Raw genomic sequence first — 66,382 nt, 5'->3', positions numbered from 1 at the left:
CACATTAGGGTTATACAGCGCATAAGAGTTATGCAGCACATAAGAGTTATACAGCACATAAGAGTTATACAGCGCATTAGAGTTATACAGCCCATTGAAGTTATACAGCACATTAGGGTTATACAGCGCATAAGAGTTATACAGCGCATAAGAGTTATACAGCACATTAGAGTTATACAGCACATAAGAGTTATACAGCACATTAGAGTTATACAGCACATTAGAGTTATACAGCCCATTGGAGTTATACAGCACATTAGGGTTATACAGCACATTAGAGTTATACAGCCCATTGGAGTTATACAGCGCATAAGAGTTATACAGCACATTAGAGTTATACAGCACATTAGAGTTATACAGCCCATTAGAGTTATACAGCCCATTGGATTTATACAGCACATAAGAGTTATACAGCACATTAGAGTTATACAGCACATTAGGGTTATACAGCACATTAGAGTTATACAGCACATTAGGGTTATACAGCACATTAGTGTTATACAGCACATTAGAGTTATACAGCACATTAGAGTTATACAGCCCATTGGAGTTATACAGCACATTAGGGTTATACAGCACATTAGAGTTATACAGCCCATTGGAGTTATACAGCGCATAAGAGTTATACAGCACATTAGAGTTATACAGCACATTAGAGTTATACAGCCCATTAGAGTTATACAGCCCATTGGATTTATACAGCACATAAGAGTTATACAGCACATTAGAGTTATACAGCACATTAGGGTTATACAGCACATTAGAGTTATACAGCACATTAGGGTTATACAGCACATTAGAGTTATACAGCCCATTGGAGTTATACAGCGCATAAGAGTTATACAGCACATTAGAGTTATACAGCACATTAGAGTTATACAGCCCATTAGAGTTATACAGCCCATTGGAGTTATACAGCACATAAGAGTTATACAGCACATTAGAGTTTTACAGCACATTAGAGTTATACAGCCCATTGGAGTTATACAGCGCATAAGAGTTATACAGCACATTAGAGTTATACAGCACATTAGAGTTATACAGCCCATTAGAGTTATACAGCCCATTGGAGTTATACAGCACATAAGAGTTATACAGCACATTAGAGTTATACAGCACATTAGAGTTATACAGCACATTAGAGTTATACAGCACATTAGGGTTATACAGCACATTAGAGTTATACAGCCCATTGGAGTTATACAGCGCATAAGAGTTATACAGCACATTAGAGTTATACAGCACATTAGAGTTATACAGCCCATTAGAGTTATACAGCCCATTGGAGTTATACAGCACATAAGAGTTATACAGCACATTAGAGTTATACAGCACATTAGAGTTATACAGCACATTAGAGTTATACAGCACATTAGGGTTATACAGCACATTAGAGTTATACAGCCCATTGGAGTTATACAGCACATAAGAGTTATACAGCACATTAGAGTTATACAGCACATTAGAGTTATACAGCCCATTGGAGTTATACAGCACATTAGAGTTATACAGCACATTAGAGTTATACAGCCCATTGGAGTTATACAGCGCATAAGAGTTATACAGCGCATAAGAGTTATACAGCACATTAGAGTTATACAGCACATTAGAGTTATACAGCACATAAGAGTTATACAGCACATTAGAGTTATACAGCACATTAGAGTTATACAGCACATTAGAGTTATACAGCGCATAAGAGTTATACAGCACATTAGGGTTATACAGCGCATAAGAGTTATGCAGTGCATAAGAGTTATACAGCACATAAGAGTTATACAGCACATTAGAGTTATACAGCGCATTAGAGTTATACAGCACATTAGAGTTATACAGCACATTAGAGTTATACAGCGCATAAGAGTTATACAGCACATAAGAGTTATACAGCACATTAGGGTTATACAGCGCATAAGAGTTATACAGCACATTAGAATTATACAGCACATAAGAGTTATACAGCACATAAGAGTTATACAGCAGATAAGAAAATCATTTCTATGTAAAATGATAAATTAATGTCTTTGGACACAAAGGCTTTATGTTTGACCTTCCTTAAAACAGTGTTGTTAATCATCATGGACTCATTGAAAGAAACCCCACCAATTCTGCACTTTTCCTCTAACTTCCCTGAAAATGTTCCTAGCTTCTTCCAATGTCACATTTTTGTTAATGCTCAAGGATTCCATCTAACAAAAAAATCTTGATGTAATTAAACATAAACCTTAATCTGACATGATTGGCAAACTGTGAACTTATGGCATGAATTGTAAACATGTAATCAGTTAAATTTGCCACAAAATTTAGTCAATAAATTACCATCTTACAGACTGATATTCTACTCATGGATCAAAGTTCCTGGGACTCCACTTATTGTAACTTACTGGATCTTCCAACTTTGACAATTCTTCCGCGAATGCGTTTAATCCAATAGAAGTAATTCCACAGTTAAACAAAGAGAGTTCCTTTATTTTAGCCAAACTTTCCAACAGTTTTTTGCAGCCATCATCACCAATGGGGTTTTCAGATAAATTGACTTTCTGAATCTGAAAACATTTCAAGCTAAGTAATTCAAGGTCAACTTCAAAAACCTTAAGTTAAATTCTGCTTCAAATACAAAATGATAAGCAATCAAAAGTCATTTTTTAAATTATTTAGTTTTTTTAATGTGAAAAGAGCAATGTCATAATAAACACAAACCAAGCAGTGAACAGATATGTGTGTGCCACCATCAACACATTGTTGTTACCAAACTAAAGGTTTCAAGATAAAAATAAGTGACCAGTTTTGTCATATCAGTGTTAGCATCCTGTTAAACTTCAAGCAAAACTAACACATCTGTGTCCTTCTCTTGTAACCAATAACATGTTGACTCTGATGCAAACTTAGTATTTTGAGTCAAAGTGCATGAAACTCATTCATATCATCCTTAAAAGTTGGGTATTTTAACAATTAATTTGTTTGGAAAGTGATACTAATGTAATGTTCTCAGAATTTACAAGTCCGGCTGGTAAACCTGTATTTACAGAACATAGCAGTGAACTAAAACCTTACTGGTTCTTGTAGTTCGAGCAAAGCTGAAGACAGATGTGGAACTTCTTCTGATGTTATTCCACATTCACTCAAGCCCAGTTTCTGTACTTTGTTCAAACATTTTGCTATTTCTTTTGCACCAAAGTTCCCAATGTTATTTCCAGATAAATCAAGGGATTCCATCTAAAAAATATTTAGTACGAATGCAGCATAAAATAACTAAGCATGCTTGAAATAACTATTGATATTTTCAAGCTAAATTTGCATGAGTGAACTTTTGTTTAATAATTATCAGCACAACATGCTGTAAACATCATTATTAATGAGAAAAGTTACTGTTATCAAACTAAGGCTTCAAGTTTTGTTCGTATCAGTGTTAGCATTCTGTCGAACTTTAAACAAAACTACATAAACATATCAGTGTCCTTCTATATTATAATCAATAACATCTGGATTCTGATACAAAATGTTTAAACTTTAAAGTGTTTTGAGTCAAAGTCAAAATGCCTGAAATCCATTCATATCATTCTTTTAAAGGTTGGTAGTTTAATAAATGATTTATTGGGGAAGTGATACTAAAGTAATGTTCTCGGAATTTACGAGTCCGACTGGTAAACCTGTATTTACAGAATATAGCAGTGAACTAAAACAGAACTGAAACCTTACTGGTTCTGGTAATTCGAGCAAAGCTGAAGACAGATGTGGAATTCCTTCTGATGTTATTCCACAATCACCCAAGTCCAGTTTCTGTACTTTGTTCAAACATTTTGCCATTTCTTTTGCACCAGAGTTCCCAATGTTATTTTTGAACAAATAAAGGTATTTCATCTAAAAAATATTTAGTATGAATGCAGCATAAAATAACTATGCATGCTTGAAATAACTACTGATGTTTTTAAGCTAAATTTGCATGAGTAAAATTTTGTTTAATAATTATCAGCACAACATGCTGTAAACATCATTATTAATAAGAAAAGTTACTGTTATCAAACTAAGGCTTCAAGTTTTGTTCGTATCAGTGTTAGCATTCTGTCAAACTTTAAACAAAACTACATAAACATATCAATGTCCTTCTATATTATAATCAATAACATCTGGATTCTGATACAAAATGTTTAAACTTGAAAGTGTTTTGAGTCAGAGTCAAAATGCCTGAAATCCATTCATATCATTCTTTTAAAGGTTGGTAGTTTAATAAATGATTTATTGGGAAAGTGATACTAAAGTAATGTTCTCAGAATTTACAAGTCCGACTGGTAAACCTGTATTTACAGAATATAGCAGTGAACTAAACCAGAACTGAAACCTTACTGGTTCTGGTAGTTCGAGCAAAGCTGAAGACAGATGTGGAATTCCTTCAGATGTTATTCCACAATCCTGCAAGTCCAGTTTCTGTACTTTGTTCAAACATTTTGCTATTTCTTTTGCACCAGAGTTCCCAATGTTATTTCCAGACAAATCAAGGGATTCCATCTAAAAAATATTTAGTATGAATGCAACATAAAAACACTATGCATGCTTTAAATAACTACTGATGTTTTCAAGCTAAACTGGCAAGATTGAACTTTTGTTTGATAATTATCAACACAATATGCTGTAATAATCCTAATTAATAAAAAAAGTTGCTGTGATCAAACTAAAGCTTCAAGAATACATAAAAGGTTGTGGTTGGGTTTGTTTATATCTGGATTCACAAAACTTTAAATAAAACTAAATAAACATGTCAGTGTCCTTTCCATCTCGCAACATATTGTAGAGGTAGCCTAATTTAAGTAGTTCAGTTGAATACAAGTTACATTATTGCAAAACCTTACTGGAGCTGGTAGTTTGAGCAAAGCTGAAGACAAATACGGAATTCCTTTTGAAGTGATTCCACATGTACCCAGGTGCAGACTTTGTACGTTCTTCAAAAATTTTCCAACTTTTTCTGCTCCAGAGTTTCCGATGTTGTTGTTTTCCAGAGAAAATGCTTTCATCTAAAAGTGAACAAAATTGGGTCTATAGGCGATAAAGATATTTTAGGTGAGTTCAATTTAAGGCAGTTGTAGCCATAGCCTACTGTGAAAATGGAGCATGGCAGTGTGGTTTGCATTGTCTTTACTATATAAAGTAAGTTGATATCTGAAATTAATAAGCACCAAGGCTTTAATAAGTTTTGCAATTGCAAATACTACATAACATGTGTATACATTTGGAAAACATCACAGAAACATAATGAGACTTACTGGTTTCTCTAGCTTGGCCAAAGCAGTGGCAAAATTGTCCACATTGGTCACATTACAACTATCAATTCGAAGTTCTTCCAAATTATGAAGAATTTCACACAAAAGAAGATCATCATTGCTTATATCAAATCCATTCAGAAGCAGTCTTTTAAGCTGAAATAAAACAAATGACCACAGAATATACAAATACTCATTAATAAAAAAAAGTTTAAACCTCATGTGGACATCCATTTTTTAGCGAGTCCTTAATGCAAATCAATGTTTTTAAACATGGTGTGTTGTGATGGTTTGAATACAATGAAAGTGATTCTGTTAATGGAATGCACTTGGCCAGGTATGGTGCTTGTTCGTCATTCCACTCCCCTAACAATAGTTCATCAATCTACGATGGGAAAAGTTTAATTCTGGAACAAAAGCTGATGACAACAATGCATATGGAACAAAAAATCACACTGGCTAAACCATAGATTGACAACCCATGACTCTGGGAGCCCCATGTGGTTGTTTTACTCCCCACTTTGACCCCATTTAAACCACAAGCTTCTTTAGGGAAAATACACAAATAAAGATAAATTTCAAACTTTTTAAGCAATGTTAATCACAAATATGTAACATATACAAAAGTGAGATTTGTGCAGTCAACAAGTGAAGTATCTTTGCATCAAAAGTTTGACTGAAAACCTCAACTAACCTCAATCTCATGTTTTTCCACAAATTCTGCAAAACTTTGGAAGACATTTCCAACAACAGAAAAGTCAACATAGTTGAAACATGGAAATTTCTTACAATGTTCAAAAACTGTGCGGAAATTTCTCACATCCGAGGAGAAAGTTAATCCTATTATGTCATATTTACAACATAAATACGGTTTGACCTGTTCCGTGATGACCTTATTGTTTAGTTCATTTAAACATCCAAAAAGATGGAACCAATCCGCCAAGTTTGGCACATTCTGGAGATGTTTTGCTATGCTTACAACAACTTCAGACAAAATATCTTGCTTTCCAAAAATCGTTTCCTGTTTTTGTTTAGATTGGGTCAATTTGTTGGCCTCTTTAAAAATTTTATCATTGCAGAGACCAAAACAGAATGTGAGAACATTTTCCCATTCCCCAAATTTATGAGCATCTTTTAAATGCATTTTCATCTCATCCAAATTCATAAAGAGAACAAGCCTGAGTGCAATTAACAGTTCTTGCCATGAGCGATGCACAAAGAAACTTGTTTTGTATCCTGTAAAAATCCCCATTATTGGATCTATTTCAACATTAGTATCAACAAATGGCTGTTGATCCTTCAACGGAATTTTAAACTCCTTTAAATCGCTTTCAGAGAACATTGTTTTGTTGTTACAAAATCCATACCAAGCCAAACCAGCAAGCTGTTCTAAAGCATCTACATTGAAAGGGCGAGTACAATGTTTTGACCGGATGTATGTGTTTAGCATGTCAACATATATGCTGGTAATCGTAATTGATTTTGCACATTTTTCTCCTGACTTATTTCTTAGCAACAAGTATTGAAGGATTATCAGCATTTTCACAGGCACCTCACAGTTTTCTAACAGTGTACAGTTGGTATTTAGCAAGGCTTGAACTTCTTCATGTTGTTTACCACAAACACGCTTAGTTAGTTGTTTCTGAGCATTTGAGCTAAGACCTAAGATTTCAACAACAAACTCTGGTTGGTATTCCAAGGGGACATCCATAAACTCTGATTTTCGGGATGTCACAAGCTTGTAAGCATGAGGAAGGAAAGTTCCATTTAAAATATTCAGCAACCAAGCAATAGGTTTGGCTGTTGAGTCGATAGATTTTATCTTGTCAGCATCCTGAAAACTTGTAGTGCCAGCTTCATCCAAACTATCTATAATGATCCTCACTTCAGGGTCATGCAAGATATTTTGGATCAGGTTGTGTTTCTCATCTTCGCTTAATGAAAGTCCTTGTTTTATTAGCGGGGCAAACAGAAGTGTGTATAAATCACACTCTTTAGTTGGGTCAATTTCACACATCTTAATGTAAAAAACCCAAGAAGAATTTGGTACATTTGTTTTGTTTAATATATGTTTGATGTAGACTTTGGTCAAAGTACTTTTGCCAACACCAACTACACCAACAACTGCAATTGATTTGCTGTATTTATCAACATTCGCTTCACTCAATGTTTTGTGTTTAACTCTATCTTGTGCTTCAAGTTTTGCCTTATCAAACATGTTTTCCACTGTAATGTCACCTTTGAGTCCACTTCCTTGATCTATTAACTTAGCCAACCGTTCTCGACGTTTTTTTGGATCTGTTTCATCAGGATTTGACCCCCCAGAGTATTTAGCAAGGACAAGTTCAACTGGATCCACAATCCTCCCATACTCTACACCACATTCTAATAAAGATTCCTTCTCAGCATGGTTTCGTAATTCTTTCTTGATATCCTCAACTACAAACATGTGATATTAGCAATAAAACCTATAAATGTTTTGTTGAGCTGCAGACAGACCGACTGCTCCAACAGGTTAAAACAGGGACCTTGTCTGCAGTTCATTTAAATACAACATCTTGCTACATGTAACTGGATATTGTTATGAATGAATCTGTGAAGTGTGATGTTTACTTAGTGAGAACAATATTGAAGGGTTAACTTCCACATGCGATAACAGATAAGGTTAACTTCACATAATTTTGTAATTCAACATTACGTTTTAAATTTTTTCATGGAAAGTACAATCAGAACCCATTAAACCATTTAATTAAGCCTATGATATACTTTGCAAATATTTAGTTGGACATAGCACTAAAAATCAATGCTAACATGTATGCCATACATTAAGTAATGACAATTTTTGGTTGACTGTGATCTTGGTGTGACAATACATGAAAACCATTCAACGTTTGAGCTACAGACAGTTAAGACATTGGTACTTTTGAGTTAATGCTGATCTGTTGGGTCTCAAACAACAGGGGCAAACCACCAGCTGTAATAATAAGACCTTATAGGGTGATAAAATATGCACAACTGTCTGTGGGTCAGTGATTATTCTGACTCTTTTTTACTATAATAGTATATTTGTTTTATTTCATTCATTTTAATGTTAATTCCTGCATTAAAGGGACCAAAAGACAAATTAATATGATGTTAATGGAAAAATTATTTTGATGACAATGTATCAAATTCATGGGCTAAACTTTGAATTATTATTTTTGAAAATGCTAAAACGCACATACAAAAAAATTATTAAAAATTTTTGGTGCACAGTTCAAAAAAGATACCCCAAGAAGAATAGCTTTTAGTTCTTTTAAAAGTTTTTCAGGTAAAATTGAGTATATTCATTTAAAATGTAGTTATTACATCAAAACATTATTATATAACTATTTGCTTACCATTTAGATTTGAGGTCTTTGATGAACTTTCATCTGAAAAAAGTTGTAGTAAGAAACAACATATATACAAAAATATAAATTACATGCGAAACAACAAGAAATATATATTTATTGCTCGTAAAATTTATTGCTTAGTTTCACACAAGTCGCATGCGGGTCGTTGCCTATGTTGCGCACGCTCCAATGCGATGCATTTGTGGTTTACTTTAGTTTTTAATAACCTTTTTAATTTTTCATGCAGCACGCAATTTCCATAAACGCTTGATATTTTAAATTGTTCGAGCATTTTACTGCTGATTTTCTTTTGTACACAGAAAAAAAAAAAGAATCACCGTGACAGCAAAACCAAGACGATAATGCGGCCGGTAACCACCACAAATCACCGAATTCAATGCAACCAATTCGCAACAGCCAAAGGTCAAGACGATATTGGATTTCGGATAGAAACTATCAATCTTCACAAGGAAGGGACATGTGTAGCAACACGCATGTTTCCCTACTCAATTCTTTACACATTTGGAACACATACGGACCGAAGGCTGCAGACGGTGTTAAGCTTTCCTGCAGGATCTCCCACAAGCTTTCTGGCATCCTGCTGGACAACACATTTTTTCTGACACTTCGTTTTAAAACGCTCATTTCGTAATCCTTACGCCAGTCTAGCCTAGTCTAGTCTACTCTTAGTCGCTAGTCTAGTCTCGTCTACGCTCTCAGTCGCTCGTACTCTCTCGGCCCTGTCGTTATTCTTGCCATCGCGCTGTAAACGTTCGCACGTTCTTTTCATAGTTAATTCGCTGCAATTCAGTCACGTGTTAAACGCGCTTGAAACAAGTTAAACTTAAGCCACCTGGTAATTGCAATCGTGTGTTTCCATTAATAAAGAAGTCTGTTCACGGAGCTTTTAATTCAGTAGTCTATATCAGCAAGAACACGCAAACAGACTTTAGCTTCAGCAAAGCAGCGACTGGGGAATCCCATTGGTACGCTGCAGTTTTAACTGTTGCTGTGTAAGGGTCTAGGCTGTTGGTTCTGCTTTAGTACACTGTATAGGAGCCCCAATTGTACTGTACTGTACTTGGATTTATTCGTTGGATTATATCAATAAATGGATTTATGAACAACTTTGGACTGGCTTGAAGCTTGGTGGATGTATGTGTTTAGTCGGGAGTTAGACTTTTTAGAAGACGCACAGACTTGTGTAAAGGAGTTCTTTAACTCCAACAGTAAACCTTGAGATAGAGAAGACAAGTTGCCTACGAGGCCGAGTTGCCATCGAGACTCAGTCGGATCCGTAAGGTGCGAGGCCCGAGACGCAGTCGCACCCCTCGGTCATCCAGCGGGGAGATACCCCGACAACTGGTAAACCGACACAACGCAAATACCTTCTGATCTGCAATCGTACTTATCGCCTTTTTGTACGTTTAAAAGTTATTGTATCTCTTAATTTAGCGCCTGAACTTTCGTAATTTTTGTGTAGTATTGTCAAAGTCCTTGTTGCAAGAACTGTGCACAAATTGCATGTTTTAATAACCATTGTACGTTGCATGCACGGTGAAATTGCTATTAACGTATCTTTGTTGATTAATGGCCAGTAAGAAAATCTCATTTTTTCCTAGCATCATCAAATTTAGTAGTAAAGGTAAGACTTTTACGTGCTGTGATAGTGAACCGCTTATTACATTAGCGGACAGTGCATTGTCTACGCCAATTGTTGTTTATAAACCCATGTCGCAACGCGAGTCGGTGTGTGATTCGCCTGTAGAGGGACAGGGTATGGAGGCCCCTTTCTCGGTAAATATAGTGACAACCCCCAAATTCCAGCAGAAATTCAATCAACCCCCCGCTGAAACGAATACACTTTTAACCCCGGTCCTTCCGGTTACAATAACTACCCCAATTTCAACCCCTCTCAGAATGGCCGAACCCTTTTTACGGAAACTACTTTCGTTTCACCCGGTTGCCTACGGTTTTCAACCCTAATACTAGCAACGTGATAGGCTACCCGGGGTCGCTGTCCAAGGTTAAGTTTCCCGAATTTTGGAGTGGCTTCGAAAAACTGTGGAGGGCATCCATTGACAAGATTTTTTAAAACTACAATATAACCTCAGAGACGGACAAATTCAACTTGTCAGTTGCCTCACTCAAACAGGAACAAGCAGAACTCGTTCCGGAAGTGATTTTAAGCGTTGGAAGGCTCCACCCCTATTCTGAATTAAAGGCGGCACTTTTAAAAAGCTACGACTCCAACCCTATTTCTGAAATCCACGAACTGTTTCACCAAACCCCTCTTGACAGCAAACGCCCCGCACCTTGCTCAGTAAAATGAAACGCCTCAGTAGTTCATCGTATAAACTGAGCCCCGATGCACAACGTTGTTGAAGCAAATGTTCTATGATAAGTTGCCTGACTATGTCCGGTTGATTCTTGCCCCTGACTATGAATTGCCCATAGAAGCACTGACAGAAAAAGCTGATTATGTCATGATGATGGAAAAACCAGGAAGATACACACGAAATTCACAAGAAGTCAAAAGCACCGGCCCCAAAACCGTTGATAGAATCAACACCACACAGGCCATTATAAATAATAATGTCGAAAGACGCCAAAGAGCGCTTTCACAACAACTTAAATCTCTTGATATTTCGGCGCAGGAAACTGCTGCCCCTTCAACAGGTTTTAACACACATACCGCCAACGGCCCGAGATTCAACCGCCCCCCGCAACCGCGATATTCTGACGTCAGCAACGGAAAGGAATCGTTTTTACAGCGGTTTTAGGTCAGGGTCCAGCGTAGAACAACCGAGTGGTTTGAATTGGTGTTACACCCACAGAAAGTATGGATCACGAGCGTATAGCTGTGAAAAACCGTGTGACTTCTACAATAAGCCAAAACACGCATAGTAGCCTCTCTCGTCAGTGAGAGGGGCAGAAATTGTACTTTATTACCGTTTACTGTATATGACAAAACTAACGATTGAAACTTCCTTGTAGATACAGGAAGAATCTCAATGAGTTTAATTCCCAGGACTATGACGTCACGGTATTATCGCGACAAACCTGTGAAACTAAAATGTGCTATAGGAACCGGAATTTTGTTCTTACGGATCTATAACACTGAATCCGTGCTTGAATATTGGTTGTTTTAAATGGAAATTTCTTGTTTGGGATGTTAACCAATGTATTTCAGGAGTAGACTTTTTAGAGTTTCACGATATCCTCGTGGATGTCAAAAGGCACAGATTATGCCAAATACAACCAACTGCTATTGCTATGCAAAAGGAATAAACGGTGGGATCTCTCGTGGTTCGTATCGATCACGACAAACCTTTCGAATTTAATCCCAACCGACATAAACAGAACATGATGATACCGATGAAGCAGGTAAGAAATTCTTCTAACGATATTGTTTGTGCAAAAGAGACGGTTTCGGAACCGTTGGTTTGGCGGGCAATTTTTTAACCGTCTCAATGGTTTGGCAAGGACGGCCGGGGGGCCTCGGTGTTGTCGCTGCGGGAAATCTAACGGACAATTCCGGCAGAACAAAAACTGTGTTGAACCAGAATCCAACAGGCAAGAATAAGAACAGGCAAAATCTGCCGTGAGGGGCAGGTGGTTTCCACTTTCAAGAACTTTGCAGCCACACCTATGGAATGCTGTTGGACTTTTTCACTGTCAACAGTCATGGATTATTAAACGCAATGAACTGAAATTTTATCTGCCATTGTAAGCATCAAGGATCCATTTTGAAATCTTGTCCACAAACGTTGGAACATTATCGAAAATTTCCTGGTAATGCGAATGTTGATTTTCTTTTTCCTCTTTCAAGCAAACACCTAGCCCTTAGTGGTTACATAATACTAACCATTTGTGGTTTTTATGACGTTTGTTGCTGTAGGATAACGAAACATTGTTTTTGCTCTCAGTGCCACTAAATTAAATCCCCGTCTGCTCTTCAAGACGTTTTTTTGCAGCGTATGCATGTTTTTTTACGAGGGGATAAGCCTCGTGCGTAAACCACCTGCCGTTGCTTACTGTTTATGAGAGGCGAAAGTTTTTTTTCTGATGACTGCTTATGCGAGAATTATGAACCAATTACTTTTTGAAGGCCATACAGTTCAGCCCTCACTTTTTTTTTTCAATTTCAACGCTTTTGTTTTGTACTGGTACCGCTTTGTAAGTTTTTGCACAGATATGACGTCACATTCACCCCGTTTGGCCGCATCGAGAGATAAAAAGCTGAAGATATAGTTCCTTATTCGATGTACAACATTCAAACTTTGTGAAACGCGTACACACGAGCCATCGACAACGTTGATCGCGCAATTACGTTAATGCGAAGTGATCTCAACGTCAAAACGAGACACTCTCACATCCTTACGTTTCCACGCATCTTCTTCAACAAACCAACGTCTACGTCAACGTTGTCGATAGCTCGTGTGTACGCGTTTCTACACACCGTCCCAGGCAACAACGCCACACCTCGGTTCGCGCCACGGCAAGCTACAACACAGCACCAAGCGCGCATGACGTCAAGCACAGCACCACAAACAACAAACCATATCAACAAAGTCAAGAAATGACGACACAAAACACTACAAGACAACAACGTAACGACGTCATGACGCTGATCTCAAGACACCAACCCAAGCTATTACGTCATCCAGAGTGCACTGAACACAACACTATTCAATCATCATACCTTGCTATTCGCTGGAGACGCCATCTAAAGACAGACCTTCAATCAATCAACACCATACCAACGCCCGTTGACCACCTTTCATCGTCCAGGAGACTAACGAATCAACAGAGAAATGAAAATTAATACGCGCGACGCCAAACACAAATTCACGTCGGCTTAAAGAATTGGCAAACCATGCCATGTAGGCAATCACACACAATCGACCAATCACGCGAAGTCACAGTGGTGACTTGGTCGAATACACACAAACGATTGTTTGTTTACATCCGAATCAGTTTGAACCAACAGACAATGTTTTCCTCATCATCGAAGACCTTCATGAAGATAAATGGTGATGAACAACACGGATTCCTAACGGTCACAAACTTTTTTGCAAGAAAGCTCTTGCAAACGGGGGAGATAATATGTAGTTAAAATTGTATTTTATCGCTTTTAATTGTTTAACCAAGATTCATTCATTAACGCACGTCACTCTGTAATTCGTCTCATCACAATACTTGTGCGTTATTAATCTGATAAGCCCGCTCTTGCACGTGAGAGAAATTAATCTTGGTCAGCTTCGTAACACCGGAATTTTCCGCAAACCTAAGCTTTACGATTCTTTGTTATCCACGTTTGTTTTATGACATTTTTACCCGGTCAACACGCCTAAAATTCAGTCTTCAAAATTGACCGCTTGAGCTGTAGTCAGACAGTTTGTGAACCGTAACATCGAACATTTGTACTGTCTCATTACACATCATTGGATTTACTCGATCTTCGTCATTGAAATTACATCTTTTATTGTGAGTACTCGAATGCTTTACTAATTTTAATACAACCCAGTAATTACTAATTGCACAGTGTTGGAGTCTTTTTGGAGTTATAGTTAGGTTTTGTGTTATCACAGATAAACTTAACATAAACTCTACAAAGCATAGTTTAAGAACCAAACATGAAGCAAAAATATAAAGTGAAAATATAACTTTGCAAATTATGTAATTATCTTAACTTCAAAAAGCTAACATATTCTTTTTTCTGTACAGTTAATAAAATAGCCTAAATTTAAACCAATGTGTCAAAATTACAAAATTACGTACCTGAACGAACTTTTTGTAAGGGAGGTTCAGAATTATTCGCAAAGCCTGCATTTTTTCGTTTGCAAGACATGTCCAAGAATCTGTAGAAAGTGCCAATCGAAAATCTCTCGTTCAACGAAAATACTGAGGCCACCTTCGGCTCTTCTTAAGTAAAACTGCTCCTTGAAACTTAATTTATTGCAACAAAGATCCCCAATGACAAAAAAACAATCAACAAAATGTTTACTAGATAAAAACTGTACATTGCCGAAGAAAATAATTTTGTTCATTAATTTGCATCCAAACAAAACATAATTATATATTAAAATCCCACAAAGCGATCTGTGGAAAGCTCAGACGGATTTTTAAATGAGAAAAATATATTTCGCCTAAAAACGGCATCATCAGTTTCTCCAATTGGTGGCTGTTTTTAGGCGAAATATATTTTTCTCATTTAAAAATCCATCTGAGCTGTCCACAGATTGCTTTGTGGAATTTAAAATATAATTATATCGATACGGTGAGCGACCGACAGCCTGCCAGGGGCCTTTGGTTTTAAATTGGCCCAGTTTTAATTCATTAATCACAAACAAAACATATATCATAATTTTACCTCCTAAACAAATAAAATTCATAAATTCAAACAAAGTTGTAACATTGGGATTTCCCAAATTCGATACATCATCAATCCATTTAGGTTTATCTCAAATTCCCCTTACAGGAAGATAATCGCCCATCAAGTCTGCTAAATTGAATCTACGTTGACGACTGTGAGCTGGTTGAGTTTCGCTTCGCCAAAAGAAACTCACTGAAAGCAAATTTACAAGCTGCAATGACGCCCAACATAAGTGCTTTTTATAGCAAAAGCAGTTCCATGGGTAAACTTTCCTTTGTGACAAAAGTAAACACTCCAAAGTACGTCACTGTAAGTCACGAGTAATGTAGGGTCATTGAACCAGTGTTTCTCAACCGGTGGTACGTGACGGCTTTACAGGTGGTACGTGACAGCATTACAGGTGGTACGTGAGCACCTTTCAGTGGTTTGCGGATGGTTTAAATTAAAAAAATCGGAAGTAATCTTGAAATGTTTGTTACTTCATCCCCTAGGACCTAGGTTCATTTGTAACACTCAACTAGGTGGTACACGAGTCGAAATTGTTTTACCTACAAGTGGTACGCAACCACAAAAAGGTCGGGAATCACTGCATTAAAACAGTAATGTGGGAATCTTTGATCCACGCACACATCGTGTTCTCTGTACATTTAATCACAGTATTTTATATTTCGTTCTTTCTCCATCCTGTTAATAAGCTGTTGGTGCAAACGTACGAGCCGAGTGCCGACTGGCAGTTGTTAATTAACCGACTCTCGTTCGTTAAACAAACGAGCTCATTAAAACTGATTTTAATGAGGCGTTTACGAGCAAGGAACTCGGTATAAAAAATGATTTGCCGAGCACATCTCGTTAGGACCTCGCACAAGGGCGCAAAGGCGACTAGAGAATGCGTCACTTTACAGGAGAAAGGGATTTTTGCGTCGCCTTAAGTCCATGTTTCTGAATACGAGTTGCGTAATTTGAAATAACTTGCGCATATGCGGTATAGAATCCTGAACTTACCCCACAATATTTTGTTCGTTTACATTATTTAGGTAAGTTTGCGATAAAATTTCGACATAAAATTGAAATTCGTTACCCAGCCCGCATTTCATTTTTACAGTTAAACTAGGATTAAATTCACGCGCTAAGTTGTGGGGAATAAGACTTAAAGCACTGCCAGTATCTACAAGAAAATTAAATTTATGATTCTTATCAAAAATGGTGAATGTGCTAGAATGCTTTTCGACGCCCCTGACATTGTTCACCCTTAATGAGAGGGACGCTGCCCGTTTTTTTGATGATTAAAAGAAAATGGCGGAATACAATTATATGCATGCGAACCATGCCTGCTGTGATAATAACACAAGTCGGAAGGTGGCGGCTGTGAAAAGCGCGGTCGTTGGAAGTCCCGTCCGCCATTAAAGTTTGTTTGTCTCGGGCGAGGTCGAGCAGTAAATTCTCGTCGCTGTGGTGGTCGATAATCGTTGTTGCGTGATGCAAAGTTTCCGGACCTATAATATCCGCCATTTTGCCTTTTTGGTGCCTGAAATCGGGGAGTTGCAGAAGTTACAGTTTGAGCCGATTTTAACGCCTGTAACTCTTCGGTCATTTCCCTTAGACGCCTCTCCATATTATCATTTATTACCATTTGAGTGCTGGCAAAAATGTGTTTGGGAATCCGAGACGTTATGTGGAACATGCTGTTTATTAACCACTTGGTGTGACTGAAACTTACCTGGTTCGCTAATCAACATTATGTGATCAGCTTTTTCAGCCAATAAATCAACTGACAAACCATAGTCAGGCCCCAATATTATTTTGATCTGTCATAAAACAACTGTTTTAATACTTTTTCCGCATATTAACTTAAATCTTGGTAATTGCCCTAGAGAACTTTCATGTGATTTAAAAGTACACTTGGACGCTTATTTTCCAGCGCAAGATCGTTTCGCTGCCATGCCATAGGTGTGAAAGGTGCAGTTCGGCTGGGGGGGAAATTCGATGCGGACAATCCAGGATAACAAGGCGTCGAAAACGGTGCCTGACCTCGAGGCAAAAACATGGATGCGGCCTGGTCATTAATTCCAGGGAATGCAAAATAACTTAAACGAGGCTGAGCTGTAGAATATGATGATTGGGGATTTGCAGTAATCGGTCGAATCATCGCGTTTAACAATGCGGCAGAATAATGCGGCGCGGCGCTGCCTGTATCGTTTAAACCGCAACCAAACAAATCTGTAAAATCCGTTGAACGCGCCCCGGTTCTTGGCGCAGAACGTCACACGAGGCGGAATTCCCGCAGTTAAAACGCGTATCCTTAATGGGCCTCAAACTCGCTCACTCAGTTGATGTTATTCTCGTTGTTGAGTGTGCAGTACGCAATCGTACGCAAGATAGAATGAATTCGAAGTATAGACGGTACAGACGTCGGGAGGAGACGAAAGACACGTATAGGACACGTGGACCCTTAGAACACGGTTTCTACACAGAAGGCAATGTGTCAAACAAATACACTGCACACGTAGTTAATTACAGCATAAGGCTCACCAACTATTTGGGAACCGGGAAACTCTGGACCACAAAGACGGTCCAAGCAGTTACTGTCGCACACCTAAACGAAACAAGCAATTAAACTACAATGCGCCACTATGACGTAACAAACACAATGCTTACCGATAATTTTGGGCGACAGAAGATTGAATGCAGCTTCACGTGTGTACAAATGCAAGAGAGACACTGCAAGTACAAAGGCAGCTTCAACACCGTGCGTAAACTTAATCACATCAACAAGGGCAGCTATTCTGTTCAGCAAACTGACTTCTAAGTCATCGCAGATAAATTTGCCAAAGTTACAATTTACACATTTCGGTTATTTGGTACTTCAGTCGTTACACACATATGTACAAATAGACTCACCAGAAAATGCTCGCTCGCAACACAAAAAAAACATTTTGCAGAATGAAAATGACGTAGCACTGTGCTGCCCAGTGGTCGGACACAACAAGGACAAAACCACGTTACGTTATCACTTAAAACTTGGTCTATTATTATTACGCCATAGACCGTATGAGATTGCAACACACATTAGTGTAGAGAAAAATGCGCATTCATAGAAATCGGCAATTACTGGCAAACAAGATGTAACATACCCCCCCACAATGTACGAATCCATTTCAACACAACACACAAACACCGGACAGTAATTGCGAACACAGCTCACTCGCAACTAATCACGCATCGCGACGTCGCGGCACAATAAGCACAATTTTGCGATTGGGCGTCTCAACGCACCAGTGTGAGTCTTGACGATTACCTGACGCACAACTCCTTTCCGATCAGGAAGTTCCTCAACCACTCGACCCAGAAGCCACTTGCTCCGGGGCTGTTTGTTATCCGCCACAAGAACCGCGTCATTTACCATAAAATTGGAATGTCCACTTGCCCACTTCGATCTGGGCATGAGCGTAGGCAGGTACTCACGAGACCATCGCCTCCAAAACTGATCGGCCAGGTATTGTACCTGACGCCACCGGTTTCGATGGTAACAGTCCTTCCCCGTGAACAGACCTGGGGGCATATTCGGCGCTGCACGTTGCAGCAGTAAATGATTGGGAGTAAGGGGCTCCTCATCCTTCGGATCGAACGTCACTGGGACCAAGGGACGGGAGTTTAGGATTGCCTCGACCTCTACCATCAGAGTGCACAACCGCTCATCAGACAACGTCTGCTCCGAGAGCAGGGCGTTGAGAATTTTGCGCACAGGGCGTATCATGCGCTCCCATACCCCACCCATGTGGCTGGCAGTGGGGGGATTAAAGCTCCATGCAATTTCGCGTTGTTGCAGATATTGGTGAATCTGCTGTTGGTTCCACTTCTTCAGTTCTTCGCGCAGGATTCGCTCGGCTCCGACGAAATTCGTGCCGTTGTCGCTGAAAATCTGGTTTGGACGTACACGACGACCGATGAACCGTCGAAGGGCTCCAATAAAGGAGTCGGTCGACAATGAATGGGCTATCTCGATATGTGCGGCCCTGGTGGAGAAACAAGTAAAGATGCAACCGTATTTCTTAACCTCACTTCGCCCTTGCTTCACAAGGAAGGGTCCGAAATAGTCGACACCCACCACTGAAAATGGTGGCTTGTTGGCCTGCAGCCTCGCAGCAGGAAGGTCTGCCATCATCTGCTTCCCCAAGGAACCGTTTCGTCGTCGGCAAGAGAGACACTTGCCCAGTACGCGTCGAACCGCCACACCTCCTTTGACAAACCAGTAGCGTTGTCTAAGGGACGACCAGGTGTATCTCATTCCAGCATGACCAACTTCATCATGCTGCTACATAATCACCAGGTCTGTAACTCGATGGTCGTACGGAAGGATGATCGGATGTTTCACGTCGAAGTCGATCAATGCACGCTCCAGCCTTCCGCCAACCCTTAGAATTCCATCAACAAGAATTGGGTTCAGCTTTCCTAAAGCTCTCTTCTTCTTTGGCAAACAAACAGTTCCGTCCTTTGCCTTTGACACTGTAGCAATGACGTCTGGGAAACTGCGCCCCTGCACGTACTTCGACGACAGTCAATTGACCAATCGGCACTCTGTACTTCGAAGGAAACCTGTTGGCTAGCAACATCGACTTGTATCGGAGCATCTATACGACAGCCTCTTTTAGCCGATTCCAGGTCGAGTACTTGGCGATAAGTCGATCAGTTGGAGACTCGTTGGCGACGAGACAAACAGTTAGAGCTTCCTTCTTTATTTGAAGAAACTCGATCGGCACGTTGGACAGGTCGGGGGAAGAGGGCCATGTATCTTCTCTTTCCCAAATAAACTGGGGTCCACTAAGCCATCTTAGAAATTTGTTCACACCAAGTCAACGTGATGCTTCGTCAGCAGGGTTTACCTTTGTGCTTACATGCCTCCACTGATTTGGATGAGATGCCTCTTCAATTTTGGCCAAGCGGTTTGCTACGAACACCGGAAAGCGCTTGTTGCAGTTGCGAATGCTTTGAAGAACGGCAGTCGAGTCTGTCCAGAACACAGATTGGCATCCGACCAGATCCAATTCCTTCCTTGCAAGTTGATCCAACTTGACTGAAACAACGGCGGCCGTCAACTCCAGGCGGGGAATCGAACACGTCTTCAGTGGGGCAACACGTGGTTTACCCATCAAAAACGAACAGTGAATGCGTCCTCGCTCATCCACCAGCCTCAGGTATGTCACCGCACCATAAGCTGTGGATGACGCATCTGCGAAATGGTGCAATTCCGTTTTTCGCACCTTACCGAAACTGCTTGTCTTCACGTATCTAGGTAGAACGACATCCTTCAACCGCGATAGTTGCTGTGACCATTTCCTCCACGTTTCAGAATCCTCATCCGAAAGCACGTCATCCCAACCAAGTTGTTTCCAGCGGAGGTCTCTTAGCATCGTCTTTGCCACCACGATCACAGGCGCTGCAAACCCAAGAGGATATCATACAACGAACTCACCACTGACAGGATGGCTCTTCTGGTAAAAGACTTCGGCTGCTTTACGTCAACGCACAACCCGAACTCGTCTAAACAAATATTCCACCGAACTCCGAGAACTTTCTTGCACGACGATCCATCCAGATTCAGCTCTTTCACCGATTTTGCTCGTTCCTCTTTATCAATGGACGCGAGAACTCGCTAGCTGTTGCTAACCCACTTGGTCAAACGAAATCCCTTCCTCTTAAGCAGTGTGCAAATACTCTGGACAAAATTTATAGCGTCTGCTTCAGTTGATACAGACTTCAGACAGTCGCCGACGTAGAAATTCTTCTTTATGGTCTCGACGACCTCAATTGGAAACTCGTTTCGCAAATCTTCAGCAGCCTGCTTCAGGCAAAAGCTCGCACATGAGGGGGAGGAAGCTGCCCCGAACAGGTGAACCAGCATCCGGTGTGCCGTGGGCTTCTCAGTGGTTCTTAAGCTCTATGCCAAAACTTTATTTTTTGTAGTGACTTTAATGTCCTATTCTGTCTGTCATATTTTTATTACAGTTTCAGAACAAAAATCTTACTTTAAATAAAAAATTCCGCCTGTGCAGTTAAGTTACTGTTACGTCACAAAAAAAACATTGCGTCACAAAATACCTTTTGTGATGATTCATCTGTTTCGTCACAAACCGTTTATTGGTCCCGTAATTTTTTAGTTTAAATAAGCAAGCTTAAATTGATACATATTATGTTTTTATCGTGTTGCAGTGTTTAGCTAGCTAGCTTATTTACGTAGATCGACAAAAACACAATTGCTTTAGGCACGAAAGCGTAAGGCACAAGTCCGTTACTAAAAGGGGGCGTGATATAAAAAAGGTTAAGAACTACTGGTGTAAACTGACAGGCGTGTATCAAAGCCGATATATACTAGGGGTTTTGTACAATTATCCTACGCATTATGTCATAAAACTGCTCTAGCTTATCCTGTAGCGAATCATCGGCAACTTGGGTAAAGTTTACTGCAAACCAATCGTTTGATTTCTTGCAGACAGGTCCCGCCAAGGCCCATCCAAGTGGAACCCTAAATGCAATATGCTGCTTTGGTTTTCCCTTCCGTACCTCTTGTATGAGAAAGGCATCTGGTACATCCAAACCAATCAGCAGCAAAGCTTCACTGCAGTCAACACGCGGGAATGACAGATCCTTGATATGAGGCAGTCCGTTCAATTCTATCTTTGTGGGAAACTTGTTGGCGGAAATGAGCAAACAATCAACGGCAAACACTTTAGGGAGTTGCACAGTTGCAGCACCATCAAGCGAAGCAACGGTCAAGCCGACCCTCTTGCCCTCGCGCCTGCGACTGTCTCCGTTGACGGATTTCAGCGTCACGTTGCTCGGTTCCCCTTTCAACCCAAGCCTTTCAGTTCTTTACGCTTGCAAGATCATCGGGAAGCTCTGGATGCGCCTTGTAGGCGTCAACCGCATCAATAAAAAGCTGTTCTAAAGTAACCAAGACAGTCTCAAGCACTTGCAAGTTGCGGTGATCCTTCATCAGACACTCAGCGATGATGTATTGTCCACTGAGTCGTCGAAGACGATCAACGACAGCATCAGGAAGTGTCGGTGGAGAAACGCTTGGTTCTGCCATATTGAAAGACGAACTTGGTAAGATTGCCTTTACCCAATAGTCAAACTTGCTTTCAACAAATAGTTGAAACTTGCTTTCAACAAATAGTTGAAACTTGCTTTCAACAAACAGTTGAAACTTGCTTTCAACAAATAGTTGAAACTTGCTTTCAACAAATAGTTGAAACTTGCTTTCAACAAATAGTTGAAACTTGCTTTCAACAAATAGTTGAAACTTGTTTTCAACAAATAGTTGAAACTTGCTTTCAACAAACAGTTGAAACTTGTTTTCAACAAATAGTTGAAACTTGCTTTCAACAAATAGTTGAAACTTGCTTTCAACAAACAGTTGAAACTTGCTTTCAACAAATAGTTGAAACTTGCTTTCAACAAACAGTTGAAACTTGTTTTCAACAAATAGTTGAAACTTGCTTTCAACAAACAGTTGAAACTTGTTTTCAACAAATAGTTGAAACTTGCTTTCAACAAATAGTTGAAACTTGCTTTCAACAAACAGTTGAAACTTGCTTTCAACAAATAGTTGAAACTTGCTTTCAACAAACAGTTGAAACTTGCTTTCAACAAACAGTTGAAACTTGCTTTCAACAAACAGTTGAAACTTGTTTTCAACAAATAGTTGAAACTTGCTTTCAACAAACAGTTGAAACTTGTTTTCAACAAATAGTTGAAACTTGCTTTCAACAAATAGTTGAAACTTGCTTTCAACAAACAGTTGAAACTTGCTTTCAACAAATAGTTGAAACTTGCTTTCAACAAATAGTTGAAACTTGCTTTCAACAAATAGTTGAAACTTGCTTTCAACAAATAGTTGAAACTTGCTTTCAACAAATAGTTGAAACTTGCTTTCAACAAATAGTTGAAACTTGCTTTCAACAAATAGTTGAAACTTGCTTTCAACAAATAGTTGAAACTTGCTTTCAACAAATAGTTGAAACTTGCTTTCAACAAACAGTTGAAACTTGCTTTCAACAAATAGTTGAAACTTGCTTTCAACAAACAGTTGAAACTTGTTTTCAACAAACAGTTGAAACTTGCTTTCAACAAATAGTTGAAACTTGCTTTCAACAAACAGTTGAAACTTGTTTTCAACAAATAGTTGAAACTTGCTTTCAACAAACAGTTGAAACTTGTTTTCAACAAATAGTTGAAACTTGCTTTCAACAAACAGTTGAAACTTGTTTAAAACAAATAGTTAAAACTTGCTTTCAACAAATAGTTGAAACTTGCTTTCAACAAACAGTTGAAACTTGCTTTCAACAAATAGTTGAAACTTGCTTTCAACAAATAGTTGAAACTTGCTTTCAACAAATAGTTGAAACTTGCTTTCAACAAATAGTTGAAACTTGCTTTCAACAAATAGTTGAAACTTGCTTTCAACAAATAGTTGAAACTTGCTTTCAACAAATAGTTGAAACTTGCTTTCAACAAACAGTTGAAACTTGTTTTCAACAAACAGTTGAAACATGCTTTCAACAAATAGTTGAAACTTGTTTTCAACAAACAGTTGAAACTTGCTTTCAACAAATAGTTGAAACTTGCTTTCAACAAACAGTTGGAACTTGTTTTCAACAAACAGTTGAAACTTGCTTTCAACAAACAGTTGAAACTTGCTTTCAACAAATAGTTGAAACTTGCTTTCAACAAACAGTTGAAACTTGCTTTCAACAAATAGTTGAAACTTGCTTTCAACAAATAGTTGAAACTTGCTTTCAACAAATAGTTGAAACTTGCTTTCAACAAATAGTTGAAACTTGCTTTCAACAAACAGTTGAAACTTGCTTTCAACAAATAGTTCAAACTTGCTTTCAACAAATAGTTCAAACTTGCTTTCAACAAATAGTTGAAACTTGCTTTCAACAAACAGTTGAAACTTGCTTTCAACAAATAGTTGAAACTTGCTTTCAACAAATAGTTGAAACTTGCTTTCAACAAATAGTTGAAACTTGCTTTCAACAAATAGTTGAAACTTGCTTTCAACAAATAGTTGAAACTTGCTTTCAACAAATAGTTGAAACTTGCTTTCAACAAATAGTTGAAACTTGCTTTCAACAAACAGTTGAAACTTGCTTTCAACAAATAGTTGAAACTTGCTTTCAACAAACAGTTGAAACTTGTTTTCAACAAACAGTTGAAACTTGCTTTCAACAAATAGTTGAAACTTGCTTTCAACAAACAGTTGAAACTTGTTTTCAACAAATAGTTGAAACTTGCTTTCAATAAACAGTTGAAACTTGTTTTCAACAAATAGTTGAAACTTGCTTTCAACAAACAGTTGAAACTTGTTTTCAACAAATAGTTGAAACTTGCTTTCAACAAATAGTTGAAACTTGCTTTCAACAAACAGTTGAAACTTGCTTTCAACAAATAGTTGAAACTTGCTTTCAACAAATAGTTGAAACTTGCTTTCAACAAATAGTTGAAACTTGCTTTCAACAAATAGTTGAAACTTGCTTTCAACAAATAGTTGAAACTTGCTTTCAACAAATAGTTGAAACTTGCTTTCAACAAATAGTTGAAACTTGCTTTCAACAAACAGTTGAAACTTGTTTTCAACAAACAGTTGAAACATGCTTTCAACAAATAGTTGAAACTTGTTTTCAACAAACAGTTGAAACTTGCTTTCAACAAATAGTTGAAACTTGCTTTCAACAAACAGTTGAAACTTGTTTTCAACAAACAGTTGAAACTTGCTTTCAACAAACAGTTGAAACTTGCTTTCAACAAATAGTTGAAACTTGCTTTCAACAAACAGTTGAAACTTGCTTTCAACAAATAGTTGAAACTTGCTTTCAACAAATAGTTGAAACTTGCTTTCAACAAATAGTTGAAACTTGTTTTCAACCAACAGTTGAAACTTGTTTTCAACAAACAGTTGAAACTTGCTTTCAACAAATAGTTGAAACTTGCTTTCAACAAACAGTTGAAACTTGTTTTCAACAAAGAGTTGAAACTTGTTTTCAACAAACAGTTGAAACTTGCTTTCAACAAACAGTTGAAACTTGCTTTCAACAAACAGTTGAAACTTGCTTTCAACAAATAGTTGAAACTTGCTTTCAACAAATAGTTGAAACTTGCTTTCAACAAATAGTTGAAACTTGCTTTCAACAAATAGTTGAAACTTGCTTTCAACAAATAGTTGAAACTTGCTTTCAACAAATAGTTGAAACTTGCTTTCAACAAATAGTTGAAACTTGCTTTCAACAAATAGTTGAAACTTGCTTTCAACAAACAGTTGAAACTTGCTTTCAACAAACAGTTGAAACTTGTTTTCAACAAACAGTTGAAACTTGTTTTCAAAAAACAGTTGAAACTTGCTTTCAACAAACAGTTGAAACTTGCTTTCAACAAATAGTTGAAACTTGCTTTCAACAAATAGTTGAAACTTGCTTTCAACAAATAGTTGAAACTTGCTTTCAACAAACAGTTGAAACTTGCTTTCAACAAATAGTTGAAACTTGCTTTCAACAAACAGTTGAAACTTGCTTTCAACAAACAGTTGAAACTTGTTTTCAACAAACTGTTGAAACTTGCTTTCAACAAACAGTTGAAACTTGCTTTCAACAAACAGTTGAAACTTGCTTTCAACAAACAGTTGAAACTTGCTTTCAACAAAAAGTTGAAACTTGCTTTCAACAAACAGTTGAAACTTGCTTTCAACAAACAGTTGAAACTTGCTTTCAACAAATAGTTGAAACTTGCTTTCAACAAACAGTTGAAACTTGTTTTCAACAAATAGTTGAAACTTGCTTTCAACAAACAGTTGAAACATGCTTTCAACAAATAGTTGAAACTTGTTTTCAACAAACAGTTGAAACATGCTTTCAACAAATAGTTGAAACTTGCTTTCAACAAACAGTTGAAACATGCTTTCAACAAATAGTTGAAACTTGCTTTCAACAAATAGTTGAAACTTGCTTTGAACAAATAGTTGAAACTTGCTTTCAACAAATAGTTGAAACTTGCTTTCAACAAATAGTTGAAACTTGCTTTCAACAAACAGTTGAAACTTGCTTTCAACAAATAGTTGAAACTTGCTTTCAACAAACAGTTGAAACTTGTTTTCAACAAACAGTTGAAACTTGCTTTCAACAAATAGTTGAAACTTGCTTTCAACAAACAGTTGAAACTTGTTTTCAACAAATAGTTGAAACTTGCTTTCAACAAACAGTTGAAACTTGTTTTCAACAAATAGTTGAAACTTGCTTTCAACAAACAGTTGAAACTTGTTTTCAACAAATAGTTGAAACTTGCTTTCAACAAATAGTTGAAACTTGCTTTCAACAAACAGTTGAAACTTGCTTTCAACAAATAGTTGAAACTTGCTTTCAACAAATAGTTGAAACTTGCTTTCAACAAATAGTTGAAACTTGCTTTCAACAAATAGTTGAAACTTGCTTTCAACAAATAGTTGAAACTTGCTTTCAACAAATAGTTGAAACTTGCTTTCAACAAATAGTTGAAACTTGCTTTCAACAAACAGTTGAAACTTGTTTTCAACAAACAGTTGAAACATGCTTTCAACAAATAGTTGAAACTTGTTTTCAACAAACAGTTGAAACTTGCTTTCAACAAACAGTTGAAACTTGTTTTCAACAAACAGTTGAAACTTGCTTTCAACAAACAGTTGAAACTTGCTTTCAACAAATAGTTGAAACTTGCTTTCAACAAACAGTTGAAACTTGCTTTCAACAAATAGTTGAAACTTGCTTTCAACAAATAGTTGAAACTTGCTTTCAACAAATAGTTGAAACTTGTTTTCAACAAACAGTTGAAACTTGTTTTCAACAAACAGTTGAAACTTGCTTTCAACAAACAGTTGAAACTTGCTTTCAACAAACAGTTGAAACTTGTTTTCAACAAACAGTTGAAACTTGTTTTCAACAAACAGTTGAAACTTGCTTTCAACAAACAGTTGAAACTTGCTTTCAACAAACAGTTGAAACTTGCTTTCAACAAATAGTTGAAACTTGCTTTCAACAAATAGTTGAAACTTGCTTTCAACAAATAGTTGAAACTTGCTTTCAACAAATAGTTGAAACTTGCTTTCAACAAATAGTTGAAACTTGCTTTCAACAAATAGTTGAAACTTGCTTTCAACAAATAGTTGAAACTTGCTTTCAACAAATAGTTGAAACTTGCTTTCAACAAACAGTTGAAACTTGCTTTCAACAAACAGTTGAAACTTGTTTTCAACAAACAGTTGAAACTTGTTTTCAACAAACAGTTGAAACTTGCTTTCAACAAATAGTTGAAACTTGCTTTCAACAAACAGTTGAAACTTGTTTTCAACAAATAGTTGAAACTTGCTTTCAACAAATAGTTGAAACTTGCTTTCAACAAACAGTTGAAACTTGCTTTCAACAAATAGTTGAAACTTGCTTTCAACAAACAGTTGAAACTTGTTTTCAACAAATAGTTGAAACTTGCTTTCAACAAACAGTTGAAACTTGTTTTCAACAAATAGTTGAAACTTGCTTTCAACAAATAGTTGAAACTTGCTTTCAACAAACAGTTGAAACTTGCTTTCAACAAATAGTTGAAACTTGCTTTCAACAAACAGTTGAAACTTGCTTTCAACAAACAGTTGAAACTTGCTTTCAACAAACAGTTGAAACTTGTTTTCAACAAATAGTTGAAACTTGCTTTCAACAAACAGTTGAAACTTGTTTTCAACAAATAGTTGAAACTTGCTTTCAACAAATAGTTGAAACTTGCTTTCAACAAACAGTTGAAACTTGCTTTCAACAAATAGTTGAAACTTGCTTTCAACAAATAGTTGAAACTTGCTTTCAACAAATAGTTGAAACTTGCTTTCAACAAATAGTTGAAACTTGCTTTCAACAAATAGTTGAAACTTGCTTTCAACAAATAGTTGAAACTTGCTTTCAACAAATAGTTGAAACTTGCTTTCAACAAATAGTTGAAACTTGCTTTCAACAAATAGTTGAAACTTGCTTTCAACAAACAGTTGAAACTTGCTTTCAACAAATAGTTGAAACTTGCTTTCAACAAACAGTTGAAACTTGTTTTCAACAAACAGTTGAAACTTGCTTTCAACAAATAGTTGAAACTTGCTTTCAACAAACAGTTGAAACTTGTTTTCAACAAATAGTTGAAACTTGCTTTCAACAAACAGTTGAAACTTGTTTTCAACAAATAGTTGAAACTTGCTTTCAACAAACAGTTGAAACTTGTTTAAAACAAATAGTTAAAACTTGCTTTCAACAAATAGTTGAAACTTGCTTTCAACAAACAGTTGAAACTTGCTTTCAACAAATAGTTGAAACTTGCTTTCAACAAATAGTTGAAACTTGCTTTCAACAAATAGTTGAAACTTGCTTTCAACAAATAGTTGAAACTTGCTTTCAACAAATAGTTGAAACTTGCTTTCAACAAATAGTTGAAACTTGCTTTCAACAAATAGTTGAAACTTGCTTTCAACAAACAGTTGAAACTTGTTTTCAACAAACAGTTGAAACATGCTTTCAACAAATAGTTGAAACTTGTTTTCAACAAACAGTTGAAACTTGCTTTCAACAAATAGTTGAAACTTGCTTTCAACAAACAGTTGGAACTTGTTTTCAACAAACAGTTGAAACTTGCTTTCAACAAACAGTTGAAACTTGCTTTCAACAAATAGTTGAAACTTGCTTTCAACAAACAGTTGAAACTTGCTTTCAACAAATAGTTGAAACTTGCTTTCAACAAATAGTTGAAACTTGCTTTCAACAAATAGTTGAAACTTGCTTTCAACAAATAGTTGAAACTTGCTTTCAACAAACAGTTGAAACTTGCTTTCAACAAATAGTTCAAACTTGCTTTCAACAAATAGTTCAAACTTGCTTTCAACAAATAGTTGAAACTTACTTTCAACAAACAGTTGAAACTTGCTTTCAACAAATAGTTGAAACTTGCTTTCAACAAATAGTTGAAACTTGCTTTCAACAAATAGTTGAAACTTGCTTTCAACAAATAGTTGAAACTTGCTTTCAACAAATAGTTGAAACTTGCTTTCAACAAATAGTTGAAACTTGCTTTCAACAAATAGTTGAAACTTGCTTTCAACAAACAGTTGAAACTTGCTTTCAACAAATAGTTGAAACTTGCTTTCAACAAACAGTTGAAACTTGTTTTCAACAAACAGTTGAAACTTGCTTTCAACAAATAGTTGAAACTTGCTTTCAACAAACAGTTGAAACTTGTTTTCAACAAATAGTTGAAACTTGCTTTCAATAAACAGTTGAAACTTGTTTTCAACAAATAGTTGAAACTTGCTTTCAACAAACAGTTGAAACTTGTTTTCAACAAATAGTTGAAACTTGCTTTCAACAAATAGTTGAAACTTGCTTTCAACAAACAGTTGAAACTTGCTTTCAACAAATAGTTGAAACTTGCTTTCAACAAATAGTTGAAACTTGCTTTCAACAAATAGTTGAAACTTGCTTTCAACAAATAGTTGAAACTTGCTTTCAACAAATAGTTGAAACTTGCTTTCAACAAATAGTTGAAACTTGCTTTCAACAAATAGTTGAAACTTGCTTTCAACAAACAGTTGAAACTTGTTTTCAACAAACAGTTGAAACATGCTTTCAACAAATAGTTGAAACTTGTTTTCAACAAACAGTTGAAACTTGCTTTCAACAAATAGTTGAAACTTGCTTTCAACAAACAGTTGAAACTTGTTTTCAACAAACAGTTGAAACTTGCTTTCAACAAACAGTTGAAACTTGCTTTCAACAAATAGTTGAAACTTGCTTTCAACAAACAGTTGAAACTTGCTTTCAACAAATAGTTGAAACTTGCTTTCAACAAATAGTTGAAACTTGCTTTCAACAAATAGTTGAAACTTGTTTTCAACCAACAGTTGAAACTTGTTTTCAACAAACAGTTGAAACTTGCTTTCAACAAATAGTTGAAACTTGCTTTCAACAAACAGTTGAAACTTGTTTTCAACAAAGAGTTGAAACTTGTTTTCAACAAACAGTTGAAACTTGCTTTCAACAAACAGTTGAAACTTGCTTTCAACAAACAGTTGAAACTTGCTTTCAACAAATAGTTGAAACTTGCTTTCAACAAATAGTTGAAACTTGCTTTCAACAAATAGTTGAAACTTGCTTTCAACAAATAGTTGAAACTTGCTTTCAACAAATAGTTGAAACTTGCTTTCAACAAATAGTTGAAACTTGCTTTCAACAAATAGTTGAAACTTGCTTTCAACAAATAGTTGAAACTTGCTTTCAACAAACAGTTGAAACTTGCTTTCAACAAACAGTTGAAACTTGTTTTCAACAAACAGTTGAAACTTGTTTTCAAAAAACAGTTGAAACTTGCTTTCAACAAACAGTTGAAACTTGCTTTCAACAAATAGTTGAAACTTGCTTTCAACAAATAGTTGAAACTTGCTTTCAACAAATAGTTGAAACTTGCTTTCAACAAACAGTTGAAACTTGCTTTCAACAAATAGTTGAAACTTGCTTTCAACAAACAGTTGAAACTTGCTTTCAACAAACAGTTGAAACTTGTTTTCAACAAACTGTTGAAACTTGCTTTCAACAAACAGTTGAAACTTGCTTTCAACAAACAGTTGAAACTTCCTTTCAACAAACAGTTGAAACTTGCTTTCAACAAAAAGTTGAAACTTGCTTTCAACAAACAGTTGAAACTTGCTTTCAACAAACAGTTGAAACTTGCTTTCAACAAATAGTTGAAACTTGCTTTCAACAAACAGTTGAAACTTGTTTTCAACAAATAGTTGAAACTTGCTTTCAACAAACAGTTGAAACATGCTTTCAACAAATAGTTGAAACTTGTTTTCAACAAACAGTTGAAACATGCTTTCAACAAATAGTTGAAACTTGCTTTCAACAAACAGTTGAAACATGCTTTCAACAAATAGTTGAAACTTGCTTTCAACAAATAGTTGAAACTTGCTTTGAACAAATAGTTGAAACTTGCTTTCAACAAATAGTTGAAACTTGCTTTCAACAAATAGTTGAAACTTGCTTTCAACAAACAGTTGAAACTTGCTTTCAACAAATAGTTGAAACTTGCTTTCAACAAACAGTTGAAACTTGTTTTCAACAAACAGTTGAAACTTGCTTTCAACAAATAGTTGAAACTTGCTTTCAACAAACAGTTGAAACTTGTTTTCAACAAATAGTTGAAACTTGCTTTCAACAAACAGTTGAAACTTGTTTTCAACAAATAGTTGAAACTTGCTTTCAACAAACAGTTGAAACTTGTTTTCAACAAATAGTTGAAACTTGCTTTCAACAAATAGTTGAAACTTGCTTTCAACAAACAGTTGAAACTTGCTTTCAACAAATAGTTGAAACTTGCTTTCAACAAATAGTTGAAACTTGCTTTCAACAAATAGTTGAAACTTGCTTTCAACAAATAGTTGAAACTTGCTTTCAACAAATAGTTGAAACTTGCTTTCAACAAATAGTTGAAACTTGCTTTCAACAAATAGTTGAAACTTGCTTTCAACAAACAGTTGAAACTTGTTTTCAACAAACAGTTGAAACATGCTTTCAACAAATAGTTGAAACTTGTTTTCAACAAACAGTTGAAACTTGCTTTCAACAAACAGTTGAAACTTGTTTTCAACAAACAGTTGAAACTTGCTTTCAACAAACAGTTGAAACTTGCTTTCAACAAATAGTTGAAACTTGCTTTCAACAAACAGTTGAAACTTGCTTTCAACAAATAGTTGAAACTTGCTTTCAACAAATAGTTGAAACTTGCTTTCAACAAATAGTTGAAACTTGTTTTCAACAAACAGTTGAAACTTGTTTTCAACAAACAGTTGAAACTTGCTTTCAACAAACAGTTGAAACTTGCTTTCAACAAACAGTTGAAACTTGTTTTCAACAAACAGTTGAAACTTGTTTTCAACAAACAGTTGAAACTTGCTTTCAACAAACAGTTGAAACTTGCTTTCAACAAACAGTTGAAACTTGCTTTCAACAAATAGTTGAAACTTGCTTTCAACAAATAGTTGAAACTTGCTTTCAACAAATAGTTGAAACTTGCTTTCAACAAATAGTTGAAACTTGCTTTCAACAAATAGTTGAAACTTGCTTTCAACAAATAGTTGAAACTTGCTTTCAACAAATAGTTGAAACTTGCTTTCAACAAATAGTTGAAACTTGCTTTCAACAAACAGTTGAAACTTGCTTTCAACAAACAGTTGAAACTTGTTTTCAACAAACAGTTGAAACTTGTTTTCAACAAACAGTTGAAACTTGCTTTCAACAAACAGTTGAAACTTGCTTTCAACAAATAGTTGAAACTTGCTTTCAACAAATAGTTGAAACTTGCTTTCAACAAATAGTTGAAACTTGCTTTCAACAAATAGTTGAAACTTGCTTTCAACAAATAGTTGAAACTTGCTTTCAACAAATAGTTGAAACTTGTTTTCAACAAACAGTTGAAACTTGCTTTCAACAAACAGTTGAAACTTGCTTTCAACAAACAGTTGAAACTTGCTTTCAACAAACAGTTGAAACTTGCTTTCAACAAACAGTTGAAACTTGCTTTCAACAAACAGTTGAAACTTGCTTTCAACAAATAGTTGAAACTTGCTTTCAACAAATAGTTGAAACTTGCTTTCAACAAATAGTTGAAACTTGCTTTCAACAAATAGTTGAAACTTGCTTTCAACAAACAGTTGAAACTTGTTTTCAACAAACAGTTGAAACTTGTTTTCAACAAACAGTTGAAACTTGCTTTCAACAAACAGTTGAAACTTGCTTTCAACAAATAGTTGAAACTTGCTTTCAACAAACAGTTGAAACTTGCTTTCAACAAATAGTTGAAACTTGCTTTCAACAAACAGTTGAAACTTGCTTTCAACAAATAGTTGAAACTTGCTTTCAACAAACAGTTGAAACTTGCTTTCAACAAACAGTTGAAACTTGTTTTCAACAAACAGTTGAAACTTGCTTTCAACAAACAGTTGAAACTTGCTTTCAACAAACAGTTGAAACTTGCTTTCAACAAACAGTTGAAACTTGCTTTTAACAAAAAGTTGAAACTTGCTTTCAACAAACAGTTGAAACTTGCTTTCAACAAACAGTTGAAACTTGCTTTCAACAAATAGTTGAAACTTGCTTTCAACAAACAGTTGAAACTTGTTTTCAACAAATAGTTGAAACTTGCTTTCAACAAACAGTTGAAACATGCTTTCAACAAATAGTTGAAACTTGTTTTCAACAAACAGTTGAAACATGCTTTCAACAAATAGTTGAAACTTGCTTTCAACAAACAGTTGAAACATGCTTTCAACAAATAGTTGAAACTTGTTTTCAACAAACAGTTGAAACATGCTTTCAACAAATAGTTGAAACTTGCTTTCAACAAATAGTTGAAACTTGCTTTCAACAAACAGTTGAAACTTGCTTTCAACAAATAGTTGAAACTTGCTTTCAACAAATAGTTGAAACTTGCTTTCAACAAACAGTTGAAACTTGCTTTCAACAAATAGTTGAAACTTGCTTTCAACAAATAGTTGAAACTTGCTTTCAACAAACAGTTGAAACTTGCTTTCAACAAACAGTTGAAACTTGCTTTCAACAAATAGTTGAAACTTGCTTTCAACAAACAGTTGAAACTTGCTTTCAACAAATAGTTGAAACTTGCTTTCAACAAACAGTTGAAACTTGCTTTCAACAAAAAGTTGAAACTTGCTTTCAACAAACAGTTGAAACTTGCTTTCAACAAACAGTTGAAACTTGCTTTCAACAAACAGTTGAAACTTGCTTTCAACAAACAGTTGAAACTTGCTTTCAACAAACAGTTGAAACTTGTTTTCAACAAACAGTTGAAATTTGCTTTCAACAAATAGTTGAAACTTGTTTTCAACAAACAGTTGAAACTTGCTTTCAACAAATAGTTGAAACTTGTTTTCAACAAACAGTTGAAACTTGCTTTCAACAAATAGTTGAAACTTGCTTTCAACAAACAGTTGAAACTTGTTTTCAACAAATAGTTGAAACTTGCTTTCAACAAATAGTTGAACTTGCTTTCAACAAATAGTTGAAACTTGCTTTCAACAAATAGTTGAAACTTGCTTTCAACAAACAGTTGAAACTTGCTTTCAACAAATAGTTGAAACTTGCTTTCAACAAATAGTTGAAACTTGCTTTCAACAAACAGTTGAAACTTGCTTTCAACAAATAGTTGAAACTTGCTTTCAACAAATAGTTGAAACTTGCTTTCAACAAACAGTTGAAACTTGCTTTCAACAAATAGTTGAAACTTGCTTTCAACAAACAGTTGAAACTTGCTTTCAACAAATAGTTGAAACTTGCTTTCAACAAATAGTTGAAACTTGCTTTCAACAAATAGTTGAAACTTGCTTTCAACAAATAGTTGAAACTTGCTTTCAACAAATAGTTGAAACTTGCTTTCAACAAATAGTTGAAACTTGCTTTCAACAAATAGTTGAAACTTGCTTTCAACAAACAGTTGAAACTTGCTTTCAACAAACAGTTGAAACTTGTTTTCAACAAACAGTTGAAACTTGTTTTCAACAAACAGTTGAAACTTGCTTTCAACAAACAGTTGAAACTTGCTTTCAACAAATAGTTGAAACTTGCTTTCAACAAATAGTTGAAACTTGCTTTCAACAAATAGTTGAAACTTGCTTTCAACAAATAGTTGAAACTTGCTTTCAACAAATAGTTGAAACTTGCTTTCAACAAATAGTTGAAACTTGTTTTCAACAAACAGTTGAAACTTGCTTTCAACAAACAGTTGAAACTTGCTTTCAACAAACAGTTGAAACTTGCTTTCAACAAACAGTTGAAACTTGCTTTCAACAAACAGTTGAAACTTGCTTTCAACAAACAGTTGAAACTTGCTTTCAACAAATAGTTGAAACTTGCTTTCAACAAATAGTTGAAACTTGCTTTCAACAAATAGTTGAAACTTGCTTTCAACAAACAGTTGAAACTTGTTTTCAACAAACAGTTGAAACTTGTTTTCAACAAACAGTTGAAACTTGTTTTCAACAAACAGTTGAAACTTGCTTTCAACAAACAGTTGAAACTTGCTTTCAACAAATAGTTGAAACTTGCTTTCAACAAACAGTTGAAACTTGCTTTCAACAAATAGTTGAAACTTGCTTTCAACAAACAGTTGAAACTTGCTTTCAACAAACAGTTGAAACTTGTTTTCAACAAACAGTTGAAACTTGCTTTCAACAAACAGTTGAAACTTGCTTTCAACAAACAGTTGAAACTTGCTTTCAACAAACAGTTGAAACTTGCTTTTAACAAAAAGTTGAAACTTGCTTTCAACAAACAGTTGAAACTTGCTTTCAACAAACAGTTGAAACTTGCTTTCAACAAATAGTTGAAACTTGCTTTCAACAAACAGTTGAAACTTGTTTTCAACAAATAGTTGAAACTTGCTTTCAACAAACAGTTGAAACATGCTTTCAACAAATAGTTGAAACTTGTTTTCAACAAACAGTTGAAACATGCTTTCAACAAATAGTTGAAACTTGCTTTCAACAAACAGTTGAAACATGCTTTCAACAAATAGTTGAAACTTGTTTTCAACAAACAGTTGAAACATGCTTTCAACAAATAGTTGAAACTTGCTTTCAACAAATAGTTGAAACTTGCTTTCAACAAACAGTTGAAACTTGCTTTCAACAAATAGTTGAAACTTGCTTTCAACAAATAGTTGAAACTTGCTTTCAACAAACAGTTGAAACTTGCTTTCAACAAATAGTTGAAACTTGCTTTCAACAAATAGTTGAAACTTGCTTTCAACAAACAGTTGAAACTTGCTTTCAACAAACAGTTGAAACTTGCTTTCAACAAATAGTTGAAACTTGCTTTCAACAAACAGTTGAAACTTGCTTTCAACAAATAGTTGAAACTTGCTTTCAACAAACAGTTGAAACTTGCTTTCAACAAAAAGTTGAAACTTGCTTTCAACAAACAGTTGAAACTTGCTTTCAACAAACAGTTGAAACTTGCTTTCAACAAACAGTTGAAACTTGCTTTCAACAAACAGTTGAAACTTGCTTTCAACAAACAGTTGAAACTTGTTTTCAACAAACAGTTGAAATTTGCTTTCAACAAATAGTTGAAACTTGTTTTCAACAAACAGTTGAAACTTGCTTTCAACAAATAGTTGAAACTTGTTTTCAACAAACAGTTGAAACTTGCTTTCAACAAATAGTTGAAACTTGCTTTCAACAAACAGTTGAAACTTGTTTTCAACAAATAGTTGAAACTTGCTTTCAACAAATAGTTGAACTTGCTTTCAACAAATAGTTGAAACTTGCTTTCAACAAATAGTTGAAACTTGCTTTCAACAAACAGTTGAAACTTGCTTTCAACAAATAGTTGAAACTTGCTTTCAACAAATAGTTGAAACTTGCTTTCAACAAACAGTTGAAACTTGCTTTCAACAAATAGTTGAAACTTGCTTTCAACAAATAGTTGAAACTTGCTTTCAACAAACAGTTGAAACTTGCTTTCAACAAATAGTTGAAACTTGCTTTCAACAAACAGTTGAAACTTGCTTTCAACAAATAGTTGAAACTTGCTTTCAACAAACAGTTGAAACTTGGTTTCAACAAACAGTTGAAACTTGCTTTCAACAAATAGTTGAAACTTGCTTTCAACAAACAGTTGAAACTTGCTTTCAACAAATAGTTGAAACTTGCTTTCAACAAATAGTTGAAACTTGCTTTCAACAAATAGTTGAAACTTGCTTTCAACAAATAGTTGAAACTTGTTTTCAACAAATAGTTGAAACTTGTTTTCAACAAATAGTTGAAACTTGCTTTCAACAAATAGTTGAAACTTGCTTTCAACAAATAGTTGAAACTTGCTTTCAACAAACAGTTGAAACTTGCTTTCAACAAACAGTTGAAACTTGCTTTCAACAAACAGTTGAAACTTGCTTTCAACAAATAGTTGAAACTTGCTTTCAACAAATAGTTGAAACTTGTTTTCAACAAATAGTTGAAACTTGTTTTCAACAAATAGTTGAAACTTGTTTTCAACAAATAGTTGAAACTTGTTTTCAACAAATAGTTGAAACTTGCTTTCAACAAACAGTTGAAACTTGCTTTCAACAAACAGTTGAAACTTGCTTTCAACAAATAGTTGAAACTTGTTTTCAACAAATAGTTGAAACTTTTTTTCAACAAACAGTTGAAACTTCTTTTTCAGGGCTTTTTTTCCATGCAAAGATGTCCTGTTTAAAAATTCGTTTTAAGTGACTGATTTCATCCTTATCATAAAATTTCAACAAAGCCTCTTTAAAGCGCAGCATAAGTTCTTTCAGTGTCCCTGTACGATATTACATGTCCTACCTTTGAGATTTTTCCTCATTCAGACAAGAGAGAGTGTAGTTAAATTTCTGTGACTCACTTGTTACATCACAAGAATAAACAATCTTTTATTAAGATGGCAAAACTTGACAGACATGAAAACAGCAAATACAGAGTTGACTTCAGAAATTGAAATAATGGGATCTACCCAAAACTGCAGATGCAGGCCTAGCGATCACTGTATAACTTTCCTAATAGTATTAAAAACATTAAAACGTCTTAAAAGCTTGTATCGTGTTTACTGCAAGGAACTGAAGATGCCCTTGGGGCGAAATATATATTCCTGATCAAAAGCCAGGCTGATCCTGTACAAAAAAGCTACTGCTTTTTTTAGTACTATACAGAGTTGAGTTATCATTTTAAACGTTCATGTACAACCTTAAGCAGTTCCGGAGACAGGCGTCTAGGACGACAACTGACAGGGTAGCCTTTAGTAATAATCTTATGCTTCACTGTGTGTTGAACAGGCTTACCAAGAGTTGAGTTATCATTTTAAACGTTCGGTATCGAAATAGTCAGAATGGCATCGATTTTTTTTAGAAGCAAAATTTTCAAAACTATCTATGTTACAACTTCCAACAACAAAACTGTCAATGCATTCAAGAACTTCAGTCCAATAGGGAAGACCATCATTCGAAAAAAGTCAGAATGGCATCGAGTTGAGTGATCTGATCTGAATGAATCTTTGACAATGCATTTTTGCACATATATTACATTGGTGATTTTGCCTTAGCACTATGGGTTACCAAGCAGATCCGTTTGGCCATAGTGCGCTCCACAGGGGTTCGTCTCTGTTGTTTGGTACTCAGTATAGGGTACCCAACGGATCGACGTTGACCGGAAGGTACCACAAAGTGGAAATAAGTGTGCCCGCTAGTGTAAAAGCTAGCACAGTGCACGTTAACAGCTACACTGATGAGATCTTACAGGTCGAAACAGTGCGTGTACACACCCTGTCTGCAGCTCTCCAACATCATGGCTTTTTTGCACATATATAACATACCTTATATCACGATTAAGCCAGAATACCATATGCGCATGTACGCGACGTAATTAAAGTTTGGTACAAAATGTAACAAAAAATAACAATGAATAATAAAGTTCGATGCAGGAGCCCCCAGGTTCAGAAAAGGTTTTGTTAGTGGTTGTCAGCTGATGTACATGCGTCATGGGTGCAGCGTAATTTTACGTTACATGAAAACGTTTGAATTATGGACTAAGGTTGCATGGCCAGTTTGTCATTTTTCGAAATCTCTCTCCATTGGGTTGTGGGTAAAAGCATTCTTAGGTAGCGTCTTGTCAAGCGAGTTTTATTTCAAAGTGTAGCGATAGCAACGGTTTTGTATTCATGTGATTCGTGTGATATTCTTTCCCAACCGTTTTAATCGTTCCGAATGTCTTCACGAAACAATCGTATCGATATATCGTTCGAACGTACCGTAGCATTCTAGTGTGCGCTGTAGTTCAATGGAGATTGTAGAACTGTTGCAATAGTAATCTGTAGACATACTCGAACAAAGAATGGTTAAGTTTCCTAGGCATGTTATCAGAAAATATTTTTTATTAATATAACGTTAATATAACTTGTCACGTATTCTTTAAACGTTTTGCGTGACAAACAGCATTGGTTTTGTTGCAATGAAGCAAGTGACATTTTATTCAAGCGCTGCGATAACAACAAGGACAGAAAACCTGAGGATAATATATAAGGACAAATAATAATAGCTTGGAGTATTGTCATGGGTCAAAAGTTCGAATTAACAATGAAAAAAACAAACAAGCTTTATTGAGAGTTACCAGTTAATGTTGAACACGAAGGTAAACACTGTGGATATTTAATTGGCCTGCGGTTCACAGCATGGTATACAGGCACCGAGTGCCGACTAGCAGTTGTTGATTAACCGACAGCCTGTTCTGACACACACTCGTCAAAATTTTTGCCAGCGAATCTTGTTTTTGCAACTTATGTCATAATACGCAAATCATATTCATAACCGAATATGAATGTGTTTTTTAAAAATATCGTGTACAAATATCATGTCGCTACCTCGTAAAGTGGCCGAGTAACGCGCGTTCAAACTTTTGTTAACTGGCGATTTTTTTTGTCAACTAACATCCCTCTGGTTCGTTATATGATCAGTAATACTCGGTAGTAATGCACAACACCTTAATGCTGTATAAGCAACAGTACATAATGGGTTGGAAAAATGGTAGCTTTCAAGTGTTGTCAGCTAAATGTGATTGGCTTAAACTGGTCACATGACTTTATCACTGACGACGTCAAAAGGAAGTATTTACATGCGTCATATACAGGCGTTTAAGATGTGATCCATGCAAACAAACAGTGCGAGAAAACTGTGGAATACAAAAGACACTAAAATTCCACACAGAAAGTAGAAACAACAGCTGAACGAAAACACGTGGTCGAAGTTAAGATTACGTTGATGTCCGGTTTAAACATTGTCAAAGTGAAGAAGTTCCACTCAAAAACTGTGTATGTTGGATATTCACACATTGTTATTGGGTGCTGGTGATTACTTGAAAAGACTTCCCCAATCCATGACCTTGTCTCTCACCTTCAGAAAAGTTTATTTTGTCTCCTCTTTTTTTACATTCCAACCAACATCCAAACTCTCCATCTGAAAATAACAACAAACATCATATTGGTTTAAAATTAATAAAACTACCATGAGGATATTCAATTAATTCCAAGCTGTTTTTTGGACAACAAATTCCACAAAGAGAAATAATTTAATTCCTCAAGTATTTCCAAAAGATCAGCAAGTTTCAAAAAGTTGCATAAAAATAATTGTTTGAAGGCACAAGTGAAGAAAAGTTAGCAACTAAACGCAATTTATGCTAACAGTAACCTGGGGCGGCATGATGAGAAGTTCAACGTTCGTTAAACAACCGAGCTCATTAAAATTGATTTTAACGAGGAGTTTACGAGCGAGGAACGGAAAATGATTTTCCGAGCACATCTCGTTAGGACCTCGTACAAGGGCGCAAAGACATCTAGAGAGAATGTGTCAATTTACAGGAGAAAAAGACTTTTGCGTCGCCTTAAGTACTATGTTTCTGAATACTAGTTGCGCAATTTGACATGTTGCGCATATGCGGTATAGAATCTTGAATTTACCCCACAATATTTTGTTCGTTTACATCATTTAGGTAAGTTTACGATAATATTTCCCCATAAGATTGAAATTCGTTACCCAGCGTGCATTTAATTTTTTCAGTTAAACTAGGATTAAATTCACGCGCTAAGTTGCGGGGAATAAGACTTAAAGCACTGCCAGTATCTAGAAGAAAATTAAGTTTGTGATTTTTATCAAAAATGGTGAAAATGCTAGAATGTTTTTCGACGCCCCTGACATTATTCACCCTTAATGAGGGGGACGCTTCCCGTTTTTCTGATGATTGAAAGAAAATGGCGGAATGCAATTATATGCATGCGACCAATACCTGCTGTGATAATAACACAAGTCGGAAGGTGGCGCCTGTGAGAAGCGCGGTCGTTGGAAGTCCCGTCCGCCATTAAAGTTTGTTTGTCTCGGGCGTGGTCGAGCAGTAAATTCTCGGCGCTGTGGTGGTCGGAAATCGTTGTTGCGTGCGGCAAAGACCTATGATATCCGCCATTTTGCCCTCTTGGTGCCTGAAATCGGGGAGTTGCAGAAGTTACAGTTTGAGCCGATTTTAACGCCTGTAACTCTTCGGTCATTTCCCTTTGACGCCTCTCTATGTTATCATTTATTACCATTTGAGTGCTGGCAAAAATGTTTTTGGGATCCGAGACATTATGTGGAAGATGCTGTTTATTAACTACTTGGTGTGACTGAAACTTACCTGGTTCGCTAATAAACATTATGTAATCAGTTTTTTCATCCAATAAATCAACTGACAAACCATAGTCAGGCCCCAATATTATATTGATCTGTCATAAAACAACTTTTTTAATAATTTTTCCGCATATTGACTTAAATCTTGGTAATTGCCCAAGAGAACTTTCATGCGATTTAAAAGTACACTTGGACGCTTATTTTCCAGCTCAAGATCGTGAAATAATTCATGCACTTCAGTAATGGGGTTACTATCAAATGCCTTCTAAAGCGCCTGTTTTAAATCACCATAAGAGCAACGACTAACCTTACCCAGAATGACGTGACCAACCCGTTGAGCTTGTTCTTGATTGAGGGAAGAAATGGTTAAGTTGAATTTCTCGTCGTCAGATGTTATTTGATGGTTCTGAAAAATACCTTCAACAGTCGCTAACCACAACTTTACAGCATCTTGCCACATTGAGGGCAATTTTACTTTCGCTGCCATAGGTGTGAAAGGTGCAGTTCGGCTAGGGGGGGAATGCGATGCGGACACACCAGGATAACAAGGCGTTGAAAACGGTGGCTGCCCCCGAGGCAAAAACATGGATGCGACCTGGTCATTAATTCCATGGAATGCAAAATAACTTAAACGAGGCTGAGCTGTAGAATATGAGGATTGGGGATTTGCAGTGATCGGTCGAATAATCGCCTTTAACAATGCGGCGTGGCACAGCCTGTAGCATTTAAACCGCAACCGAACAAATCGTTACCTTGCAAATCATCAACATCATCGCTGTTACTCGAACTCATGTCTGCCTGAGTAGCTGCGTGAGATACAGCATCGAAATTACCTGGCGTGGTCAACTGATCTGACTTTCCAACCCCTTTGAATTTGATCGCACTTTTTATAAATTGGGGAATTACACCAGAAGCCTTTTGAAACATAATTAAAGCAAGTAAAAACACGTTAAATCAGAAGGTTAAAATGTCCATTTAAATATCACGTCGGGGTCACCAAATTTTAAGTAAGGCGTTATTTAAAACGTCTACACAAAATAACAACACTACCGTATATCTGACTCCTGATAAAAAGTCTACTCTCTAACCTAAAGTCAAACGACCAGTTTAATATATACATTAACAAATACAGCACTTTTAGAGTTATACAGCACATAATAGTTATACATCACATAAGAGTTACACAGCACATAAGAGTTATACAGCACATTAGAGTTATACAGCACATAAGAGTTATACAGCACATAAGAGTTATACAGCACATAGGAGTTATACAGCACATTAGAGTTATACAGCACATAAGAGTTATACAGCACATAACAGTTATACAGCACATAGGAGTTATACAGCACATAACAGTTATACAGCACATAAGAGTTATACAGCACGTGGGGGAGTTATACAGCACATTAGAGTTATACAGCACATTAGAGTTATACAGCACATAACAGTTATACAGCACATAAGAGTTATACAGCACATAAGAGTTGTACAGCACATAAGAGTTAGACAGCGCATAAGAGTTATACAGCACATTAGAGTTATACAGCACATAAGAGTTATACAGCACATTAGAGTTATACAGCACATTAGAGTTATACAGCACATAAGAGTTAGACAGCGCATAAGAGTTATACAGCACATTAGAGTTATACAGCGCATAAGAGTTATACAGCACATTAGAGTTATACAGCACATTAGAGTTATACAGCACATAAGAGTTAGACAGCGCATAAGAGTTATACAGCACATTAGAGTTATACAGCACATAAGAGTTATACAGCACATTAGAGTTATACAGCACATTAGAGTTATACAGCACATAAGAGTTATACAGCACATTAGAGTTATACAGCACATAAGAGTTATACAGCACATTAGAGTTAGACAGCACATTAGAGTTATACAGCACATAAGAGTTATACAGCACATTAGAGTTATACAGCACATTAGAGTTATACAGCACATTAGAGTTTGACAGCACATTAGAGTTATACAGCCCATTAGAGTTATACAGCACATTAGAGTTTGACAGCACATTAGAGTTAGACAGCACATTAGAGTTATACAGCACATAAGAGTTATACAGCGCATAAGAGTTATACAGCACATTAGAGTTATACAGCACATTACAGTTATACAGCGCATTAGAGTTATACAGCACATTAGAGTTATACAGCACATTAGAGTTATACAGCACATTAGAGTTAGACAGCACATTAGAGTTAGACAGCACATTAGAGTTATACAGACAGTGTTGTTAATCAGCGTCGACCCATTAAAACAAACCACGCCACTCTTGTACTTTTTCTCGAACTTGCCCGAAAATGTTTTCAGCTTCTTCCTCCGTCACGTTGTTTTTAATGTTTAGGAATTCCATCTAACAAAAAAATCTTGATGTAATTAAACATAAACCTTGCAGTATTAGAACTGCAACAAAGACCAACATATTTGCAGGTAGAAAACACACAACTGTATGCAGTGGTTAATCTGGCATGATTGGCAAACTATGAACTTATGGTAATAGTAAACTTATGGCGTTAATAGTAAACATGTAATCAGTTAAATTTGTTTTGAATTATAGGTAATTAGCACTGCTAGCATGATGTAAAGCTGTAAATTTCTTCATTTGTCTGTCGCAAAATGCTGAAAATTCAAGCTTAGTTGTAAAATTCTTGAATGTTGAATTTTAGTATTTGTAAACACAAAGTAACCTCCAAACACAAAAATAAACTTCAGCAACCAGCCATACAATTCAGTCAAGTCACCATCTAACAGACTGATATTCGACTCCACTTATAGTAACTTACTGGATATTCCAACTTTGACAATCCTTTCGCCAATGCTTTTAACCCAATCGAAGTAATTTCACATCTTAACAAAATGAGGCTCTTCACTTTAGCCAAACTTTTTGACAGTTTCTTGCAGCCATTATCACCAATAGGGTTTCCAGATAAAATGACCTGCTCAATCTAAAAACATTGTTATTAAGTATTTAAAGGTCAACTTCAGGGTAAACTAACAAATAACAAACTGTCGTCAAAAACCTTAAGTTAAATTTTGCATCAAATACAAAATGATAAGCAATCAAAAGACATTTTTTTATTTAGTTATTTAGTTTTTTAAATGTGTAAAGAGCAATGTCATAATAAACACAAACCAAGCAGTGAACAGATATGTGCATGCAATCAGCAACACATTGTTGTTACCAAACTAAAGATTCAGGATAAAAATTAATGTTGTGACCAGTTTTGTTCATATCAGTGTTAGCATCCTGTCAAACTTCAAACAAAACTATGTAAACATATCTTTGTCCCTTTTCTCTTGTAACCAATAACATGTTGACTCTGATACAAATTTAGTATTTTGAATCAGAGTCAAAGTGCATGAAACCCATTTATATCATTAATAAAAGTTGGATTGTTTAAAACCTATGAATAATGGAACCCTAAAGTAATGTTCTTATAAGTAACAAGTGCAGCTGGTAAGCCGGTATTTTACAGAATATAGTAGTGAACTAAAACAGAACTGAAACCTTACTGGTTCTGGTAGTTCGAGCAAAGCTGAAGACAGATGTGGAATTCCTTCTGATGTTATTCCACAATAACCCAAGTTAAGGTCCTGTACTTTGTTCAAACATTTTGCTATTTCTTTTGCACCAGAGTTACCAATGTTATTTCTATTCAGATAAAGTTCTTTCATCTAAAAAAAAAAAATTAATATGAAAGCAGCATAAAATAACTATGTATGCTTAAAATAACTATTGACGTTTTGAGCCAAATTTGCATTTATAAAATTTTGTTCAATAATTATCAGCACAACATGCTGTAAACATCATTATTAATGAGAAAAGTTACTGTTATCAAACTAAAGCTTCAAGTTTTGTTCATTTCAGTGTTAGCATTCTGTCAAACTTTAAACAAAACTAGATAAACTTATCAGTGTCCTTCTATATTGTAATCAATAATATCTGCACTCTGATGCAAAAAGTTTGAACTTGAAAGTATTCTGAGTCAGAGTGCATGAAACCCATTCATATCATTCATGAAAGGTGATAGTTCAACAATTAATTTATTGGGAAAGTGATACCAAAGTAATGTTCTCAGAATTAGCAAATCCCACTGGTAAACCTGTATTTTACAGAATATAGCAGTGAACTAAAACAGAACTGAAACCTTACTGGTTCTGGTAGTTCAAGCAAAGCTGAAGACAGATGTGGAATTCCTTCTGATGTTATTCCACAATCACCCAAGATTAGTCTCTGTACTTTGTTCAAACATTTTGCTATTTCTTTTGCACCAGAGTTCCCAATGTTATTTCCAAACAATTCCAGGGATTCCATCTAAAAAATATTTAGTATAAATGCAGCATAAAATAACTATGTATGCTTTAAATAACTATTAATGTTTTCAAGCTAAATTTGCAAGAGTGAACTTTTGTTTGATAATTATCAACACAACATGCTGTAATGATCCTAATTAATAAGAAAAGTTACTGTTCTCAAACTAAAGCTTCAAGATTAAATGAAAGGTTGTAATCAGGTTTGTTTATATCTGAGTTTGCAAAACTTCAAATAAAACTAAATAAACATGTCAGTGTCCTTTCCATCTCAACCAGCAACATATTGTAGAGGTAGCCTAATTTTCTCATAAGTAGTTTGGTTGAATACAAGTTACATTATTGCAAAACCTTACTGGATCTGGTAGTTCGAGCAAAGCTGAAGACAAATACGGAATTCCTTCTGAAGTGATTCCACATGTGTCCAAGTCCAGTTTCTGTACATTCTTCAAACATTTTCCAATTTTTTCTGCTCCAGAGTTTCCGATGTTGTTTGTTTGCAGAGAAAATGCTTTCATCTAAAAGTAAACAAAATTGGGCCTATGGGCAACAAAGATATTTTAGGTGAATTTAATTAAAGGCAGTTATACCCATAGCCTGCTGTCAAAATGTAGCATGGCAGTGTGCTTTGCATTGGCTTTAATTTATAAAGTAAGTTGATATCTGGCATTAATATGCAAGTTTTGCAAGTGCAAATACTACATAAAATGTGTTAACATTTAGGAATCACCACAGAAACGTAATAAGACTTACTGGTTTCTCTAGTTTGGCCAAAGCAGTGGCAAGATTGTCCACTTTAGTTACATTACAACTAGCAATTTGAAGTTCTTCAAAGTAACTAGGAATTTCATCCAAAAGAAGATCATCATTGCTTATATTAAATCCATCCAGATACAGGACTTTAAGCTGAAATAAAACAAATGACTACAGAATTAACAAACACTCGTTAATAAAAAAAAGTTTAAACCTTATGTGGACATCCATTTTTTAGCGAGTCCTTAATGCAATTCCATGTTTCTGAACATGATTGTTTGGGATGGTTTGAAGACAATGTAAGTGATTCTGTTAATGGAATGCACTTGGCCAGATGTTTTGCTTGTTCGTCATTCCACTTCTCTAAGTTTAGGTCATCAATCTACGATGGAAAAAGTTTAATGCTGGAACAAATGCTGACGACAACAATGCATATGGAACAGTAAATCACACTGGCTATACCAGAGGTCGACAACCCATGACTCTGGGAACCCCATGTGGCTCTTTCACTCTCCACTTTGACTTCATTCAAACCGCAAGCTTCTTTAGGGAAAATACACAATGTAAATTTTAACTGGTACTTAGCATGTCAGGGGTTGCCAACCTCTGGGCTGAACATTTATGAGTTAATATCACTGCATATTCGGGTGACATTCAGCTCATTAGAAAATATACACTCTTGCGACTAAGCAATGTTAATCACAGATATGTAACATATGCAAAAGTGAGATTTGTGCAGTCAACAAGTGAAGTATCTTTGCATCAATAGTTTAACTGATAACCTCAACTAACCTCAATCTTATAGTCTTTCACAAATTCTACAAAACTTTCGAAGACATTTCCAACAACAGGAAATTTCACACAGAAGAAACATGGAAATATATCACAATGTTCAAAAACTGTGCGGAAATTTCTCACATCCGAGGAGAAAGTTAATCCTTTCATGTTATATTCAGGACGTAAATATGGTTTGACCTTACTCATGATGACCTTGTTGTCTAGTTCATTTAAACATCCAAAAAGATGAAACCAGTCTGCCAAGTTTGGAAGGTCTGGCACATTCTCGAGATGTTTTGCTATGTTTACAACAACATCAGACAAAATGCTTTGCTTTCCCGAAATCGTTTCCTGTTTTTGATTTTGTTCAAATTGGGTCAGTTTCTTGGCCTCTTTAAAAATTTGATCATTGCAGAGACCAAAACAGAATGTGAGAACATTTTCCCATTCCCCCAATACCTCAGCATCTTTTAACTCCATTTCCATCTCATCCAAATTCATGAAGAGAATAAGCCTGAGTGCAACCAACAGTTCTTGCCATGAGCGATGCACAAAGAAACTTGTTTTGTTTTGTGTAAAAATCCCCATTATTGGATGCATTTCAACATTAGTATCAACAAATGACTGTTGATCCCTCAACGGAATTTTAAACTTCTCCAAATCACTTTCAGAAAACATTGTTTTCTTGTCATGAAATCCTTTCCAAGCCAAACCAGCAAGCTGTTCTAAAACATCTACATTGAAAGGGGAAGTACAATGTTTTGTTAGGGTGTATGTGTTTAGCATGTCAACATATATGCTGGTAATCGTAATTGGTTTTGCACATTTATTTCCTGACTTAATTCTTTGCAGCAAGTAATGAAGGATTATCAGCATTTTCACAGGCACACCACAGTTTTCTAACAGTGTACAGTTATCATGTAGCATGGCTTGAACTTCTTCATGTTGTTTGCCACAAACACGCTTAGTTAGTTCTTTCTGAGCATTTGAGCTAAGACCTAAGATTTCAACAACAAACTCTGGTCGGTATTTTGGATGGGCATCCATAAATTCTGTCTTTCTGGAAGTAACCAGCTTGTAAGCATGGGGTAGAAGAGTTCCATTTAAAATATTAAATATAAAAGCCACAGGTTTGTATTTGAGAAGAGGCGAAATTGGTTTGTAGTTTTGTTTTAAATTTTTAGTACCAGCTTCATCCAGCCCATCTATAAGCACTGCTGTGTTCCGATCTTTTAGGATAAACTTAATCAACTCTCCTATTGCTTTTTTTCCTAAAGACAGACTTACATTTGCAATAAGGGGGAAAAAAAGAAAGTTGTACAAATCCGTTTTCCGTTCAAAATCGATGTTACATATCTTTATGTAGAATATAAAAGAAGCATTTTTCAAACATTTTTTGTCTAATATATGCTTCAGAAGAATTTGTGTCAAAGTACTTTTGCCAACACCAACTACACCAACAACTGCAATTGATTTGCTGTATTTATCAACATCTGCTTCACTAATTTCTTTGTGTTTAAGTTTTTCTTGTGCTTCAAGTTTTGCCTTATCAAACATGTTTTCCACTGTAATGTCACCTTTGAGTCCATTTCCTTGATCTATTAAGCTAGCCAACCGTTCTCGACGTTTTTTTGGATCTGTTTCATCAGGATTTGACCCCCCAGAATATTTAGCAAGGACAAGTTCAACTGGATCCACAATCCTCCCATACTCTTGACCACATTTTAGGGAAGATTCCTTCTCAGCATGGTTTCGTAATTCTTTCTTGATATCCTCAACTACAAACATGTGACATTAGCAATAAAACCAATAAATGTTTTGGTGAGCTGCAGACAGACCGACTGCTCCAATAGGTTAAAACACATAACAGCTCAAATCAGTGACCTTGTCTGTAGTTCATTTAAATACAACATCTTGCTACATGTAACTGGGGATTGTTATGAATGAATCTGTGAAGTGCGATGTTTACTTAGTGAGAACAATATTGAAGGGTTAACTTCCACATGCGATTTCAGATAAGGTTAACTTCACATATTTTTGTAATTCAACATTACGTTTTAATTTTTTTCATGGAAAGTACAATCAGAACCCATTAAACCATTTAATTTAGCTTATGATATATTTTGCAAATATTTAGTTGGATATTTCACTTAAAATCAATGCTAACATGTATTCCATACATTAAGTAATGTCAATTTCTGGTTGACTGTGATCTGGTGTGACAATAAATGAAAACTATTCAACGTTTGAGCTACAGACAGCTGAGACATTGATACTTTTAAGTTAATGTTGATCTGTTGGGTCCCAACGACTCTTTTACTATAACAGTATATTTGTTTTATTTCATTCATTTTAATGTTAATTCCTGCATTAAAGGGACCAAAAGACAAATCAATATGATGTTAATGGAAAAATTATTTTGATGACAATGTATGAAATTCATGGGCTAAACTTTGAATTATTATTTTTGAAAACGCTAAAACGCACATACAAAAAAATTATTAAAAAAAAAAATTTTGGTGCACAGTTCAAAAAAGATACCCCAAGACAAATAGCTTTTAGTTCTTTTAAAAGTTTTTCAGGTAAAATTGATTATAATCATTGAAAATGTAGTTATTACACCAAAACATTATTATGGACTATGGTCACATTTTTGTGCTTTATAACTCTTTGCTTACCATTTAGATTTGAGGTCTTTGATGAACTTCCATCTGAAAAAAGTTGCAGTAAGAAACAACATATATCCAAAAATATAAATTACATGCGAAACAACAAGAAATATATATTTACTGCTCATAAAATTCATTACTTAGTTTTACACCAATCACATCCATACAATTTTGTCTTATTTTTCTTTAAAGCTGCAGACTTTAGATCAAGGACAGTCAGTTCAACAATGACAATGTTATACTAAGCATGTCGCTACATCGTAAAATGTTATAAGAGAAATGTTTTGCATGCCTTCTTTGAAACCAGTATAATAACACACTAACCTGCAGGTAAGTTATAATTATATGTTTGGTAAACATCGCCTCCAACCCCAACCACACTTCCACTACAAATGTGAGATGATTGGGCATCTATATTCTGAGATGCATCTGTTGTTAAAAAAGCAAAATCTTATTAAATGAAACCATTGTCAGTATAACTTGCATGTTTACAAAAAAAATTAGAATCTATGACCCAAAATTCTTGGCAGAAAAGAAACTCAAATTCTAATACATTGTTGTGTTGCACCTGTAGGAAAAAATGAAAATTGTATGTTATCGCTTTTGTTTGTTTAACCCACGTTCGTTCTTTAACGCACGTCACTCTTTAATTCGCCTTGTCGAGATTCTCGTGCGTTATTATTCTGATAAGCCGCTCTCGCACACCAGAGAGATGTTAGTTGACAAAAAAAAATCGCCAGTTAACAAAAGTTTGAACGCGCGTTACTCGGCCAACTTACGAGGTAGCGGCATGATTTTTTCACACGATACAGATCATAGGCTGATCTTTCCAATGATACCAAAATTATTAAAAAAATGTATTCATATTCGGTTATTAATATCATATGCGTATTATGACATTAGTCGCGAAAACAAGATTCACTTCCCTAAATTTTAAAGCATAACATTCTACGCGCTAAACCCTTTCAAACGATATCAAAACTTTTGAAAAATTCGCTGGGGCTAGTGCAGAAAAATGAATTTATATTTTTGAAACATGAAAAAATATCGATTTTTCCTTAATAACTTTTTTTATCGTCATGGCCCAAGTTTCAATTTACAACCATACAAAATATCAAAAATCAAGCTTTCCAAAAATATGAAACATGTCTAAAAACACATTAAGCTGCCGCTGTACGAGCCCAATACACTTCAACCCTACACCCCCCACTGTAAACACGGTTTAGGGGTGCTCTGGTGCATACTTTCGCCGATAAATGTTGCTACAAAGCGAATCGCAAACTTTTCTTTTGCACAAACAACCTTATACCATCCCACTATCGAATGAAATCAAAGTTGAATCCATTCAGTCGGAGATGCTATGCTAAATCCAACGATTACTTACTCAAACCCGACCGTCGCCCGCCGCTTTTTTAAACCGCCAAGCCTTATGTATGGGCGTCACGTACTTTCGCCGATAAATGTTGCTACAAAGCGAGTCGCAAGCTTTTCTTTTGCACAAACAACCTTATACCATCCCACTATCGAATGAAATCATAGTTGAATCCATTCAGTCGGAGATGCTATGCTAAATCCAACGATTACTTACTCAAACCCGACCGTCGCCCGCCGCTTTTTTAAACCGCCAAGCCATATGTATGGGCGTCACGTACTTTCGCCGATAAATGTTGCTACAAAGCGAGTCGCAAGCTTTTCTTTTGCACAAACAACCTTATACCATCCCACTATCGAATGAAATCATAGTTGAATCAATTCAGTCGGAGATGCTATGCTAAATCCAACGATTACTTACTCAAACCCGACTGATTACTATGAAAACTATAAAAATCATTTTTAATTGAAAAGGAATGGGTGACATTTAAATTAGCCCGGTTAATCACTCGTCCAAAATGGTCTTTAAAAAGATTATCTGTAGTGGTTGTGCAAAAGAAAAGCTTGCGACTCGCTTTGTAGCAACATTTATCGGCAAAAACTGTGTTGAACCAGAATCCAACAGGCAAGAATGAGAACAGGCAAAGTCTGCCGTGAGGGGCAGGTGGTTTCCACTTTCAAGAACTTTACAGCCACACCAATGGAATGCTGTTGGACTATACAATTTCACTGTCAACAGTCATGGATTATTAAACGCAATTAATTTTTATCTGCCATTGTAAGCATCAAGGATATTTCAAGACTTTCCTACAAATGTCGGATTATTATCGAAAATTACCTGGTAATGCGCATATTGTTTTTGTTTTTACTTTTTCAAACAAACGCCTAGCCCTTAGTGGTTACGTAATACTAACCATTTATGGTTTTTATGACGTTTGTTGCTGTAGGAGAACGAAACATATTTTTTGCTCTCAGTGCAACAAAATTAAATCCCCGTCTGCTCTTAAAGACGTTTTCTTGCAGCGTATGCATGTTTTTTACGAGGGGATAAGCCTCGTGCGTAAACCACCTGCTGTTGCTCACTGTTTATGAGAGGCGAAAGTTTTTTTTCTGATGACTGCTTACGAGGGAATTATGAGCCAAATACTTTTTGAAGGCCATACAGTTCTGCCCTTACTTTTTTTCAATTTCAACGCTTTTGTTTTGTACTGGTACCGCTTTGTAAGTTTTTGCACAGATATGACGTCACATTCACCCCCGTTTGGCCGCATCGAGAGATAAAAAGCTGAAGATATAGTTCCTTATTCGATGTACAACATTCAACTTTTGTGAAACGCGTAGACACGAGCCATCGACAACGTTGATCGCGCAATTACGTTAATGAGAAGTGATCTCAACGTCAAAACGAGACACATCCATACGTTTCCACGCATCTTCTTCAACAACCCAACGTCTACGTCATCACGAAACGCATTAAAACGTCACCAGCGATTCTACACACCGCCCCAGGAAACAACGCCACACCTCAGTTCGCGCCACGGCAAGCTACAACACAGCACCAAGCGCGCATGACGTCAAGCACAGCACCACAAACAACAAACCATATCAACAAAGCCAAGAAATGACGACACAAAACACTACAAGACAACAACGTAACGGCGTCATGACGCTGATCTCAAGACACCAACGCAAGCTATTACGTCATCCAGAGTGCACTGAACACAACACTATTCAATCATCATACCTTGCTATTCGCTGGAGACGCCAACAAAGACAGACCTTCAATCAATCAACACCATACCAATGCCCGTTGACCACCTTTCATCGTCCAGGAGACCAACGAATCAACAAACAAATGAAAATTCATACGCGCGACGTCAAACACAAATTCACGACGGCTTCAAGAATTGGCAAACCATGCCATGTACGCAGTTACATACAATCGACCAATCACGCGAAGTCACAGCGGTGACTTGGTCGAATACACATAAACGATTGTTTGTTTATATCCGAATGAGTTTGAGCCAACAGACAATGTTTCCTCATCATCGAAGACCTTCATGAAGATAAATGGTGAAGAGCAACACGGATTCCTAACGGTCACAAACTTTTTTTGCAAGAAAGCTCTTTCAAACGGGGGAAGATAATATGTAGTTAAAATTGTATTTTATCGCTTTTAATTGTTTAACCAACATTCATTCATTAACGCACGTCACTCTGTAACAATACTCGTCACAATACTCGTGCGTTATTATTCTGATAAGCCCGCTCTTGCACGTGAGATAAATTAATCTTGGTCAGCTTCGTAACACTGGAATTTTTCACAAACCTAAGCTTTACGATTCTTTGTTATCCACGTCTGTTTTATGACATTTTTACCCGGTCAACACGCCTGAAATTGAGTCTATATAATTGACCAATTGGGTTGTAAAGCCAGACAGTTGCGGAAACGTAACATTGAACATTTGTGCTGTCTCATTACACATCATTGGATTTACTCGAACTGCCTCATTGAAATTTCTTCTTTTATTGTGAGTATTCGAATGCTTTACTAATTTTAATACAAGTAATTACTAATTGCGCAGTGTTGGAGTCCTTTTGGAGTCATAGTTAGGTTTTGTGTTATCACAGATAAACTAAACATAAACTCCACAAATCATAGTTTAAAGAACTAAACATGAAGCAAAAATAAAAGTGAAAATATAACTTTGCAAATTATGTAATTATCTTAACTTCAAAAAGCTAACATATTCTTTGTTTCTGCACAATTAATAAAATAGTCTAAATTTAAACCAACAATATGTTAAAATAACAAATTATATTCGTACCTGAACGAACTTTTTGTAAGGGAGGTTCAGAATTATTCGCAATGCCTTCATTTTTTCGTTTGTAAGACATGTCCAAGAATCTGCAGAAAGTGCCAATCGAAAATCTCTCGTTCAACGAAAATACTGAGGTGACCTTCGGCTCTTCTTAAGTGAAACTGCTCCTTGAAACTTAGTTTATTGCAACAAAGATCCCTAATGACAACAAACCAATTAACAAAATGTTTACTAGATAAAAACTGTACCTACATTGCCCAAGAAAATAATTTTGTTAATTAATTTGCATCCAAACAAAACATAATGATATATTAAATCCCACAAAGCGATCTGTGGAAAGCTCAGATGGATTATTTAATGAGAAACATATATTTCGCCTAAAAACGGCATCATCAGTTTCTCCAAATGGTGGCTGTTTTTAGGCTAAATATATTTTTCTCATTAAAAAATCCATCTGAGCTGTCCACAGATTGCTTTGTGAAATTTAAAATATAATCATATCGATACGGTGAGCGATCGACAACCTGCCAGGGGCCTTTGGTTTTAAATTGGCCCAGTTTATATTCATTAATCACAAACAAAACATATATCATAATTTTACCTCCTAAACAAATAAAATTCATAAATTTAAACAAAGTTGTAACATTGGGATTTCCCAAATTCGATACATCATCAATCCATTTAGATCTCTCTCAAATTCCCCTTACAGGACGATACTCGCCCATCAAGTCTGCTAAATTGAATCAACGTTGACGACTGTGAGCTGGTTGAGTTTCGCTTCGCCAATAAAAACTCAAATTACAAGCTGCAATGAAACTTGTCGTAAATTTGCTCCGATTTATTGCACTGTTGTTGGCAAGCAAATCTTTTGACCTGACAACTTTTGACACCAACATGCAGACTCATGAGTTTAATTTTTGGTCAGTTACCAAAAACAATTTTGTCTTTGGAGTTTTGGTGCTTAATGAATGAACAAAATGATACAACACAGTTAAACATTGGACGCATCTTCTGGGGCAACACGCGTGAAATATAGAAACTATATTTTAGTCAAGAATTTTGCACCGAATGCTACTTGGTCTTAAAATCTCTTTGATGAGAATTGTTTTTTTTTCTCTTTGACGCCTCCCAACATAAGAGCTTATTACACCAAATACAATTCCATTGGTAAACTTTCCTTTGCGAGAAAAGCAAACACTCCAAAGTAAGTCACTGCAAGTCACGGAAATGTAGGGTCATTGAAACAGTGTTTCTCAACCGGTGGTACGTGACGGCATTATTGGTGGTACGTGACAGCATTACAGGTGGTTCGTGAGCACCATTCAGTGGTTTGCGGATGGTTTGAATTTAAAAAATCGGAAGTGATCTCCAAATGTTTGTTGCTTAATCCCCTAGGACCTAGGTTCATTTGTAACACGCAACTAGGTGGTACACGCGTCGAAATTGTTTTACCTACAAGTGGTACGCAACCACAAAAAGTTTGGGAATCACTGCATTAAAACAGTAATGTGGGAATTTTTGATCCGCATCGTGTTCTCTGTACATTTAATCACAGTATTTTATATTTCGTTCTTTCTCCATCCTGTTAATAAGCTGTTGGTGCAAACGTACGAGCCGAGTGCCGACTGGCAGTTGTTAATTAACCGACCCTCGTTCGTTAAACAAACGAGCTCGTTAAAACTGATTTTAACGAGTCGTTTACGAGCGAGGTACGGAAACTGATTTGCCGAGCACATCTCGTTAGGACCTCGTACAAGGGCGCAAAGACAACTATAGAGAATGTGTCAGTTTACAGGAGAAAGGGACCTGTACGTCACCTTAAGTCCAATGTTTCTGAATGCGAGTTGCGTAATTTGGCATAACTTGCCCATATGCGGCATAGAATCTTGAATTTACCCCACATTTTTTGTTCGTTTACATTATTTAGGTAAGTTTACGATAATATTTCCCTATAAGATTGAAATTCGTTACCCAGCGCACATTTCATTTTTACAGGTAAACTAGGATTAAATTCACGCGCTAAGTTGCGGGGAATAAGACTTAAAGCACTGCCAGTATCTACAAGAAAATTAAGTTTGTGATTCTTATCAAAAATGGTGAAAGTGCTAGAATGTTTTTCGACGCCCCTGACATTGTTCACCCTTAATGAGAGGGACGCTGCCCGTTTTTCTGATAATTAAAAGAAAATGGAGGAATACAATTATATGCATGCGAACCATACCTGTTGTGACAATAATACAAGTCGGGAGATGGCGCCTGTGAGAAGCGCGGTCGTTGGAAGTCCCGTCCGCCATTAAAATTTGTTTGCCTCGGGCGTGGTCGAGCAGTAAAATCTCGTCGCTGTGGTGGTCGATAATTGTTGTTGCGTGCGGCAAAGTTTCCGGACCTATGATATCCGCCATTTTGCCCTCTTTGGGCCTGAAATCGGGGAGTTGCAGAAGTTACAGTTTAAGCCGATTTTAACGCCTGTAACTCTTCGGTCATTTCCCTTAGACGCCTCTCTATGTTATCATTTATTACCATTTGAGTGCTGGCAAAAATGTTTAGGAATCCGAAACATTATGTGGAACATGCTGTTTATTAACCACTTGGTGTGACTGAAACTTACCTGGTTTGCTAAATAACATTTTGTACAGGGTGTCGATTTATGCCTTTTTCGCCATTCTAAGTGTTCGACACGGGCGGCATGGATAAATGTTAAGTTACCGGTATACAGTACCACGAACAGACCAACGCTATTGTTATCAACAATTGTCCATCAATTAAATTACTATAATAACCTTATTAAGCCTACATATCGGTCACGCCAATCTTGGCACATTCACATAGATTTTCCTATTAACATGTAATTTTTTGCCATACATGCTGGTGGCAAATGTGGTTCGAAGACGTTGGTGCCAGTATAAGTCGTTTAGTTTCAAACCGCAAACAATTATTTAGGAAGAAATTTGGATTTCGAGTCTGTATTAAACAACAGCTTTTAACTGAACGGTTACGTAGTGTTGAAAACTTAATGGCATCATCGTTTGGGAACGTCACCTAAAATATTTTTTTCTGTTTAGATGGCTAAATAAACGAAATCGTAATAAATATTTGGACAAAATCTATGCAAAAACCTGTCAACACTTACTTTTGCGTCCAGCGAATAAGCGTGTTACACATAAAACTAACCATTGTTTCCAAACATGGAGCATTGTTACCGAACACGTGGCATTGTTACGGAACAGGTACCATTTTTCACACAATCGGACCTTAAAAGAGACATAGCAGACTTTAACATGCAATGTTTTTTAATTGTTTTGTCGTTATTTTAACGTGATGTAAGTACAACAATTCTGTAATCGAAATAAGCCTGGTCGTTCTCATGCGTTAGTTACCAGATACGAGACTTTTACTATTCGACACGCACGACCATTTTTCTCAAGATGTTCGACACGCAATAAAAAATCGATGCCCTGATTATGTAATAAGGTTTTTCGGCCAATAAATCAACTGACAAACCATAGTCAGGCCCAAATATCATTCTAATCTGTCATGAAACAACTTATTTTCTAATTTTTCCGCCGCTGGACACAAATCTTGGTAATTACCCAAGAGAACTTTCATGTGATTTAAAAGTACACTTGGACGCTTATTTTCCAGCGCAAGATCGTGAAATAATTCATGCACTTCAGTTATGGGGTTACAATCCAATGCCTTCAATAGCGCTTGTTTTAAATCACCACAAGAGCGACGACCAACCTTACCCAAAATGACGTGATCAACCCGTTGAGCTTGTTCTTGATTGAGGGAAGAAATGGTTAAATTGAATTTCTCGTCGTCAGATGTTATTTGATGGTTCTGAAAAATACCTTCAACGGTCGCTAACCACAACTTTACAGCATCCTGCCACATTGAGGGTAATTTTACTTTCGCTGCCATGGGTGTGAAAGGTGCAGTTCGGCTAGAGGAAAAATGCGGTACGGACACACCAGGATAACAAGGCCTCGAAAACGGTGGCTGACCCCGAGGAAAAAACATGGATGCGGCCTGGTCATTAATTCCATGGGCTGCAAAATAACTCGAGCGAGGCTGAGGTATTGAATATGATGATTCGGGATTTGCAGTGATCGGTCGTAATAATCGTGTTTAACAATGCGGCGCGGCACTCATGTCTGACATGACTGCCTAAGTAGCTGCGTGAGATATAGCATCGAAATTACCTGGCGTGGTCAACTGATCTGACTTTCCAACCCCTTTTAATTTGATCGCACTTTTTATAAATTGGGGAATTACACCAGAAGCCTTTTGCGACATAATTAAAGCACATAAAAACACGTTAAATCAGAAGGTTAAAATGTCCATTTAAATATCACGTCGGGGTCACCAAATTTTAAGTAAGGCGTTATTTAAAACGTCTACACAAAATAACAACACTGCCGTATATCTGACTCCTGATAAAAGCGCTACTCAGTAACCCAAAGTCAAACGATCGGTTTAATATATAAATACAGCACTAAGAGTTATACAGCGCATAAGAGTTATACAGCACATAAGAGTTATACAGCACATAAGAGTTATACAGCACATAAGAGTTATACAGCACATAAGAGTTATACAGCACATTAGGGTTATACAGCACATAAGAGTTATACAGCACATAAGAGTTATACAGCACATAAGAGTTATACAGCACATAAGAGTTATACAGCACATAAGAGTTATACAGCACATAAGAGTTATACAGCGCATAAGAGTTATACAGCACATAAGAGTTATACAGCACATAAGAGTTATACAGCGCATAAGAGTTATACAGCACATAAGAGTTATACAGCGCATAAGAGTTATACAGCACATAAGAGTTATACAGCACATAAGAGTTATACAGCGCATAAGAGTTATACAGCACATAAGAGTTATACAGCACATAAGAGTTATACAGCGCATAAGAGTTATACAGCACATAAGAGTTATACAGCACATAAGAGTTATACAGCACATAAGAGTTATACAGCACATAAGAGTTATACAGCACATAAGAGTTATACAGCGCATAAGAGTTATACAGCACATAAGAGTTATACAGCACATAAGAGTTATACAACACATAAGAGTTATACAGCACATAAGAGTATTACCCAAAATGACGTGATCAACCCGTTGAGCTTGTTCTTGATTGAGGGAAGAAATGGTTAAATTGAATTTCTCGTCGTCAGATGTTATTTGATGGTTCTGAAAAATACCTTCAACGGTCGCTAACCACAACTTTACAGCATCCTGCCACATTGAGGGTAATTTTACTTTCGCTGCCATGGGTGTGAAAGGTGCAGTTCGGCTAGAGGAAAAATGCGGTACGGACACACCAGGATAACAAGGCCTCGAAAACGGTGGCTGACCCCGAGGAAAAAACATGGATGCGGCCTGGTCATTAATTCCATGGGCTGCAAAATAACTCGAGCGAGGCTGAGGTATTGAATATGATGATTCGGGATTTGCAGTGATCGGTCGTAATAATCGTGTTTAACAATGCGGCGCGGCACTCATGTCTGACATGACTGCCTAAGTAGCTGCGTGAGATATAGCATCGAAATTACCTGGCGTGGTCAACTGATCTGACTTTCCAACCCCTTTTAATTTGATCGCACTTTTTATAAATTGGGGAATTACACCAGAAGCCTTTTGCGACATAATTAAAGCACATAAAAACACGTTAAATCAGAAGGTTAAAATGTCCATTTAAATATCACGTCGGGGTCACCAAATTTTAAGTAAGGCGTTATTTAAAACGTCTACACAAAATAACAACACTGCCGTATATCTGACTCCTGATAAAAGCGCTACTCAGTAACCCAAAGTCAAACGATCGGTTTAATATATAAATACAGCACTAAGAGTTATACAGCGCATAAGAGTTATACAGCACATAAGAGTTATACAGCACATAAGAGTTATACAGCACATAAGAGTTATACAGCACATAAGAGTTATACAGCACATTAGGGTTATACAGCACATAAGAGTTATACAGCACATAAGAGTTATACAGCACATAAGAGTTATACAGCACATAAGAGTTATACAGCACATAAGAGTTATACAGCGCATAAGAGTTATACAGCACATAAGAGTTATACAGCACATAAGAGTTATACAGCGCATAAGAGTTATACAGCACATAAGAGTTATACAGCGCATAAGAGTTATACAGCACATAAGAGTTATACAGCACATAAGAGTTATACAGCGCATAAGAGTTATACAGCGCATAAGAGTTATACAGCACATAAGAGTTATACAGCGCATAAGAGTTATACAGCGCATAAGAGTTATACAGCACATAAGAGTTATACAGCACATTAGAGTTATACAGCACATAAGAGTTATACAGCACATAAGAGTTATACAGCACATAAGAGTTATACAGCACATAAGAGTTATACAGCACATAAGAGTTATACAGCACATAAGAGTTATACAGCACATAAGAGTTATACAGCACATAAGAGTTATACAGCACATAAGAGTTATACAGCACATAAGAGTTATACAGCACATAAGAGTTATACAGCGCATAAGAGTTATACAGCACATAAGAGTTATACAGCGCATAAGAGTTATACAGCACATAAGAGTTATACAGCACATAAGAGTTATACAACACATAAGAGTTATACAGCACATAAGAGTTATACAGCACATTAGGGTTATACAGCGCATAAGAGTTATACAGCACATTAGGGTTATACAGCGCATACGAGTTATACAGCACATTAGAGTTATACAGCGCATACGAGTTATACAGCACATTAGAGTTATACAGCGCATAAGAGTTATACAGCGCATAAGAGTTATACAGCGCATTAGAGTTATACAGCGCATTAGAGTTATACAGCGCATAGGAGTTATACAGCACATAAGAGTTATACAGCACATAAGAGTTATACAGCCCATAAGAGTTATACAGCCCATAAGAGTTATACAGCACATAAGAGTTATACAGCCCATAAGAGTTATACAGCGCATAAGAGTTATACAGCACATAAGTGTTATACAGCACATAAGAGTTGTACAGCACATAAGTGTTATACAGCACATAAGAGTTATACAGCACATAAGAGTTATACAGCCCATTAGAGTTATACAGCGCATAAGACTTAAACAGCGCATAAGAGTTATACAGCACATAAGAGTTATACAGCACATTAGAGTTATACAGCGCATAAGACTTAAACAGCGCATAAGAGTTATACAGCACATAAGACTTAAACAGCGCATAAGAGTTATAGAGCGCATAAGAGAGAATTGTCAGATGAATGTTTTCACAATGATGACAAATCATTTCAATGTAAAATTTAATATAGCACTGAAAAATTAATGTCCTTTAAGGCTTTTTGTTTAATCTTCCTTCAAACAGTGTTGTCAATCAACGTGGACCCATTAAAGCAAACCCCACCAATTCTGCACTTTTTCTTTAACTTCCCCGAAAATGTTTTTAGCTTCTTCCACAGTCACATTTCCATTAATGCCCAAAGATTCCATCTAAAAAAAATTCTTGATGTAATTAAACATAAAATCAGTTAAATTTGTAACTTACTGGACCTTCCAACTTTGACAATTCTTTAGCCAATGCTTTTAATCTAATAGATGTAATTCCACAGTTAGACAAACTAAGGCTCTTCACTTTAGCCAAACTTTCTGACAGTTTCTCGCAGCCATTATCACCAATAGGGTTTCCAGATAAATTGACATTCTGAATCTAAAAACATTCCAAGCTAAGCATTTAAAGGTCAACTTCAGGGTAAACCAACAAATAACAAACTGTCGTCAAAAACAATTAGATGATAAACAATGAAAAGATATTTTTTAAATTATTATGTTTGTGAAAAGAGCAATGTCATAATAAACACAAACCAAGTAGTGAACATATATGTGTGTGCCACCAGCAACAAATTGTTGTTACTAAATTAAAGATTTCAAGATAAAAATTAATGTTGTGACCAGTTTTGTTCATATCAGTGTTAGCATCATGTTAAACTTCAAACAAAACTATGTAAACATATCTTTGTCCTTTTTCTCTTGTTACCAATAACATTTTGATTCTGATACAAATTTAGTATTTTGAATCAGAGTCAAAGTGCATGAAACACATTCATGTCATTCTTAAAGCTGGGTAGTTTAATTATGAATTTATTGGGAAAGTGATACTAAAGTAATGTTCTCAGAATTAGCAAATCCGGCTGGTAAACCTGTATTTTACAGAATATAGCAGTGAACTAAAACACAACTGAAACCTTACTGGTTCTGGTAGTTCGAGCAAAGCTGAAGACAGATGTGGAATTCCTTCTGATGTTATTCCACAACTCCCCAAGTCCAGCTCCTGTACTTTGTTCAAACATTTTGCTATTTCTTCTGCACCAGAGTTCCCAATGTTATTCATGGACAAATCAAGGGATTCCATCTAAAAATATTTAGTATGAATGCAGCATAAAATAATTATGCATGCTTTAAATAGCAATTGACGATTTGGGCCAAATTTGCATTTATGAAATTTTGTTTAGTAATTATCAGCACAACATGCTGTAAACATCATTATTAATAAGAAAAGTTACTGTTATCAAACTAAAGCTTCAAGTTTTGTTCATATCAGTGTTAGCATTCTGTCAAACTTTGAACAAAACTACATAAACATATCAGTGTCCTTTAATATTGTAATCAATAATATCTGGACTCTGATGCAAAATGTTTGAACTTGAAAGTATTCTGAGTCAGAGTCAAAGTGCATGAAACCCATTCATATCATTCATGAAAGGTGATAGTTCAACAATTAATTTATTGGGAAAGTGATACTAAAGTAATGTTCTCAGAATTAGCAAATCCGGCTGGTAAACCTGTATTTTACAGAATATAGCAGTGAACTAAAACACAACTGAAACCTTACTGGTTCTGGTAGTTCGAGCAAAGCTGAAGACAGATGTGGAATTCCTTCTGATGTTATTCCACAACTCCCCAAGTCCAGTTTCTGTACTTTGTTCAAACATTTTGCCATTTCTATTGCACCAGAGTTCCCAATGTTATTTCCATACAATTCAAGGGATTCCATCTAAAAAATATTTAGTATGAATGCAACATAAAAACACTATGTATGCTTGAAATAACTATTGATGTTTCAAGCTAAATTTGCAGGAGTGAACTTTTGTTTGATAATTATCAACACAATATGCTGTAATGATCCTAATTAATAAGAAAAGTTACTGTTCTCAAACTAAAGCTTCAAGATCAAAAGAAAGGTTGTAATCAGGTTTGTTTATATATGTGTTGGCAAAACTTCAAATAAAACTAAATAAACATATTAGTGTCCTTTCCATCTCAACCAGCAACATATTGTAGAGGTAGCCTAATTTTCTCTCAGAAGTTGTTCGGTTGAATACAAGTTACATTATTGCAAAACCTTACTGGATCTGGTAGTTTGAGCAAAGCTGAAGATAAATACGGAATTCCTTCTGAAGTGATTCCACATGTGTCCAAGTGCAGGTTTTGTACATTCTTCAAACATTTTCCAATTTTTTCTGCTCCAGAGTTTCCGATGTTGTTTGTATGCAGAGAAAATGATTTCATCTAAAAGTAAACAAAATTGGGCCTATGGGCGATAAAGATATTTTTGGTGAGTTCAATTAAAGGCAGTTGTACCCACAGCCTACTGTCAAAATGTAGCATGGCAGTGTGCTTTGCATTGGCTTTAATGTATAAAGTAAGTTGATATCTGGCATTAATATGCAGATTTTGCAAGTGCAAATACTACATAACATGTGTTTACATTAAGGAAACATCAAAGAAACATAATAAGACTTACTGGTGTCTCTAGTTTGGCCAAAGCAGTGGTAAAATTGTCCACTTTAGTTACTTCACAACTACCAATGCAAAGATCTTCAAAACGATGAAGAATTTCACCCAAGCAAAGAAGATCATTATTGCTTATATCAAATCCATTCAGATTCAGTCTTTTAAGCTGAAATAAAACAAATGACCACAGAATATACAAACACTCATTAATAAAAAAAAGTTTAAACCTTATGTGGACGTCCATATTTTAGCGAGTCCTTAATGCAATTCAATGTTTCTAAACATGACTGTTTGGGATGGTTTGAAGACAATGTAAGTGATTCTGTTAATGGAATGCACTTTGCAAGATATGGTGCTTGTTCGTCATTCCACTTCTCTAAGCTTAGGTCATCAATCTACGACGGGAAAAGTTTAATGCTGGAACAAATGCTGACGACAACAATGCATATGGAACAGTAAATCACACTGGCTATACCAGAGGTCGACAACCCATGACTCTGGGAGCCCCATGTGGCTCTTTCACTCTCCACTTTGACTTCATTCAAACCGCAAGCTTCTTTAGGGAAAATACACAATGTAAATTTTAACTGGTTCTTAGCATGTCAGGGGTTGCCAACCTCTGGGCTGAACATTTATGAGTAAATATCACTGCATATTGGGGTGACATTCAGCTCATTAGAAAATATACACTCTTGCGACTAAGCAATGTTAATCACAGATATGTAACATATCCAAAAGTGAGATTTGTGCAGTCAACAAGTGAAGTATCTTTGCATCAATAGTTTAACTGATAACCTCAACTAACCTCAGTCTTATAGTCTTTCACAAATTTTGCAAAACTTTCGAAGACATTTCCAACAACAGGAAATTCCACACAGAGGAAACGTGGAAATATATCACAATGTTCAAAAACTGTGCGGAAATTTCTTACATCCGAGGAGAAAGTTAATCCTTCCATGTTATATTTAGAATGTAAATATGGTTTGACCTGTTCAGTGATGACCTTGTTGTCTAGTTCATTTAAACATCCAAATAGATGGAACCAGTCTGTCAAGTTTGGCAGGCCTGGCACATTCTGGAGATGTTTTGCTATGTTTTCAACAACTTCAGACAAAATATTTTGCTTTCTCAAAATCGTTTCCTGTTCTTGTTCAAATTGGATCATTTTGTTGGCCTCTTTAAAAATGTCATCATTGCAGAGACCAAAACAGAACGTGAGAATATTTTCCCATTCCCCAAATTTATGAGCATCTTTTGAATGCATTTTCATCTCATCCAAATTCATAAAGAGAACAAGCCTGAGTGCAACCAACAGTTCTTGCCATGAGCGATGCACAAAGAAACTTATTTTGTCTTGTGTGAAAATCCCCATTATTGGATCTATTTCAACATTAGTATCAACAAATGGCTGTTGATCCTTCAACGGAATTTTAATCTTTTCTAAATCACTTTCAGAGAACATTGTTTTGTTGTTACAAAATCCATACCAAGCCAAACCAGCAAGCTGTTTTACAACATTTACATTGCGAGGGGAAATACAATGTTTTGTTAGGATGTATGTCTTTAGCATGCCAACATATATGCTGGTAATCGTAATTGATTTTGCAAATTTTTTTCATGACTTAATTCTTGGCAACAGGTAATGAAGGATTATCAGCATTTTCACAGGAACACCACAGTTTTCTAACAGTGTACAGTTGGCATTTAGCATGGCTTGAACTTCTTCATGTTGTTCACCACAAACACGCTTAGTTAGTTCTTTCTGAGCATTTGAGCTGAGACCTAAAATTTCAACAACAAACTCTGGTCTGTATTTCAAGGGGACATCCATAAACTCTGATTTTCGGGATGTTACAAGCTTGTAAGCATGAGGAAGAAAAGTTCCATTTAAAATATTAAGCAACCAAACAATAGGTTTGGCTTTTGAGCGGGGAGATTCTAAATTGATAACAGCCTGCAAATTTGGAGTGCCAGCTTCATCCAAACCATCTATAATGACCCTCACTTTAGGGTCACGCAAGATATTTTTGATCAGGTTGTGTTTTTCATCTTCGCTTAATAAAAGTCCTTGTTTTATTAGCGGGGCAAACAGAAGTGTGTACAAGTCACACTCTTTAGTTTGGTCAACTTCACCCATCTTAATGTAAAAAACCCAAGAAGAATTCAGTATATTTGTTTTGTTTAACATATGTTTGATATAGAGTTTGGTCAAAGTACTTTTGCCAACACCAACTACACCAACAACTGCAATTGATTTGCTGTATTTATCAACATTCACTTCACTCAATTTTTTGTGTTTAACTCTATCTTGTGCTTCAAGTTTTGCCTTATCAAACAAGTTTTCCACTGTTATGTCACCTTTGAGTCCACTTCCTTGATCTATTAACTTAGCCAACCGTTCTCGACGTTTTTTTGGATCTGTTTCATCAGAATTTGACCCCCCAGAGTATTTAGCAAGGACAAGTTCAACTGGATCCACAATCCTCCCATACTCTACACCACATTCTAATAAAGATTCCTTCTCAGCATGGTTTCG

At 36.1% G+C, this 66,382-nt stretch overlaps 3 protein-coding genes and 2 pseudogenes across 4 annotated transcripts; all 5 read right to left on the bottom strand.

Moving 5' to 3' along the window:
- Positions 1-18,216: 18,216 nt before the first annotated feature.
- Positions 18,217-19,618, bottom strand: LOC145906876 (uncharacterized; annotated as a pseudogene).
- A 19,510-nt stretch (positions 19,619-39,128) lies between these two features.
- Positions 39,129-42,071, bottom strand: LOC145906209 (uncharacterized). Its single transcript, XM_082993632.1, has 3 exons — positions 41,602-42,071; positions 40,921-41,110; positions 39,129-40,094 (listed from the first exon to the last, which is right to left on the bottom strand). Exons 1-3 carry the CDS (start codon positions 41,878-41,880, stop codon positions 39,973-39,975), a joined length of 591 nt encoding a protein of 196 aa, XP_082849758.1. The 5' UTR covers positions 41,881-42,071; the 3' UTR covers positions 39,129-39,972.
- A 1,209-nt stretch (positions 42,072-43,280) lies between these two features.
- LOC145906208 (NACHT, LRR and PYD domains-containing protein 14-like) lies at positions 43,281-50,574 on the bottom strand. Of its 2 annotated transcripts, none has more exons than XM_082993630.1 (11): positions 50,452-50,574; positions 50,156-50,260; positions 49,841-49,873; positions 47,178-48,940; positions 46,600-46,767; positions 46,386-46,538; positions 45,989-46,150; positions 45,475-45,636; positions 44,835-44,996; positions 44,105-44,266; positions 43,281-43,687 (listed from the first exon to the last, which is right to left on the bottom strand). In XM_082993630.1, the coding sequence occupies exons 4-11, from the start codon at positions 48,717-48,719 to the stop codon at positions 43,655-43,657; spliced, it is 2,544 nt and encodes an 847-aa protein (XP_082849756.1). In that variant the 5' UTR covers positions 48,720-48,940; positions 49,841-49,873; positions 50,156-50,260; positions 50,452-50,574; the 3' UTR covers positions 43,281-43,654. The 2 variants fall into 2 exon arrangements, with proteins under 2 accessions (XP_082849756.1, XP_082849755.1); XM_082993629.1 differs by having other exon boundaries at positions 43,281-43,674.
- Positions 50,575-56,472: 5,898 nt separating this feature from the next.
- LOC145906875 (uncharacterized) lies at positions 56,473-58,320 on the bottom strand (annotated as a pseudogene).
- A 2,269-nt stretch (positions 58,321-60,589) lies between these two features.
- Positions 60,590-65,416, bottom strand: LOC145905980 (NACHT, LRR and PYD domains-containing protein 14-like). Its single transcript, XM_082993330.1, has 8 exons — positions 64,652-65,416; positions 64,074-64,241; positions 63,857-64,012; positions 63,460-63,621; positions 62,945-63,106; positions 62,303-62,464; positions 61,601-61,762; positions 60,590-61,545 (listed from the first exon to the last, which is right to left on the bottom strand). Exons 1-8 carry the CDS (start codon positions 65,414-65,416, stop codon positions 61,444-61,446), a joined length of 1,839 nt encoding a protein of 612 aa, XP_082849456.1. The 3' UTR covers positions 60,590-61,443.
- Positions 65,417-66,382: the final 966 nt, after the last annotated feature.

This window comes from Ascidia mentula, chromosome 6, assembly GCF_947561715.1.
Source record: "Ascidia mentula chromosome 6, kaAscMent1.1, whole genome shotgun sequence".
Taxonomy (NCBI): Eukaryota; Metazoa; Chordata; class Ascidiacea; order Phlebobranchia; family Ascidiidae; genus Ascidia; species Ascidia mentula.
This window is presented reverse-complemented; position numbering and strand designations above follow the sequence as displayed.

Bases quoted from the DNA above. Each gene is read 5' to 3' on its own strand.
- LOC145906208 (XM_082993629.1), bottom strand. From the start codon at position 48,719: ATGTTTGATAAGGCAAAACTTGAAGCACAAGAAAAACTTAAACACAAA. The intron at 46,768-47,177 runs GTTAGTTGAGGT...TTTCCATCGTAG, and splicing joins TGAAAGACTATAAGATTGAG to ATTGATGACCTAAACTTAGA. The intron at 46,151-46,385 runs GTAAGTCTTATT...GTTTACTTTTAG, and splicing joins TGGCCAAACTAGAGAAACCA to ATGAAAGCATTTTCTCTGCA.
- LOC145906209 (XM_082993632.1), bottom strand. From the start codon at position 41,880: ATGTTTTTGCCTCGGGGGCAGCCACCGTTTTCAACGCCTTGTTATCCT. The intron at 41,111-41,601 runs GTTAGTCGTTGC...CCCCGATTTCAG, and splicing joins GTCACGTCATTCTGGGTAAG to GCACCAAGAGGGCAAAATGG. The intron at 40,095-40,920 runs GTATTGGTCGCA...TGTTATTTTCAG, and splicing joins TTGTGTTATTATCACAGCAG to ATGGAGAGTTTGGATGTTGG.
- LOC145905980 (XM_082993330.1), bottom strand. From the start codon at position 65,416: ATGCTAAAGACATACATCCTAACAAAACATTGTATTTCCCCTCGCAAT. The intron at 64,242-64,651 runs GTTAGTTGAGGT...TTCCCGTCGTAG, and splicing joins TGAAAGACTATAAGACTGAG to ATTGATGACCTAAGCTTAGA. The intron at 63,622-63,856 runs GTAAGTCTTATT...GTTTACTTTTAG, and splicing joins TGGCCAAACTAGAGACACCA to ATGAAATCATTTTCTCTGCA.